This window comes from Camelus ferus, chromosome 33 (assembly GCF_009834535.1).
Source record: "Camelus ferus isolate YT-003-E chromosome 33, BCGSAC_Cfer_1.0, whole genome shotgun sequence".
Taxonomy (NCBI): Eukaryota; Metazoa; Chordata; class Mammalia; order Artiodactyla; family Camelidae; genus Camelus; species Camelus ferus.
Window position 1 is genome coordinate 8,951,863 of NC_045728.1, and position 72,089 is coordinate 9,023,951.

General features: G+C 41.7%; 1 long non-coding RNA gene across 1 annotated transcript; it reads right to left on the bottom strand.

Annotated features, from left to right (window-relative positions):
- Positions 1-8,129: 8,129 nt before the first annotated feature.
- Positions 8,130-29,709, bottom strand: LOC116661160. Its single transcript, XR_004316933.1, has 3 exons — positions 27,862-29,709; positions 20,096-20,103; positions 8,130-8,140 (listed from the first exon to the last, which is right to left on the bottom strand). It is a non-coding gene; the product is annotated as an uncharacterized LOC116661160 (long non-coding RNA).
- Between the last annotated feature and the right edge of the window lie 42,380 nt (positions 29,710-72,089).

Consider the following 72,089-nt stretch of genomic DNA (forward strand, 5'->3'; position numbering starts at 1 on the left):
TATTTACTAACATATTTTGCCTTGATGCTAAAATAGTAAAGGCTGAAGTTCATTTTCAGGAAGGGCAGTGACAGAAAAGAGGGACAACCGAGGAATGAAAAAAAGCTACACAGTGGGAGACGGAAATTCTTGATCTGAGATCTAAGCCCATTTCCTTGAACAATTAACATAGAAGAGACCCAGACCAGCACCTGCCTTTCTATTTTAAGGCCACAGTCTTTAGTCCTTCTGCCTTCATTAATTGCTTGCAGCACCCTTTGGTTTTTTTCCATTGGGTTGACGTCTTGGAGTTTCAGATTCCGCTTTGGACTTGATGCATTTGAATCATGTTAATACTCCCTTCAAAAGCCTACAGTAGTTACATTAACATACCACACTTCCCAAATTAAATCTTAAAATGTTCAAAACCTCCTGAAAATCGCCCTGCCCGTTTTCTGAAACCACTCGGAATGTATAACATCTTCTTGAATTTAGCGAGCCCGCCCTTCCAGGCTTCCCAGCCTTTGAATATGCTCACATCCAAGCTTTTCCTCTCTGCACACTCTGCCTCTCCATCTCTTCTACACTTCAGAAACCTACCTTCTCTCTCTTTCTCTTCCTTCACCCTCCTTCATCTTTCTCTGTCTCCCCTTCCTTCCTTCCTTCCCTCCTTCCCTCCCTCCTCCCTCCCTTCCTCCCTCCTTCCCTCCCTTCTCGTTCTTTCTTTCATTCTTTCAGTGAGCACAGCGTGTCATGCTCTGAGCTGGGCACTAGAAATACAAACACAAATACAAGGCATTGATATGGATTCCTAACCAAGCTAGTGACTTCGTTCACTCCTGCATTGCTAAGCACTTACGCATCCGCACCTCTTTTATTTTGCATTTAGTCTTTAGATTTATTTGAGTGCGTCTTTAATGTCCAGTCTTCTTTGGCCGTTTTCCTATGTGTCTTACTTCAGTAAGTTGCCTGTGGGATGAACCTGAAGTTTTTCTTACGGAGCATTTCTCTCCCAGGGTGATTTGCGTGGTGCTCTCGAACACGCTCAGGCAGTGCTGCTGCTTGACTGATTCTTGAACAAGGTGAGCCACAAGAAAGAGCCCCGTCTTTCTGGTGACGCAGCACTTCACTTGTAGTTAGAAGTAGCACGGCCCCCAGACTGTCGTTCCATCTCTGTATTAAAGAGTCAATGTGATAACTCTCTGTGACATGTTCTGTTATTTTTTTAGTTGTGTTGATGTTCCTTTCAGCTGGTCCTATAGTCCCCCCTCCTCAGGAATGTCTCCCCAGTGAAAGGACACAGACTGCAGAGAATGCTGCACTGATGGACGCTCAAGTCAACTGTGAAGCTGAAACAAAGAAAGTGGTCACCTCTCCTGCGCTCCTCTCCTGCTAAGCGACACACCCACACGGTGCAGTTTCAGCCAATGGGATCTCAGAACAAGATGCAATCTTTTCAAGAAACAGAAACACTTCATAATGCCGTCTAGATTTCTCATGAGCCAAGGACGTTCCCTTCCTCGTGTGTATTCCTCTGTTTGTATTTAAATGCTGTGTGACCTTCATTTAAAATTTTTTTTCTAGTATGAATATGCTCATTGACGCACGAGTTTTTAAAATAGAAAACCGCACAAATGTGTTCATGTTTTAAGGAACAAAATTCCTGCTCTAGGTAGATTGGATTTTAGCCACACCCAATTTGATCTTAAGAATGACCTAAGGAATATAAAGTTCTTTTGAAATAACAAAGTTGTCGGGGCAATCCGGAGGATAAAGTAAGGGTGGGAACTCAGAATGCAGCATAGAAATATGCTATCCCACTGACACCAATCAATCAAGCATTCTTTGTATCAAGCAAACTTCTGTGAGACACAGTCACTGCCTCGGAAGAGTTTTAATCTTGTCAGATAGAGGTGGGTAAACTTTTGAACAGCTGAGTAACGGATCAAATCATTAGATGCTAAGACCAAAACCAAACTGAAACCAAAGATTTAAACAAGGAGCTCGGAGGAGGTCACCTTCACCTGGACAAACTGGTCTGTTCAGGGAGGGAAGTTCCCAAAGGAGGAAAATAAAAGGTGAATCTTAATGGCTGGTAAAGATGTAGATAAATGGAAAGGAAGGAGAAAATAGAGCCCTTTAGATGGGTGCAATATTGTGCACAAAGTCAGGGAAGAAGCAATCTACATGGTGATTTTAGGAAATTATGAATGCATGTATCTTGTTGACTTCATCCCAGACTTTCAGTGCCGGTGTGTACGTGTGTATATGGTAAAGACTTCGCACACACGCGTTCCCTCTCCCACCCCAGGTGCAGCCTAGAATTACAGTTGCATTTCTTCCGTTAAAGCAAGTGAGAGTGACTTGTGATGTTATGAGAACTTGTGATTTTTCTGTTAACCTAGAACAATCTATATTTAGTGCGTTCTCACTATAAGCATTTTACGTACTAACTCCCTTAAGCCTCACAACAACCCTGCAAAGTGGGTGTTTGTATTATTCCCATTTTACAATAAGAAAACTGAGCCTCAGTGAAATTAAGTAACTTGCCACACTGGCACATCCAGGGTTCACACTCAGAACTGGGATTGCAAAGCCCGTGAACCAGAGCACCCAGTCACCAAACTTGCTACCAATGTCACAGTGTTACCACTTCTATATTCCTTAATGTTTGCCTGTGGCAAACGAGTTGCTATTTTATTTATCTTCTCAAATTTTTCAGTTTTCTGGCTAAATTACGCTAGAGTGAGGGAATGTATTTTCATAATTGAAACTGAAAAAATTGGGGAATAGAGTTTATCAGCATTTTAGACTTTTTTTTGGCGGGGGCAGACTTTGATGAGTCTGTGCACTTTGGTCAGCATGAAATCACAACTGCTTGAGAATAAAAATAGCAGGTGGAGAGAGCTTAAAGGTCATCTATCACAGTGTCCTTTTCTGTAGATGTGATGTGATAAATCCATGGAGTAGAGTCAGGTCCAGGAGCCACGCCCTCACAGGCTCTTGGAACTACTCCACCCCCACCTCAGTGAAGGGTGAGCTTGGCGTTGATCAGTGAAGACGTTCTCATCTGGGTGGTCAGGGAGCTTCGTACCTAGTAGATTGCTTCAACTTTGTACCTCTGACTTCTTACCTCAATGTGAAAAGTAACTAGCTATGAACTGACATCTTTAGATTCAGAGATGGTCAGTGGTCCAGCCGCAAAGACCACTTAATGGCCCAAGTTATGTGTACAATGTCTTCAGTGATACTTCTTAAGTTATTTGGAATTCTTAGTTCACCTAAACAAATCAGAACTCCTGATACGTGTTTCCTTAACCAACTGTATGCGCGGCATAATATTTGTAATAGCTCCTACCTCTGTACATTTAAACATGACTGTTTCGAGAGTCCTTGTGCTTTTGAAAATATCAGTGGTTATTTGCTATTTTAATCCTCATTTATCCGTATAACTAAGTCAAGAATACTTCAGTCATAAGAAGCTAGAATTGAGGAAACCTCACTCTTCCTTACCAGCCCCTTTGCCTTCAGTTGGCATTTAGTAATGATTAATAAAGTGGGCAGCTGGAGAGCACAGAGGTTCAAAATGCAATTCCGTCTTGAAGGAGTCAGTTCAGCTGTGTCTACTAAAGGGCAGACGTCTGGATGTTTAGGAGTTACCTGCAGAGCTGGCTGTTGTAAATTTCCACTCAGCTATCTGGCGCTGTTGGACGTAGACCTCCTGGTGGCTCAGGTCGTCCTGTTTTCAAAATGAGGATCGTTGGCCATCTCACACAGTTCTCATTAAGTGAGTTCATAAATAAACAGTTTTTTTTTTTAAAGAGTAGCCAAGCACAAAATGTGACTTTGTTGACATTTTATGAGACTTTGTCATGTGTCCCCTGAACCCCCAATAAAAGCAATGTTGCATCAGCTGTGAACTTGTGTTGATTTTTTGGAAGAGCATGCTCTCATAATTTGTATGTTTTCACTAGTGTGCAGCAAAGCTCGTTTCAGGATCCGTGAGACGCAAACAATCTAATATGATGGGAAAATGTAAATTTAGAGGCAGTTTCCAAATGATCCCGTGTTGCTTTTCAATAAACGGCACCGGCATCTACCCAAGTCAGAATCCAAGGTGTGAGCCTTGTCTTTTCTCTTTTCACCTATCATGGCCAATCAGGTAAATCTTTTTGATTGTTTCCTTCTTTCTGTTTTTAAGTATGTCTTGCTGCTTTCCATCTTTCATGCAACTATGTAAGACAGCTCTCATTTCTCACCTGGACTGCTGCGTCATGCCTCCAGTTTCTCCCTTTCGGACTGCCAAGTAGCAGCCGGGGAAATCTCTCTAAGCCGCAGACCTGATCGTATCATTCCACAATTTCAAACGTTTCACTGGCTTCCCATTGCCCTGTAAGTATCATTACACTGAAGGTCATTTGTATCCTGGTTCCTGGCCCCCCGCATTCCTCTCTGGGCTCATCAAGCACCTCTTTCCCACTGCTTTTGTAGGTTTCTGCTGTCCATCTTTGCCGTTTCTTACTGTCCTCTTCATCTTCTGGGCTTTCTCACACACCTAAACCTTTTACCTGGTGCTCCACTACCCCTTCTGGACCCCACCTCTTGTGCCCCGGGTCTCATCCAGGAAGTCATTTCCTTTGGGCACCTTCACCCCAACCCTCCGTGACCACGTGTGGGTGGAGAAGACGGCACCTAGGCGCGTTCATATTGTCCTGCGCTCACCTCCTATTCTGTGTTTATCACCCAGATTACGATCACTTACGTGACAGTCCCCTCCATTTGAATATGAAATTCTAGAGCTGCCTTGTTCTCCCAAGTATCCGCTCATCATATGTGACGACTTCAATTTAAATGAGTTAATATTAAGTAAAATTAAACGTTTAATTTCCCAGGCACACTGGCTACATCTCAAGGGCTCAGTAGCCACATTGCCTAGTGGCCACCGTGTTGAATAACACCGACAGAGAACAGTTCCATCATTGAGAAAGTTCTGTCGGGCAATACTGTCTAAAAGACGACTACTGTGTTTTGTCATTTTCCCCCTAGGCGTGCTTATCTTGAGTTTGTCATCTGAACTGCAAAGCAAAAAGGTTATTTTAGTGACCATTTTTTCAATTCTCCCAATGATACTATATAACTAAAATCACACCATATGCATAGGAAGAACATCAATTCATTACGTGTAAACATGCCCAGGGTACTAAGGTTTATTTGTAGCATAAAACCTTCACTGAGAATGTCTCCAATAGCTTATCGACGTGTTTGGCCCAATGTAAGTGCTCCATAAATATCTACTGAATGAATGAATGACACGTTTGGATACTCAGGCATTTTGTTTTATTTATTTTCACCTAGATGTGTGGAGTCTTGCAGGAGGCATGTCTTTAGATTTCCAAGAGCCTCTTCTCTTGAGGATATGGAAACAGATGATTCCCTTACATCCAGCCTAAGGATAACTGAATAGTGTCACTGCAATAGGATTGCCCATTATTTTATTTTCCTTTCTTATCTTCATTGGTGAATGAAGGTTGAGGACTGAGCTCTTTCAGTGAGTAAGATCAAAGTGAAAATGATCAAAGTAGATACCAGATTTGAAAAAACCCTGTTTTTTTAGGGCTTGACCAAAGTTCACTAATAACAAAAAAGCAAACAACCCAATCCAAAAATGGGCAGAAGACCTAAACAAGCAATTCTCCAGTGAAGACATACAAATGGCCAAAAGGCACATGAAAAAATATCACTAATCATCAGAGAAATCCAAATCAAAACTACAATGAGGTATCACCTCACGCCAGTCAGAATGGCCATCATTCAAAAGTCCATAAATGGTAAATGCTGGAGAGGGTGTGGAGAAAAGGGAACCCTCCTACACTGCTGGTGGGAATATAGTTTGGTGCAGCCATTATGGAAAACAGTATGGAGATTCCTCAAAAAACTAAAAATAGAGTTACCACATGATCCAGCAATCCCACTCCTGGGCATATATCTGGAGGGAACTCTAATTCAAAAAGATACATGCACCCCGGTGTTCATAGCAGCACTGTATACAATAGCCAAGACATGGAAACAACCTAAATGTCCATCGACAGATGACTGGATAAAGAACTTGTGGTGTATTTATATAATGGAATACTACTCAGCCATAAAAAAGAATAAAATAATGCCATTTGCAGCAACATGGATGGACCTAGAGATCATCATTCTAAGTGAAGTAAGCCAGAAAGAGAAATAAAAATACCATATGATTTCACTCATATGTGGAATATAAAAAAAGAAAAAAAGGCCACCAATGGACTCATCTACAAAACAGAAATAGACTTGCAGACATAGTAAACAATTTTATAGTTACCTGGGCAAAGAGTGGGAAGGGATACATTTAGGAGTTGGAGATGTGCAAATGTTAGCCACCATATATAAAAGTAGATTTTAAAAAACCAAATTTCTTCAGTATAGCACAGGGAACTATATTCAATATCTCATAATAACTTTTAATGAAAAAGAATATGAAAATGAATATATGTAGGTGTATGCATGACTGGGGCATTGTGCTGTACACCAGAAACTGACACATTGTAACTGATTGCACTTCAATTGAAAAAAACATTAAAAAAAATAAAAATGTTATTGATTTCCTGAGCACCTACTATATAGATGCCAGACTCTTTGTTAGGTCCTGAAGGTATAGGCGGGGTCAAGGTGGACACAGTTCTTGAGTTCATAGGTAAAACAATATGGACCATCACTTTAGTTCCTCTCCCTATGTTGTGCCCAAAGCAGGAAGTTCTCAACCTTGGCTGTGCACCACTGAGTGGGTTTAAAAAAATACTGATAACCTGGGTCCTTCCTCAAAAGACTCTTATTTAATTGGTGTGGGATATGGCCTGGGAATTGGGATTTTTTTTTTAAAGCTCCCTGGGTGACTGTAATATACAGCCAAAGTTAAAAACTACCATCCTGTGGGGACATAGACTGAACTCAGAGATGAAGAGCTTTTGGTAGTGATAATCGATAGCATATTAGAACCAACAAGAGAACTTTGAAAATCATCTAACGTATCCTCATTTTACTTTTTATTCTTCACCTTAAAAACGCATACTGAAGGGTCAACTTGAGTTGTCCGGGTCAAATGGCCAGTTCATGACTGAGATAAGACCTGACCCTGGGTTTCTGACTCAACTCAGCGTTCTTTTTGCTACGCTAAGCTGTCTCCAGGAAATGGAAAATATAATTATCTTCAGGAGACAACCACATCCACTGTGGTCGTAATTTTTTAAAGCAATAATTGAATTTGGACCACTTTTAATTCCACGTACTCAAAACTCTCTGCTAATCAAATGTGAGCACTATGGATTGCTTTTGTTAGAGTGCAACTTCTTTTTTGAAAAAATGTACATTTCATATCTATACACGTACATATGTATGTATATGTAGCACTGTAAAGAGAGAGTTCAGTTTCCCAGCAGCCCTAACCAGATTCTTATAGATTCAAAAATCAATATCCGTATGTTAAACTCCACACATAACTAGGAAGGACACTTCTGCCTTTAAACTTGAACTGCTCAATAGCAGAGATGGTAGTGGGAGGAGAAATAAGACTGCATTGCGCTTCTGCATTCTCCGTCCCCACCCACCTTATTACATGACGTCCCATTCAGTTTAACGTTTCACATACAGGTAAACATGGCCAGCCCGTCCCCACGAGAAAAGTTGACTTTGAAAAGTAACTACTACTGAAAAAAAAAAGTTACTTCTCTTAGCTAGCATCCCCCTGCCCCATTTTTAGATTTTACTCATAGATCAAGAGAATCCAGGAACCATAAATCATCTAGTCCAGTCTTCTTCGTCCATGTAAGATCACATCGTGAAAATGTGCCTTTCTATTTTCTTAAAGGCATTAAAATAAAACGAATGTCCACGTACTTACTTCAAAACACATTTCGGTGTTTGAGAGCCTGTGCAGTTAGGAAATTCTGTTTTATTTCGATCCCAAATCCCTCACGCTGTAGTTTAATCCCATTTTCTCTTGTTCCCTGTGGAGAGAAAGAACAGCTGGTCTCCATTCTCTCTAAACTCAATCCCTTCAAGTCCTTAAAGACACCCACCTCCCAGCCTTCTCTGCTGTGGAATAAGTAATAACAGTTCCCATCAGGGACGTGTCTCTCTTGGATTGTGCATATTCACTGCCAGCCGTATCACATATATTCATGCTCATGGCATAATGTTTGTAACTAAACCACGCCAAGGCCAAGAGCAAAAACAAGCACATGTATCATTGTTTTCATGAATGAAGTTGCAGATCCAATAATAGACACTGAATACTTAGTTGTGAATGGTAACCTTCCAATAATTACGTGCCAAAATTATCATAATTTCTTTTACAATGTATTGGCAATCTGTTGCTTTTGGAGAATTAAAAATTCAGTGATTAGGTTTCAGTTTCCTCTGTGCAACTCCTCCCCATGCCCTGCAATGGAATATTCCATTCAGCATTCCACAGCAGGAGCCACCATTGCTTTGACAAAAATAGATACAGTATTGGAACATTCAGTCAATGGAGTAATGCAATTGTCTGAACATTCTTTTCTGCTTTATCATTTACATTTTAATAAATCCCAGAATATGTCAAGCTGCATCGAGTTGTACCCAGTGTAGCTAAGAGCATGCACATACCAGATGCAAAGAGGAAATCACACATGCAGGTCCTGCCCTGCATCCACATTTGGCTTGTCTGTATTTTTAGGTTCCTACATTTTAAGCAGGGGGACCCTTAAAAATAAAAAGTGGCTATTGAGCAAAATCTTTGCTATTATCAACATTCTGTTAGTATATTCAGTTTTCTTAAAGGATACTCTGGGGAGGGGGTCCTCTAAATTGATCTAGGAATGCTAGCTGGTACCTGCTAACACCAAGGACGACACTATATAGCTAGCAAAAATGCGAAATCTTATCATCTTATGCCTATTTCTTTGCCAGTTTGTTATTGCTCCATTCAAAAGGCTCAGATAAGCACATTTTAAAGTCCTTTGACATTCCGTGATGCCAAGCTCTCAGGCAACCAATCCTGGAAAAGAGTGTGTGTGTGTGTGATTATTATTAACCTGTTTGCATAACTTACTGTATGCATACATTGACCACCAACTGGAAAAGAGTGTGTGTGTGTGTGAGATTATTATTAACCTATTTGCATAACTTACTGTATGCATACATTGACCACCAACTGTTTTAACATTTGGGAGATTCGTTATCCTGGTTTGACAGCGCCCACCGAATATTTACAATGTGGCACAGCTGCGATGGTGGAGTGAGTCTCCGCATATTGGGAGGTCCCTAAGCGGTTTAGGTATGTGCCTAGGGAGGAGGGTTCTTCCAAATGAGACTGTTCAGATTAGTCTATACTAGTAAAAGTCACATGGAGCTAGAGGCTTAAACTTAGCTCTGGTTATGTCCTTTGTACCTAGTTGCCTAAATCATTTACGTTAGCCCATCAGAAAGCTCTCACTTTAGGCTTCTCCCCAAGAGACCAGGGTGATTTCCTGACATCAGTATATCTTAGTGTTAAACTTGTAATAGAATTAAGGACTAAAAGGGACCTTTTGTTTTTTGCTGATGCTCAGAACAGGGTCAGTGCTCGCCCCAGACACTGTGAGCAGCATACCTCTGTCACTCCATGGGGTCAAGTGTGGTGTTGAGGAGGGTGGTATTATAGGTTATGGTAGTGGGACGGAGGATCCCCAAATGCACGGGCACAGGTGAGGTCTTCAGCGTTTCTGGATGCCCAGAGTTTTCTCTTACTCTGCCCATAGTCTCATAACTGGTAGATTTGTTGGAAAAGTATGACCTAGCCAGCCGATAGTAGAAGGATCACAATACCTGGTGACCTCTAGAGAAGGACCCTTTTACAACTTCCCCATTCACTTACAATATGATCAATCACTTATTCTCATGAGGTGCTGCCATGATTATGAAATAATGGGCTAAGGCTTCGGATGGCACTCAGTGAAACTGAACTAATCAACTAATGATCTCAGTCAACATGAGGGAGAATTTAGGAGGCCTGTCAGACAGTGAAGGTCCAAGGGCAACTTTGCAAGTTTGATTTTTGTGAATCAAAGGTTCCATGTTCTAGCGCTAACATTACTGACAATTATTTCCTTAAAAATTTCTGGAGTTGAGTTAGTGCTTCTGTAAAGTAAGAAATGTGGTAATTGATGTGATCACTTCACAAATATACCGAAAGAAAATTGGTAAAATATTTTAGGAAGACTCTTACTGCTTTGAGTATTCTCTTCTTTAACTTGTGACGTTTTAATTTTAACATGTCCTGGTGTGGATCTCTTTAGGTCATCTTATCTGGAACTCTCTGAGCTTCCTAAATCTGGAGGTCTGTTTACTTCCCCAGATTAGGGAAGTTTTCAGCCATTATTTCTTCAACGAGATTTCTGTCCCTTTCTCTCTCTCTTCTTCTGAGACTCCTCTAATGCAAATGTTAGTTCATTTTATGTTGTCCCATAAGCCCCTTAAGCTATCTTTACTTTTTTAAATTATTTTTTCCTTTTTGCTGCTCTGATTGGGTGAGTTCCTCTGCCTTGTCTTCGAGTTGACTGACCCTTTATTCTGCTTTATCTCGTCTGGTTTTGAACCCCTCTAGTGTATTTTTCAGTTTTGTTATCGTATCTTTCAGCTCTGTGGCTTTTATTGCGTCCTCTTTTCTGTCATCCATCTCTTTGTTCAAGTTCTCACTGTGTTCATCCATTCTTCTCCCCAGTTTGGTGAGCATCTTTATGACCATTACTTATAGTTCCTTATTAGGTACATTATCTATCTCCATTTTATTTTATTTTTCCTGCGGTTTTATCTTGTTCTTTCATTCAGAACACACGTCTCTGTTTCTTCACTTTTCTTGGCATTCCATGTTGGTTTCTATACAGATGAAAACAACCACGTCTCCCCGTCTTAGAGGAATGGCTTTGGGTAGGAGGTGAACCTTGCTGGCTAACTCTGCCCCAGCCCTGTCATGTCTCAAATCTTTGTGCCTGTCCAAGCAGCCTATTATACTTTTAATAGCTCCTTAGCAGTTGAGGATATGCCAAGACCTGTCAGTGTCCCAAAGGGGAGGATCTCAGCACCTAGATCTGGCTGGAAGCCAGTTGCTCATACATCAGCTTTTAAAAGTATGCAAATATATACAGTTCTGTAGGACTACAAGTGTAAGTCCTACTGGCCAGTGACTTGGCTGTGTCTCCTGGGTGGCATTCACAAAAATTGAGACTCCAGACAAGTTTACAGGCATACCCTGGTGATGTTGTGGGTTTGGTTCCAGACCAATGCAATAAAGCAAGTATCACAATAAAATGAGTCACATGAATTTTTTTTCTCCATGCATATAAAAGTTGTATTTGCACTACGCTGTAATCTTTTAAGTGTGCAATAGTGTTATGTCTAAAAAAAATGTACATACCTTAATTAAAAATAATGCTGTTGGGAAAATGGTGTTGATAAACTTGCTCAACAAAACTTCAATTTTTAAAAAGCACAGTATCTACAAAGTGCAGTAAAACAAGGTCTGCCTGTGTTGGTGCTTTTTTGGGAGATACTAGTGAGCTCACAGAGATCATAGAAATATGCCCAACTTGAAGTCTGCCCCTCTGGCAGAAGCTCAAGGACAAGCAACCAGGTCCCCTTCACAGGAAGATGTTGGGAAGGGGGTGCCTCTGTCTACTGCTTGGGTAGTGCCCTGGGCGTGGCCACCTGCCAAGAGCCATCTCACCAATTGCCACAATCCTGCGGGACCCGGGAATGCAAGCCCCACTGGCCACCAGAGCCAGGTGATCAAGATTACATACCACTGGCTTTCGACTACCCAGATTAGTGGAGAAGAGCAGCTAAGCAGATGCTGCTTTAAAAATTAGGATAGTTTTAAAGGATGCACTTTTGACATTTGCTCCAGCCAGATTTCCTTTTAGATTCTAAATCCATAGACCCCCAGTGACAAAGAAGCCATAAAGGCCATCTGGTTTATCTTTTGCTTGAATTTTCTCTGCTGGCCTATCATGGACTGCTTCACTAATCAGCAATTCCATCTTTGGACAACACAGATAATTTAAATACTTTTTTTCTGATATCCAATTTCAAGAGGCTCTTCCATCATGTCTGCTTTTAGCCTTGGACTGTACAGTATAAGTCTCATCTGTTCTACTTATCAGTTCTACAGATATTTAAAAGAAGAAACCATGATCCTCCTAGAATCTTCTTTTCTCTGGGCTGCACACACCTTGAACCTCCATATGCTCCTGCTGTGGTGTTGTTTTAAATACCTTGATCATTCTTGTTAGTGTCCACACTTTGACTTGTCTGTCTGCCCTTTTCACATGCTACTTAGAACTGAATGCGACTTTCTAGATGCGGACTGACAAATGGAGAGCAGAATGTGATGATCACTTTAAAAACTGTTTCCTAAGTACTGGGTTTCTAGGAATAAAACCACATATGAGTCTTCTTGGCAACCATTTAGCAGTGTTGACCCGTATCATCTTACTATCTATTAAACGGCTTAAGTCCATTTTGTACACACCACTGTGAAGCACCGCTTTGCTCATCCTTAGATTCAGCCCATTATCCCATCTCCCAATATCTTTTTTGATCCTGATTAAGATGTCTGATATTTTAGATATTTCTTTCAGAGTCATCTTATTCGCATGTTTGACTAAGGGTCGTCAGAAGCCTTCCCAAGTGATGTGTTGAGGTTAGGATCCCAAATGTCATTCCTCAAAACTGTCAGCCTAATAACTGTCGAAGAAAGAAGTGAAGTTAATCTGGCTGGGTTTTTTTGTTTGTTTGTTTGGCTTGGTTTGCCTTGGTTTAATCTCATATTCCCAATAGTTTTTCTCATCAACAACTGACGCTGGGAAGCAGCCATCCAGATGAATGATGAACAGAAAGGGAAAGTTTGGGATCAATAGTTTGCTTCAGGTAAATCAAGAGAGGGAACATATCATTTGTGAAGAATTGAGATCACTACTGCAGTATATGGATGTTTTAAAATAACTGGATTTTCCTCTTTCCTGCTTTCTTTGGGTCGATAAATAAGGCTCCTTGAAAGAGGAGGTCTAGGGCAAAGGGAGCTGGGAATCTTTTGTCCATTGTCTAGTGGGGATATTGATATGTCCATACCTGTTAGCTCTTATCTACCGCACATAATAAAATACAAGCAAATATGATTTAACAAAAGAACTTTGGTTCCTCACTGTAGTAACAGTTCCCTGTAGAGCAAAGGGAGTTATATAAGGTGAGTATGGTCTGGCGTCTATTCAAGGGGTTTAGTTACCAGCATGCCAAAAGATACTCATCATAAGGCATTTTCAGCTCAATTCAAATTGTTAAAATGAATTGAAATTCATGAGAAAGCAGCTTCACAATCTAGCCCCAGAGGACGGAGTTCATAGCAAGGCTCCAGTGCACTCTGCTATCTGATGGTAACGTTAGCCAGAAACACTGGAAGTCTTCGTTTTCTTTCTCCTTCTGTGCTAATGGCTTGGCAATTATTTTTCTGAACCTCATTTTCTTTAGCCCTTTCCTTCTTTCTTTCCTCCCTCCCTTCCATCCTCCTTTCCTTATTTCCTTCTTTCCTTCCTTCCTCCTTTCTCTCTCACTTTCTTTCCTTCCTTTTTTGGTTGGCATTTCTTCTCCCTCTTTTTTTTTTTTTTTTTGTTTGTTTTTTAATCTGATTTTCTTTCCACTAAATATGAACTGTTTAAGAGCCATTGCTACTTGAGTTTGGTGTGTTCATATGGCTTTATTTCTCATGCTACTACTGTCCTCTTAAGACTTCATCTTTGAATAAACTGATGTTAAAATTTCATCTCAGGATAAAACCACATGTAGTCATCAGAGTTCTGAACTTTCTTTGAAAGGAAAAAAAAAAAAGAAAAGAAAGAAAAGAAAAGAGCCCTTCCTGGAGGGTTTCTGTGTTGTCTATTTTTCCCAAGTTACTGCCTCACTTTCTTTTTTTTTTTAATATTTATTTTGTTATTGAAGTATAGTCAGTATGCAATGTTGTGTCAACTTCTGGTGTACAGCACAATACTTCAGTCATATAGGAACATACATATATTCATTTTTCTTTTATTGCCTTCTTGGTTTCTTGGACAGGGGGTAAGAGTCTAAGGACACACTCTTCCCTTTTTTTCTGTTCCGATAGTTAACACCACTCATTCTCATTCATCTCCTTGGGACCACCCCTCCTGTTCTCTAAGTCCCTAAGTTCTTAAATGGCAGTGTGCCTCAGAATCATCTTGGAGAGCTGGTAAACCATAGATTGCTGTTTCCCATCCCCAGAGTTTCTGATTCAACAGGCGTGGAGTAGAGACCTGGGGTTTGCACCTCGATCACGTTCCCGGGTGATGCTGCCATGACCAGTCCTGGGACCACACTTGGAGGACAACTGCTCTAGCTCTAGCCCATTTCGTTCTCCTTTGTTCATTTCTGCAATGGGACAAATAATACTGCTTCCCTTCCTCTTCCTTAGTAACATATCTTTCCTGAACTTTTCATCATCAGGGTGGCTCTTCTTTGAACTATTTCCAAATCCACGTTTTGCTGGAGGGCTAGAACTGGATACCAGACTACAGCTAATTCTGACAGAATAAAAATAACAACCCCTTATATTTCTGTGATGTATAGCTCCCAAAGGGTTAGAACAGTACTTTATAATCTATTATCTTGTTTGTCTGCCTAATAGCTGTGTGATACCTCATTTTGATAAGAGAGATAGTTGAAGGAAGAGATACTGGACGGTTACCATGAAGACATCAGGAAAAGACTTGAAGTCAGCTTTTCTGACTCCTAGTTCACAGTTCTATTTGAATTCTTGAAGGCTTTAATTTCTAAAGTCCAAAGTCTAGTTCAGCTCATTGAATCAAGGTGAACTGCTTTGATCTGTTAACACACTGTCAAAAGAATAGAAAATTGCTTAACTCTGAGTAAAAGTTGTCAGCTATTCAGATACAAAATAATTTAAAGAATTCCTCTCAAAAAATATGAACATTTAAAACCCTTTTACCTGGTGCTTTATTTTTATGATGGCAAATAATGGCTTTTAACTGTGATCCCTTTGGCTTTCAGTGCACTAAACATTAATTTTGGTGTAGTTTTCCCCCAATTTTTCCTGCCGTAGTAAACTAGCCTTCTACCTGGTTCTACAAACTGGTTATGACATTGTTTTATTTTTACAATCTTATTATTCTACATGATAGTGAGGAATTTCTACATTTGTCATTTACCTGGTTTTATGTACTACACGTTCGCAAAAACACAAGTGAGAGAGAGGTTAGAGGGAAGGCATTTTCTCAACATACCAATTTTATTATTCATGTACATTATCTCGAAGTTTTTTAGCTCCTTAAGTCCCAGGGACCTCTCTCTGCTTTTATTATCCTGTTCTGTCCTCCCATCATGATAAAGAAAATGAAGAGTCTGACAGCTTATGAAACAATAAAGCTGGACTAGATGGGTTTTTCGGGGTCCTACTGTTTGCTCCTAAACCACTGTTGCACAAGTGAAGGGTTCGGACTGTTCAACTGACACACAAATTGCCATCAGCAAGGTATTAAAAGGAATCTCATTTATTACCTCCAAGGAAATAAATAACACCAATGGACTGAGTGTCTTTCCTCCAAATTAGACTAACCAAATCAATTCAGATCATTAGAATACATTATATCCAATTATGTATAAATCTCCCTTGTAAATAGCCACTTACCTGCTTGCCCAGAGCAATGTAATGCTTTATGCTAAATCAACAGTTTAAAAAATTATAGAATTGACTGGCAAAATATTTTAATGGGTTGTTACATATTTTGTATTTAATTCATTCAATAAACATTAATTGAGGACCTACTACATTCCTGGGAATACAAAGATGAATAATACATGATCCTGGTCCTCAAAATACTCACCTAGTAAGGGGAAATAGACATGTAAAGAAATGATTGCCCTTCTCTGGCTCTTAACTGCATTTGATCCAAGGAAAATTAATGGTGTGAATTTCTGGCTGATTTATGCATTGGGGGAAAAATGAAGAGACTGGTGAATATCTAGAGGAAACTAAAAGATGAGAATTTGCATAAAGGTTCATGTTCAATGCCTTACAATGCACTTCTCTAGTAAATGCAGGTTTCGGGTTAAGCAGAACGTAAGGAGGAAGGTGGATGTGTGTAGGGGTGCTGAACGCTGTATTCTCAAGTCAAGCAGAAATGGCTTGTGGATTATCTGGAATGCTGTGACTCCACTCCATCTGTTCTCATGGATTATTAAGTTAAATACATTAAAAACATTTCCAGGGGAATCCATAGCAATGGGTAAACACGTTCTCTGTCCCTAAAGACAGTTCATTTACTTAAGGAATAATATGTGGTTTCCTTTATATGCGGCGTTAGTTGGACTGACCCACATTTAGCTAAGCACGTATGTCAAAGATGCGCGTGGATCCACCTATGCTTTCTTTAAACAGGGGTCCCATCCCCTTTAAACAGCGGCATCTGCTAGCTGGACCCAGGCTGGGCTGTCCACGACCATGGCCCTAGTGAGGACAGACAAGGGCTTATGGAGTGGAAACTAACCCTGGCTCATTTAGGGCCTGAACTTAGAACCTCACGAACACAAAGTCCAAAGCAGCCACATAAGGAGCGAGGAGATTGTCTTCCAGGCACAACCCTAACACAACACATTAACTGAGATGAAATGCTGATCTTGAGACCCCCCCCCCCCCCGCCCGCCCGGGGTTGGGGGGCGGCTTGGACGGTCACCGAGGCCTTCTTCAGACCTTCAAGAGAAATGTGGTCCTGCAGCCTGTGGGTGCCAAGCCCGTTACATGCTCAGCCAAGGGACCCGAGAAAGGAAGTGATGACCCTCGCAGGAGGAGTGCGGAGAGAAATTTTACAAGCGGCGTTTGAACCCTAGAAGTGAGTCATACAAAAACCACAAATAACTTTTTCCCGCAGTCACTCACTTTTGCCTTTTTAAACATGGCGTGTTTCCATTTTCAGCCCACTCATCCTCTTGCATTCTCCAAGAATTTTTTGTAGTGATTATTGTCCTATTATTAGCTAATAACCATGAGTAAAAAAATTCACCTTTTCAACTGATTTTTGCTGTTGTTGTGTATGAAGTTCTCTTCTAGAGAGCTTTTCAAGTTTCGTTACCGGGCTCTGAAAACTGGCATCTCTTGCGTCCGCGAGCAGGCCGGGATCACGGCGTTGCTGAGGTTTGCTTGGCTAAGTTGCCGATGCTCTGACTGCCGGTCGGCAATGCCCATTCACAGACGCATGGGATGAGGCAATTCGCACTTGCAGGGCGGAAGTCCTGTGTGCTTTTCATTTTGTGTGTGGCTTACAGCCACTGTTTCTCGCATCTGGTGAAATGTGTGGCCACGTGAATCTCGTGAATACTCAAGAGCAAATGCTCCAAGTATGTGCACATTTTAATTTTACTGTGTAAGTGACGCAAGTGTCACCTCTATGGGGGAAAAAAAAGTGTTTGCACATACAGCGACTTTGTGTCAGGCCAGGAGCGGTTTTGAGGGAGCCAACAGGCGTGCGTGTACAATTGAGACCTTGGCTGAGCCTCGCTTGTGAAGTTGGACGGAACTTTCTTTAGCGTCATCCCACTTAGCGGGGACTGTGCTCAGCCGTTAGCTCTGGCACACATCTCTTCCCTTGAGGGTCTCAGGCTCCCCCCTCTGTGCCTGTTAGAAAATAACTGACAGCTAATGCTTCTTTCAGGTATTATTTAATAAGGTGGGGTCCTCCTGTGGGTGTTAGTGATTTAATAAAGGAGCCTTGGACCCTGAAAAGACTTAGCATCTCAGGGAAGAATTTTCCCATGATAGATTTTTCTGACACGGTGGCGGACTGAAGGGTGAAGAGGGGACCCCAAGGTGAATCATTTTGATTCATGTTCCTCAACACCACTGGCCCAGGAAAGACTGGTAAGCAGACAAAGCTTATCTCTTGTACCCATAGCTTCTACTTTTTATACTCTTTGCTCTCGGGACTCTGAACACTCAGTTTCTTCCACCTGCCTGCAAAGCCAAAGCCACTGAAGTTGAAACAGTGATGTCCCAGAAACAGGGTTTCTTCCTGCCATTAAACATCTCCATCATTGCTATGTCAGCAAAGCTAGAAAAGTTCATTTAGTCCACACTGTGGTGAGGGGGTGATGGCGTACAGAAAACAGGCCCCTTTTTTGGCATGTCCGTGATGTCTCCATTCTGTATCCTAAAAAGTTCACCATGGATGTGGGATAGTGGATGCAGTGTCTCAGAGTTCTGGATGCACCTTCTCCCTCTGCTTTTTCAATACTTATGAATCTTGACCACTGGCATGGACCTGAGATGTCATCTCTACCACGCCACCTGCCTCCTCCCACTTGTCCAAGGGTAACCTTTAGCCATCCTGTTTGTTTTCATAAATTCAACATGACTCATATTTCCAAAGAGATAACCAGCTAGAACCAGAGGCACAGAGAGACCAACTCTGACCCTCACATTTAGTCCCATGGAACCCCGACTCTGCTTTCCACACATAAAAAGGGTGAGAACATTATTACATTGGTCCAGGACCCAGGCAGAGACATGCCTGTTCTTATGAAAGGCTAGGTTAGGATTTCCTGCCGTCAAAATTCTTTCCTTAAATTCTAAATGGAAAAAGTTCAACTGCAAACAAGATATTTGTAAGGTAAAGGTTTATAGGATTTATTTGAGACATCACGATGCAGAGTGATGGTATAATAATCATTTCCTCCTTTTTGCCTTGTGTTTATTTCTCAGATTATTATTTAGGTTTATTATTTATTCATTGAGCTATTTTCGCCCTGTCTCAGCCTTATTGCTCTCTTCCTTTATCATGTTCTCTGGACCATCCTTCTTACTGTCTGCCTACTTTGTTTTCAACATACACTCAGAATTATTAGCACTGGTGCTAGATCACTTGTCATCCTCACACAGTCCTAGAAACATCTGATTGCAGGGTAGAAGTGCCTTTAAATGGCCGTTCTGTCCAATCCCCTGCTGTCAAGTCACTGCTCTGCCCATGATCAACCGCCATCATCATTCAAATCTGAATAGAAACATCGATTTCTCCAGGAAGACTTCCCTGACCTCCCCCTAATTAGATCCTCTTCCTTTGTCTGTGTCCTCATAACTTGCCATAATGTTTGTCTTTCTACTGTTAATGATTTATAATTATATATTTAGGCAACGATTTGATAAAGGTACGACCCTTCCACAGGACTGTGAGCTCCAGAAGGGAGAGGTGGGTCTGTTTCACTCACCACTGCATCCTACCGCCTGGTTCAGTGCCTAGCTCATAACAGATATTGATAAATATTAATTCATAGTGATCATTATTATTACTATTACAAATACCAAGGCTAGGATCAGCCTTGTTTTTATTATAAAACAAAACCTGGCTATAGGTAAGGGATTTATAGATTTACCTACCTTTTCCTTCCTTCCTTCCTTCCTTCCTTCCTTCCTTCCTTCCTTCCTTCCTTCCTTCCTTCTTTCCTTCCTTCCTTCCGTACAGCTGTCAAACAAACAACAACAAATATACATTGCCTAACGTCTATGTTTAAGCCCCCTTTCAAGCAAAGGGGCGCTAAGGAAGACACAAAAATGATTCTAATACAAAGCAGACGCAGCTAGGTGCACAGGCGAGCTAGAGAGCACACGCAGCTTGCAGGACTGGGGGCAGCCGCATAGAGGAAGCTGCCTTTGCTGAGGCTGGAAGTTTCCCAATAACTGGGACAAGCAGAAATAGAAGGGACTGTGTTCTAGATGGGGAGACGGTGAGGCCAGAAACGCGTGCCTCTGTCCCTTGAAGGCCATGTGCGCGGACAGGAAGCAGCCAGTGCCGCCTGGACTGTGACAGCAGCGACTGCAGGGAGGTCCTGGAAGGACCTGGACGCTCATCACAGGAGCTGAGATTTTTATTCTCAGGCCAGTGCCGAGCGACTGGAGGCCTGTGAGCGTGATGATCTCATCTGACGTGTGTGTTTGGAAGATTAATTTGGCCTCACTGGGTCTCAGGGTTAAGTCGGCTGCCAGGCTGATCTCGGCGACTCCCATCTCTGATGCGGGCACTGGTCCTGTCCCTGTGTCTCAGTCCCTGAGGGCCTGGTCTCTAGCCACTGCTGCCCAGGCCTGGGGTCAGCTGCTAAGTTCCCCTGATACGGGTTGTCTGCAGTTTGAAAGTCTGCCTATCGCCTGCAGAGGTGGTCTCCATGGACACACTGAATCTTGGTCTCAATACAGGGACCACTCATGACACATCTTTTGAGCGTGGTCTTGTTACTTCCATTTTCAGGTGATGAAACTGAGACTTGGCAGTGGCAGGACTGACTTTCAACCCCACGTCTTCTGATCCCAGGCCTAGAGCTCTTTTCTGTCCTAAGTTCACAGTCTCTCTTAATAAAAATAAAAAGAATTGAGTGAGTGCAAGTCAAACCGCAATAGTGAAAATTCACTGAGTACTTTCCACTGTGCAGGCCCTGTGCTAAGTGCCTTTACAGCCCCCGAACCATTTAATGACCAGAGAAAGCTGTGCACGGTGGGTGCTATTGTTCTTTTCACAGGAGAAGAAACCATGGTGAGAGAATTTAAGTAACATGGCGGGTCAGGAAGCTGTTAAGCAGAATAGTCTAGCTAGAAACCTGGGCAGGAGCAGGCTGACTCTTGAACCTGTTTCATGCTGTGAAATGCTGTCTCGGTTAAGGGCTGTGTCTGTGTGAAAGCCCCTCTTCATGGCCCTGGACACAGTCACTACTCAGTGAGTACTGCCTGAATGTCGGTTGACGCTTGCATCTCAGCTAATGCTGTTTGCCTCCCACCTGTCCTGCCGCAGCCCAGTTCTGTGTCCAGTTCTCTAGATGCTCACACACAGGTGGTCATCCTGCGATGACTGGCTCAGCTGCTGGGCACTTAGGTTTGGTCCCTCACCTGCTGCCCAACCCAAGAGTCTATCTTCACTTTCCAAGCTGGTCTTCTCAATCACATTCAGCCTTCCCGCCCTAGTGAATTACAGAGGACATTTGTCCTTCTGTACTAGCAACAGACATGGTCTGTTGGACTAGATCCACACAACCTCTTTCTGGGGAGTGAACCTTTTGGAAACCTGCGAGTTCCTTGGTCAGCATTGCACGGGCTTCCAAAGAGGATCGGGAAATGTGTTTTGGAATGGCGAGCAAGTCGCTTAAAAACTCAACAAAAGGTAGCTGCATTAAAAAAATATATTGCATGCTGCTGTGTAATGCTGGGAACTGTGTGTTTTCACACACATATCTCATTTATTAGTCACAACAATTATTTGAAGAATTGTCATCTCATTTTACAGATAAGAAATCAGGTTTAGACAAGTAACGATGCCCATGGCTGGAACTGGCGAGTGGCAGGTCTACTGTATAAACAGAGGTGTGGAAGAGCTCACAATCCAGCAAGCAAAACAGATAACTGTATAAATAACAATATGAAGCCAGATAAAGGCCGTGATGGAGACAATGACATCCCTGTGTCCTCTCTTTGATTCCCTAATGGCAAAAAGTGCAAGCCTTAAATTAAAAAAAAAAAAAATATATATATATATATATTTATATATATAGATAGATAGATAGATAGATAGATAGATAGATAGATGTGGAATCTGGAAAAAAAAAAAAGAAAGTAAAAAGACAAATGAACATAAATACAAAACAGAAACAGACTCATAGACATAGAATACAAACTTGTGGTGGCCAGGCTGGAAGGGGGGTTGGAAGGGACAGACTGGGAGTTTGAAATTTGTAGATACTGACAGGCATATGTAGAATAGATAAACAAGATTATACTGTATAGCGCAGGGAAATATATACAAGATCTTGTGGTAGCTCACAGCGAAAAAAAATGCGGCAATGAATATATGTATGTTCACGTATAATTGAAAACTTGTGCTCTACACTGGAAATTGAGGCAACATTGTCAACTGACTATAACTCAGTCAAATAAAATTTAAAAAATATATAGATAGATATCATATTTAATGAAACAATGATTCCTTCCCCTCAAATCTTTATTCCTCATCTTTTAAAATCATTAAAGAGTTTATCGAAACAATTGAGGGTCCAAGCGGTCTGCAAAGCACCCTGCTGTCAACTGTTAGAAACTTTAAAAATGTGAGCAAGTGTGGTCTCAGGATAATAGATGCTTCGACAAAACTGCTACAATAGCAGCAAGCAATGTAGATGCTAGAAAATTCTACAGGAAAGCTCGTGAAGAGGGTGCGTTTCAGTATGCTAGCTTCCCTTTGCGCGCGCAGATAGGGAAGGCCGGCCAGCGTGGGACAGTGCTCCGCCTTGGCAGCCGCGGTCCGCGGGCCGGGAGAGGAGCCTGCGCCCTGGTCTTGTTTACAGTGTGTCTGAGGCTTCTTGAGACCAGCCCAGCCAGATGGACTCTGCCTCTCAAATATCAGACCTGATCTTTTCAAATAAAACAGTACAAAGCACATTAAAAGCTTTGATCCAACTGTTTACTTTGTATTTGTGTGTGTTGGGGGAAATGGGGACAAAGGGAGGATTTATTGGGCCTTGCTGTGGGTGGCCAGTGCACCCACCGGGCACACTGGGGGAGAGCTGGGAGTGCTCTGAGCTGACATACTGGATCTGCGTCAGTACTCGGATTCCCTGTCATTTCGGCTGAATTCTGTGGCCTTGCTCTGTGAGCCTCGTACATTTCAATCTTCTGCTACACGAGTCGGGGGAGCGTTCCTGAGCCAGGAGCCCTCGGAGTTTAGCTGATCAGTCCATCCCTCTTTCTCAGGGCAGGTCAGAGTCAGACACCGTCTTTAGGATTCACCTGGAAAAGAATGTTCTCAACATCTCTGAGTGATACTTCCCTTTTCCATGAGCATGCCGTACTTTCGAAGCATTTCATATAAATTCACTTATTTGATTCCACATCCTTCTGAAACAGGTGGTTACAGTATTCTCTCCCTCTCTCTCTCTCTGTCTCTCTCTCACGCACGCACAGTACAGACGCTTCTACCATACAGATTAGAAAACTGAAAATTTTATTTTAGTTTTTTTTGCAGGAGGTACTGGGGACTGAACCCAGGCCCTTGTGCCTGCTAAGCACGCGCTCTACCACTGAGCTATACCCAACCCCCTCCCCAAGTAGGAGGAATCTTTAACTAACTCCTACTATATATCAGAAACTCTCAACTCATGAGATGATCCCATTAATTTTCTCAAAAGTCCCATGAAGTAGGTAAGATTTGCCCATTTTAGGGATGAAAAATATGGAAGCTCAGAGAAGCTGAAAACTCTCTGGCTCATTCCTGGTAGATATGACACGTTATCCTATCACCAGAGGGGTGGAGCTAAGATGTAAACTCAGTAGGTTGATTCCAAGGCCAGTTTCCCTGCTCCCCTCCCGCGCAGTCTGGCCTGACACTACTCAGCGTTCTCTGGCTCCACAAATAGCCAGTGCAGAGGGACGATTGGGCTCAGAAAACCCTCCTTGAGGTCTGTTTTCTTTTATATTTGCTTTCGGTAGGGACAGAGAACATCTGATAAGAAAGCTACCCTAATGGTCCTTTGAGACCAGGAAACGAATGGAAATTATATGGGCAGAATATACAGTGTTCCGAATGGGGATTCGGGAACCTTCTTACGTTTAGGGATGAGGAGACGGCAAAGAAACTCCAGCGTGCTTTTAGCTCAACAGAAGAGCAGCTACGACTGCTTAGCAAACGCAGTGGCTGCAGTACACGGAACCCCCACCTGTGAATACAGACCTGTCCTCTGACTTCTCAGCTCCGGTCACCTTTCTGCCTTTGCTCGCCCTAACCAATTCAGTCCCCAGAGAAAACTGTTGCACGTAAGCCCTGGGCCTCTGAATAGCTCAGGGATGGGCACTAGAGAGGAAAGGAATTTAGGAATTCCAGTACAAACACAGTCCATAAAGCTGAATAAATTGCAGTGTCTCGTGAAATTAAAGCTGCTTCTGGGGAAAAAAAACAACAAAATAAAACCCCAGTTATTCCTAGATTCCAAAAACAAATGAGGCATTTTGACAAATAAAGCATGATTGTTGCATGTTTATCAAATAGAATTTTTAAATATCTAGTCAGTGTGTGTGTGTGTTTCAGTGTGTGTGTGAGTGTGTGTCCATGAGAGAGAGACAGAGACAGGGAAACTAGTACTATAATTTTAATTGCTTGTAATCTAACTTGCCTTTTTGTTCCTTTTTTCTTTCCTTCTTTCTTTTCTTTTTTTTGTATCAGTTAATCTGTTGGTTACATTTTCAGCTTTTCTTTGCTTCTGGTTTCATTTTCAGATGAAAAAATGCTGGGCACACAGCGCTGCTGTCTGGTTGCCATGGCAACCACAGCCTATTATCCTGCCTTGTCATTCATCAAGAAAGAATTGCACTTGACAGAGGGAAAGGAAAATGCCTGCAGTCTGCAGCAGAGGAGGGGAAAAGGGTTTTCTTTTCTGCCATGCACGTAAAAGCTCTTTAATGCCCGTTTAGTTACATGTTTTATTTAGCATTATTTATTACTTGTAACGACAATAATTGATACCTGTAAAAATGCATCCCCTCCCCCCAAAGTATTTAACTTGCAATTTGTTCATTTGCCTTGCCTTCCCGTTTCAAACCTACACTCCGTGTTGCACCGCCCCCCCCACCACTGCCACAAACACTGCTTCCACTCCAGTAACAGAAACAGCCCAGAGATAATATTTCCCACAGAGAGTGATCAGTGTAAAGGTAGCTAAACCAACCACTTTTTCTTCCTAAAATTGTGTTTTATACTCAACAGTTCTCCTGTCCTTCTAGTCCTAAAACAAATTAGTATGATACATAATCAATCAATAATTGAATAGAACTTTTGATTAAATGACTTCTCCAAGTGCGTAATGCCTATGAAATACAGTATTAGCAGAATGATACAAAAGTCCAGTGATCTTTCCATTAGATAATTGAATATAAGACCCTGATTTCCCTGTACACATTTGGATCCATCCCAAATCCATTGTTCTCCAAAGGCAGGGAAATGTAATTACTTGTTATTTGACTATTCCTCATCATGGCCATTTGAATTAACCCAAATTATTTCCCCAAATAAATGGCCTAATCAATATTGTATATTTAAACACTTAGGCTTATTCATTATTTTTTAAGTCTGATATTTTCCACCTCATTATTCAACTCAAAATATCTGTGTCCGGGGCGGGGAGTGGGGGCTGTTTTCAACAGCTTTGCTCTCCTGATTGTTTCCCTGGTCTTGAATTGTTTGACTTCCTTGTGATGGTGGAGAAAGTAGTTGTCAAATAGGCCGTGTTTTAAGCTGAGATCTTCTGAGCTTGGTTTTTGAATATTTGCTTGATCTTTTGTCTGAGTGATGAGAGAGGAGCTGGACAATGATGACACTTCACCTTGAGTTGGAAAAACAGCAGCATTTGGCGTCACCCGTGTGCATTTCAAATGAGCCATCCCACCTGGAGAACAAATGGGCAATGAGAGTGAGGGATAATGCACTTCTGAAGTTCAAGTTCGATTCTGTCTGCAGACAACATTCCTGCTGGAGGTCAGACTTGACCGGCACGCACGGAGAGTCTGAAATCACATGTCTAGATCGTAAGCGAAACAGAGAGTCGGATAATGATCTGGTCACTTTCGGTTTTGAGATAGTTCAGATTCTCACCTTCCCACTACTTCCTTAATTATCTGGATAATTCTAGCGAGAGGAGATTTGGGGGCGGAGAGGGATAATTCTGAAAGAATTAAATCATTCCAGCTGTCAGGAAATCTGTCCTGGATTTTAAGTATTAAAATCTACATAATAATTCAAAATCTCTTCATTTTCATCCCATCTCAGATAAGTTCCAAGAAGGCGTCCTTGCCAGCATCCTTTATATACCCTGGCCCCATGTAGAAATGTAGAAACCATGGAATGTTTTTCTTTAATCTTGACATTTGGGAGAGCAAAAGGAAACAGCTAGAAGGAGCAAAGACATGTTGCGTTTAGAATTGTGGCTGTTTCCTATTGGTTCTAAACTTTGACTTTAATATTGCAGCAACACCACTGTTCATTTCCTGTTAAACGGCAAGCCTACCTTTTGATTTTCAAATGTCCCTTAGGCTAATGTTTTCACTGAAGAATGAAATGAACAGGCAGAAACAATTAAGCGAGCAGATACAGTGAAAAGGAACACCACACCGCACTTTCACAGAAATGGACGTGTATGAAGGAATTCTGCTCGGAATTTGATCCTCTGGCGGCAAAGCTTTTTTTGCTTCTTGTCATTTTTCCTTTGCCCACCCCCAAAGCACACCACTTCCCCTTTATGGCGGGGGGTGGGGTGGGGTGGGAAGAGATCTAGGCACACAAAGGAACTCCTAAATACTCACAGGCATGGGAAATATTTTCTCTGCCTGTTACTAGTACAGGATAATCTCCAAGAAAAAAAAATTCATCTAGATATTCTAAACTGCAAATGTCTTCCAAAGCCTGTTAAATGTTCACATATGTCTTTACGACATTTGTAATATGGATTGTTTATACACTCTTGATTAAGAGCATGAACATCATTAGGAAGGATCAAGTCAAAGATGGAAAATTATAAAATCAGATAAGATTGTAACCTAAAGAAAAAGTGCTTTTTAAAAAAAAAAACTTAATAATCTATGATTCTATATGTAAAAAAGAGAAATCAACACCCAAAAGTGAGCTGTTAAAGAGCCTCCTAAGTTCCATCAGGAATTAACAAGGAAGTAATTAACTCCACCCCAAACAAATCTGCCATCACATGTTTATAGCATTTTTGTCACTCTATGAAACCTATATCTTCTTTTTAGCACCAAACTGAGAGATTTTACACGGCAGGAGCTTGGCATTTCTATTTTTGGGCTTACTTTGTTAAAACAGAACCAAGTCATATGCTGTACTACATAAGAGACTGGTTTAGCAAGGTCAGGGTGCCGGGAACGCGGTATCCTTGTAAACATTGCGGGAGACTCCATATTCTGATCTGACATAAGACCTGTATGACAAGTTCAAGGTTGGTTCCCATTCAAATTCAAACTTTATTTCTAAGGTAGCATGCAACAGGAAACTGCCTTATGAAGGACAGCAACACCAGAAACACGCGCAGTTTAAACCTTGTGGATCTCTTTTGTAAGGTGGAACAACACCCCAGTAATGAATCTGGAAGATACAGGGCATCCCTGAGATTATACTGAGCGGAAGGCAGGGTTTTGCTTTTTACTGAATCCATCCCTTAGTATTTTCCCAATAAAACACCTCTCATAAACCAGGGACTTTGTATTTTTTGTTGTTGTTATGGGGATTTAAAAAAAAAAAAAGCCAGTATAATAGTTTTACTCTGCAGTAGTGAAGATTTAAAGACAGCTGCTAGTAAACATAAAAGCAGCTATATAATGGCATTACAATGGATTTTTTATTTGAGATTCCAGGATGGGGTAAATTTGTTACCCTAACAAATGGCTGGTTATGTGGAAATTGACTTCACATAACAGGGAACATTTCCCTGGAAAAGAAGGCAATTTATATTGGTTAAAACACCAAACAACCACACACTTCCTCTTCTTTGTTACTTATAAAAAAAAAATGACAACAACAAAAAACCCCACCTATGTAGTGTCTAGACATGAGAACTCGCCAGTAAACCATTCTTCTTCCAGGTGTCATGGTACTAGTCCTGGAGCAATTACAGAAGCACGAATGGCTTTTCAGGTATCTGTGGGAGTCATACGTGGAATAGGACATTTTCTTAATCTTATCTACAGTTATCTGTCCCCAGGATCTTTTGAACTAAGCAAACTGAGATCACCTGATGTTCTCGTTTGTCTCTGTAACACAAGAAAAGGAAAATCTAAGATATCCATGGAGGTATGTATATGTTTTGCAACACAATATTATTTTTCAGACTGCAATGTTGTATTTGCTACATGTCAAAATGACCTACAAGGAAGAAAAATACGGCAGTGGTGTCAGGAGAGAAAGTAATGAAATAATATAAAGGAATTTATTGAGGTGGATATCACGAAGTCTTGAAACTAGTCACCACTGCAATTCGAGGTTCTCTTTTTTCTGGATGTTCGTAGCAGCCTCCCCCAAAGATATGCCCACCCAGAACCTGAGAATTTGTGTAAGGGGGCTTCACAGATGTAACTAAACCAGGGACCTCAACAGGACACCATCCTAGGGAAGTGTGGGCTCCAAGTTGAATGTCAAGCTTCCTTGTAAGAGAAAAGGAGAGAAAAGACATAGAGACACACAGAGGGGAAGGCTGTGTGAAGACAGAGGCAGAGGTTGGAGTGGTAAGTCTCCCAGGCAAGGTGTCATCTGTCTGTGATGCCGTAGCTGTTTTTCTGAAAACCCCCAGTGTGGTATTAGCAAAGACATTTGCTCTACGGGTAAGATCTGCAGGTGAATCCAGGCTCCGTGGTTTATTGGAGCTGGGATGTTAGCCAGTCACTGGACCTTCCGGATCTTCCTAATCTTCTTTTGAAAAATGAGGACAGATTCACTGTACATATGAAAGGATCTCAGTCACTTGCGTTGATGACGATAACACACACATAGGACCCGAGTGGGCCTTGAAGACAGACAAAGGCCGATCGTCTTCATTTCTGTAGCTGCCATTTCCGAGGTTAAGTTGGTAAGGAAACCAGGGCGAGAATTTCGGTTACTTAACCACCAGATTAGTGCTCCTTTTGTCATTTTATAGGCTCTGTCCCCATCCCTGTGGCTATAAAATAAGGTCTCACCTGAAAGGTGTCATTCAACTCAGTAAAAAGGCATCTCTCTTAGAACGGACACTGATATTAGGCTTCAGGTTAGATAATGACACTGGGACAAAGAGGTCAAAACAGAAGATGTGAAGAAGTGGGTTGAGAGCTAAGCTGCGAGGGGCCCAGCCCCCCTGTTGGCAAAACTCACGCCTGCCCGGAGCACGGAGAGCGCAAGTGTTTTGCGGCAGCTTTCAGAAAGGGGCCAGATAAGCCCTGGTAGGGTGAGAACCCTCCAATTTTAAAGCCATATTGTTTATATCCTGTCACCCTGTGTTTATTTCCCTTTCGCCGTTTCATTATAATATAATGAAAACATTTTGAAAGGGTCCACTGGCCTCAGTTTTGCAACGAGGAAATCAAGAGAAAGGTGTTGCCCTCTTCGGACCAAGGCTGGACCAGCCTATGAACACCTACCGCTACGTCTTGTGACTGTCATTCCGCTCGGTTCTTAAGCTTATGGCACCTTCCTGCTCATGCCTACATTTCCACATTTTTATAAGCTCAGCTGCATTCAGTTTGCCCTGGACCCAAAGGATCGACTCCAGTTTCTTCAGGATGCTGTCTGCATAACCAGTGAGACCTACACGTCCTGGTCCACGTGTGTGTGTGCAAACACGCATTCACATACACAGGACTTGTCGTAGGCAGCAGTCACAGAAAAGAGGATGCTTTTTCAAGGCCCTGTTCTGTGAGAAATACTGCTTAAAATGACTACTCTGAGCCTGGGAGTATTACCCACATTTGTTAGTAAATAATACACATTTTTACATAGCTCTCTGTAGGAATATTTTGAAGTTTTCTTTAACAGAGAACTTTATGAATATAGCGAAAGGATTACTTGGAAATGGAAGAACACATGCCTCGGTGAGAAGCCCATGTTAATACGCAGTTATTCTGGGTGTCATTGTAGATCCAATAAATGATGGATGATTCAGTCTGTGAATATGATCATTCAATGCCACCGCCCTGGTTAAAGAGACACACGTTCACCAAGGAGTTCCATCACTACTTGATCCAGTCTGAAACCTCGTCGGCTGTTGCTTGTCACCCTCCTCCTCACTGTCCCTTGCTGTCCTTGACCCGTGGCAGTCTGTGCTGAAATGGCTCCCTCGTCAGAACGTTTTCAGGTAAGTTTCAGCCTCTGGGTCTGCAATTTCTCAATGCTCAGAGTTTGTAGATATAAATTCACAACCATTTTATTTCTCAGGAATTTACTGTCTTTCAATGGCCTTTGCAGAAAGTGTACCATTTTATTTTTGGCCCAAGAATGGGTTCTCTGTGTGTGCGTGCGGCCCTAACGCCTGTCCCTGCTTCTGCAGTGCTCTGCAGAAGAAGGGCTCATGCATTCCTTCAGTGCTCCATCCATTCAGCTCATTCGGTGAGTATTCATGGAGTCCCTGCTGTGTTCCAGGTGATGCTCTAGGTGCTGAGAGATGGTAGCACACAGGGCAGACGAAACTAATTGGCCTTCATAGTGCTTACGTTTTATTGGGTAAAATGAACAACAACAAAAAAAAACCCACAATAAATATCATAAATAAGCTTTTTTTCTTGATTAGTATAGGTAGAAGTTTTATCAATTTTATTAATCTATTTTAGAAACCAACTTGTGATTTTATTATTTTTTCTCTATTATTTGCCAATATTATATTTAATTGACTTCTGCTTTTATCCTATTATTTCCTTCTGTATTCTTGCTTTGGGTTTATATTTTCTGATTTTTTTAGCTTCTTAAGGTGGACTCAGGTCACAACTTTTAAATCACTTTTATTTCCTCATATAAACATTTAAACTTGTAAGTTTCTTTGTAAGCACTGCTTTAACTTTAGCCTATAAATTTGTTATGTTATGTTTTTATTTTTGTTTAGTTCAAAATGTTTTTGAATTCCTTTTAATTTTGTCTTAGACCTATGGTTTAATAAGAAGTATTCTGATTTACTTCTAAACATTAGAGGATTTTCCAAATGTTTTTTTGTTACTGATTTCTAATTTAATCTGGTTGTGTCCAGAGAATATACTTTAAGTGATTTAAATTATTTTAAATTTATTAAGACTTGTCTTATGGCTCAGCAAATGATTTATCTCGGTTATGTTTTATGATCTCTTGAAAAGAACGTGGATTTTCCAATTGTTGGAGAGGAGTGTTTTATATGTATAAATCAGGTTGTGTTGATTGTTAGGGTTGTTCAAATCTTCCATGTTCTTACTGATTTTCTGTTTAATAGCTATTGTTGAGATAAGAGTGGTTTTTTTTTTGAGATAAGAGTGTTGAAATCTCTAATTGTGAATTTGTCTGTTGCTTCCTCCTTTTCCATCCTTCTTTTTTCTCATGAAGTTTGATATTCTCTTATTAGATACATACCTTTTTATGATTACTGTATTTTCTTTATAATTTTACACTTCTGTCATTATTCTCTTTATTTCTGGTAAAACTATTTTTCCTGAAGTCAGCTTTGTCTAATATTAATATACCCAGTTCATCATTCTTAGGATGAGTGTTTTAATGGTCTTTTTTCCCACGTTTTAACTTTTAAGCTATCTGTGTCTTTATATTACATGTGGGTTTGTCATAAACAGCGCATACTGAGCCATGCCTTTTTTAACACAGTATGACAGTTTCACCTTGTTAATAAAGTATTTAGTCCATTTACATTTCATGTGTTTATTTAAATGGTTGGCGTTAAGACCGTTATCTGGCTGTTTGTTTTCTATTTGTCCCATCTATATTTTGTTTCCTTTTGCCTCTTTTCAGGCTAATTTGGGATTCATTGAGGGTTTTATACTATTGCATTTTATATCTTCTGTTGGCTTATTATTCATACCTTTATTTATTTGTTTGTTTGTTTAGGGAGAGGGGTAATTAGGCTTATTTATTTATTTATTTATTTATTTATTATTTTATTCAATGCAGGTATGGGGATCAAACCCATGACCTCTTGCATGCTAAGCATGTGCTCTACCACTGAGCTACACCCTCCCCGCCTTTACTTAATTTTAATGATTATTCTAGGACTCACCTTATGCATCCTTAACTTATCATAGCCTGACTTGAATCAATATCAGCCCACCTCAAATGAAACATAGGAACTTACAGTTTTCCTCCCTGTTTTGTTTCTGTTTTTTCCCATTGCCGTTATGCATTTAACATCTACCCTGTGACTCCATGCATTTTTTCAACCTTTTCTTACCTGCTTACCTTACTATAGTTTAGATCATTTCTACTTTCCTATAGTCAAATCTGATCATCTTTCCCTCCGTTGTTAAGCTCATCCAGTGAAACTTTTTCCTTTTGGATTCTCTTTTTTTTTTTTTAAGTTCTAGGATTTCTTTTTTGTCCTTTTGTGTTCTTTCATAAGATGTTCATTCTCTGTTGTGTGTCCTTACTTGATACCCCGCTGCAGCCATGTTTTTCTTTGCATCTTTGGAAGGCAGCTGTGCTCGCCATTATACCACCAACGCTGCACATGTCTTTGAACATATTTATAACAGTTATTTTGAAGTTCATGTCTGTTAGTTCCATTATCTCTGTCATTTCTGTGTCTGTTTTTATTGGGGGATTTTTCTGGTTATGGGTCACGTTTCCCAGCTTCTTTAGATGTAGTAATTCCTGAGCTGATGCTGGACAGTATAGATTGTATGTTGCTATGTGTCTGGATTTTGTTGTCTTTCTTAACTGAGTATTGAATTTTCCTCTGGAAGGGGATTAAATCAAGGCAGCTTGATTCTTTTGGGTCTTGTTTTTAAACTCTGTTAGGGCAGGTCTAGAGGAGCCTTCATGCTAGGGCTAAATTTGCCCTTCTCCTAAGGCATGACCTTTCTGGATTCTCTACCAAGCACTGCGGGTTCTCTCAGAGGCTTTTACACTCTGGTTGGTTAGAACTTGAAAGTCTCTCAATGTTGTGCGAGATCTTGTGCTTGTTCTATTACAGATCCCCAGTGTTTTTTTTTTCCCCCAGTAGTTGTCTTTGCTCAATGGTGGTTCTGCTCACGACCTCATGGTTTCTTGTCCTGCACACGTGAATCTTTGTGTTCAAACACTCCGGGCTTCCAGTGCAGATTTCTGAAGCTCCTTCTCTGTACAGCTCCCTTTTAGCTGGTACCCTGACCCACAGGTTCCAACACAGGAACTCCAGACTCTGTTCCTTTTCTCTTCAGCCAAGCAAGACCATTGTTTTCTGACTTCCCTTTCCCTGCACTGCAGTTCAGAAAGTGCCTGCAAGCAGAAAGCTGGGGAAATTAAGGAGTTCCCCTAATTTAGCTTTTTTCCCACAGTAATCATGGTTCTACGTTGCCCGTTGCTCAACAATTGAAAATGGTGATTTCCTATCTTTTCACTAGTTTTATCGTCTTGTACCAGGTACTCAGTTATCACTGGTAAACAAGTATTTTAATGCTAAATCATTTTGGTTGTCAAGTTCTTTGACGAAAAGGTATGAAACTTTTTCTTGATAATAAGAAATACTACTTTAATAATTATAATCTAGCAAATTTGGTTTTGTGTATATGTTTGTATAAATATATGTGTGTGTGTGATAGGGATTCAGTAATCACAGGGGGAAACAATCATTTAATTTTATGTATGCAGTCTTCTTATCAACTTTCTCTTTCACATCAATTTCTCTTAGCTCAGACCTTATTGAGGCCTGTGAGAATTATAGCTATGAGACCCAGAATGAAAGCATGTTTTTTTCTATTTTCTTTAATGCTAAACTATTTCTCTTTTCAGAATGTTAGTCACCTAAAGTGGAGAATAATTCTGTTGGTGGGAGAGTTAAGTAGAGTCAGTCATACCCTAATAGACCAGATAGACTTTACATGGACTGAACGGTAAAGTGGATTTGCTTTTTGTATGCATATGGTTGATGGAGAAGATCATTCACAATATTTATGAGACACCAGATGGAGTGTCCAGGTCAATGGAACCAAAATGGATTTATTTGATTCACAGGGGTTCCTATTGTTCAGATAACAAAAATCCATATGCATTAACTTGTAAGCAACTAGAACCAAAAATGTATCCATTATATTGAACCATATATTTTCTGGTACTTTTTGAACCTGACTTTTATGATACTGTCATATTTAGCAATTTGTCTGGAGATTTCTCCTAGTATGAACAGTTCTTAGGTCTTGTAAATTTTTGGTACCTAGTCATATCCTAGTAAACATGGTGAAAACCAATGTTGCAAATACATAGACTTCTTCCATAATGTAAATATGAATATTTATTGGATGCCATTAATTTAGTTAGTCATTCAGCAAACACATTTTGAATACCAGGTACTATGTTAGGTGCTAGGAAAACAATGATGAACTGTTGTAGGCACATGATAGAATATCTTTTAGAGAAAACCTATATCTATGTCAAGATGTGAATACAAATGACCATTTCCATTATCTACGTACTGGACAAACCAAAAACCTGAGAACCCATCTTCCCAATCTCCCATTCCAGAAACATGAAAGCTGTCACTCATCTCAAGGAAAAAAATCACCTGGCCAAAGAGAACTTTCTTTTTCCTTAAAGTGGAGTTGCTTTGGTACTAGTTATTACTGCATTTAATACCCGCTAACCTGAAAATCAGTTTCAGCAATGAGTGAACACTATGGGTTGGTTATTTTTTGGAAGCCGTGATGTCTTTGGTCTAAGTAATGGACAAAGGAGTTTGCTACCAGGAATCTTTTTTCGTAATGCTCCATGGAATCAATCTTAGTTTCTACATCACTTCCAGAATTATTGTTAAGAGCTAAGTTAATTTTCCACAGTATAGCGATGCATCACATCACATACACTTGAAGACCCCTCTGGGTAATAGACTACAGGATGGTGTATATTTCTCATCAGATGTATCTGTTAATTAGTTAAAGTTGGTAAGGCATTTTCAAAATTAAAGAAAGAAGATAATTCATTTTTATCAGCTTTGGAGTCTCTCTTCATGGGAAGTGGAAGTATAATACATTGAATCGCAGTCATAGATCTCATTGCAGCTGGCACTTGCAGCTTGTGTGGGAAGCAAATGCCAGTCAATTTCTGGGATTCTCATCTGAAAATACATGAAGCCCAAGTTGTGCTCTGGAGATTAACTGGCTTTATCAATAGCGAATGTCCTCCTTCACCTGAGATTAGCAAGAATTCAGACCTGGTCAGGCTGCTTTTATAACTGCCCTGGATGACACTTTAACAGATGCCATATTACAGAAACAAACAAACAAACAAACAAACAAACAAAAACCAGATGAGTGTTTGATTTTTAACACTTTCTTTGTGTGAAATTACTTCTAGATATTTTAAATACAACTATATATATTATGTAATATAGACTACATATTCTTTACTTTTTCCTGAAATAATTCATTGATATCTGGGGATGTGTATATATAGTTAATAATGAATACACGTACACACAAATATAAATGTATGCACTTTAAAATTCTGTTAAATATTAGTTTGTCCTTGAAGCCCAGATATCCAGGTCATGTCATGTCAACATGAAGGAAATACAATTAGTTGGAGAGGAAACATTTTCAGTATTCAGTTTTGTTTCTGCAATTTCTTTTGGTTGGTTTTTTTTTTTTTATGAAACTGACCAATTGTTTTGGTATCATATAGACATTTTGAAGAAATATGTTTGCTTGTCATTATTAAATAATTAGCTTTGTATGCAACACATGTTAATTTTATACTTTTCCAAAAGCCTTGATGCTTAAAAGACAACTTGTTAAGTTATTCATCCAACTCCAGCATATGACTGTGTTTAAAATCAGTTAAAGCAGAATGATGCCGCTACACATCTTTGGTCTTAAAAAGATAGCTAAGAGAAGAATTTCAGAGAATGTAAGGAGGAGAGTTTTTCAGGACCCGTATGGCTCCATAGAGACTCTCAGGAGGTAAAGTCTACCTAGATATTTAAAAATAAGAATGATAGAAGGGATATTTTCTTTAGAGGAAATTTTCTTTAGAAACATAGAGAAAAATAAAGCTGACTCCTATAAAATCAAAGGAAGAAGCAGGCCAAAAAGCATATTAACAAGGAATTATTAATCAGATGTTGTTTAAAAACCACCTGAGAATAAGCATTATGAGCAAGAGAGTCACACTAACGTCATCCACAAACGCAGAAAGTGATACACTTTCTATACGTAATTCATATTTCCATTTTTTGTCCTGTATTTTAAAAGCATTTTAAAAGTCAACGTGTTTTGATAACATGCTTTAATTTTGAAATAAATATTACATATGATAAGTGATACAGTAATCTAGCATCTTCAGTCCACTTGGAAGCTATGAATAAGACAAAGTGTTTTTGGGGTTTGTTTTTTTGGGGGGCCCTTTCACTTTCGTCCTCAACCTGTAATGAATATGGCCTAGGCTGGCCTAGGCACACTCCTACTTTTTATTTAACCACTATCATGTAGACAGCAACTTTAAACAATAGTTTTCCGTTGACTTTCGTCTTTTTTATTTTTGGAAGCCTTCCAATAGTCTTATGAAATGTAATGACCATCATCAGTGTTGGCAGGTCCTTCAAGTATGACGCAGGGTGAACAGCTTCCCTGACTTGCCTGAGATTGAGCAGTTTCCTGGGACAAGGGACTTACAGCCCTAACACTGGGATTACCTGGGCAAATCAGGACAGCTGGTCACCAAAACTGAGGGACACTGGCTAAGGTGGCTAAAACAAGTACAACTAATATTTTGGGGAGCCACAGGATGGATAAACCTTGAGGATATCATGCTCAGTGAAATGATCCAGTCACAAAAGGGCAAATACCGTAAGATTCCACTCCTATGAGGTACCTAGCGGAGTCAAATTCATAAAGAGAGAAAGTAGAATGGTGGTTGCCAGGGGCTGCAGGAGGGAGGAAGGGGGAGTTATTGCTTAGTGATTACAGATTTTTTTTTACAAGATGAAAGAATTCTGGAGGTGGGTTGCGGTGTTAATTGCACAGCTATGAGGAAGTACTTAATATGACTGGACTGTACGTAAAAATGGTCAAGATGAGAAATTTCATGTTACGTGAATTTTTAACACAATTTTTTTTTTTTTACAAAAAAGAAGAAAGATTCCCTAGGCCATTCAGTAGGCACAATTTCTGGCACCATTTAAAGAGTCCTATATTTTCACCCGGGTTCTGATAACAGGTCCAACGAGGCAGTTAAACAAGCCCCTGACTTGACTATTCTTGGGATTTTTCATCCATAAAAGGGGGAAAAAAATCCTTCTTACTATGCAAATACTTTTTTTGAAGTATAATTGGACTTTCTCTTAAAGGCCAGCTGGATAAAACTCATCTTTTCTGCTGCTGCTGCCTCACTCCCCACAACTAAAGAAGAAATACTTAGCCGTGAAGCCAGAGCGTGGTCCAGTTCTGCTGGGCTGGGTGGAGGTAGGAAGGTGCACTGAAGCTCCCAGGACCATCAGTACCAGTGTCTGCCAGTGGTCAGAACATCTTACCCAGCAGCTTCTACCCGCATGGAAAGGCCTAGGAAAGCTGTGATTCCCCCACAGCTCCTGACCTCACTTCTCAGATCTTTGTACTGAGTCTCTCATGCGGCAAAAATCTCCGTATCCTGATCCCAAATTGTCCTCTTACTTGAAAATCAATCCCTGAGGCAACTGACTGGAGGCAGTTGGAGTGGAGGCACCAAAGCAGAGCAGTAAAGAGCGCTGCAGCCCGGAAGACCTGGTTTTGTTGTTGTTGTTGTTGTTTTTGTTGTTGTTTTGGGAGTTTTAGGGGGAAGGTGCTTTCAGAAGGAACTAATTCTTTAACTCATTCATTATTTTGTTGAATAACATTAGTCCAGTGTGGCTTTTTTTTTCCTGATTTTATTTATTCATTTTTATTGAATGAAAGATTCTTTAAGTTCTATAATGCTTTACAGTTTTCATAAGTTTCACACCCAGGACTTCATAAAATCCCATAATCACCCTTTTTTCCCCTCTACCCTTCTCCTGCCCCTCCTTCCTTTTCTCTCCCCACTGGTAACCACTAGTTTATTCTCTGTATCTATGGGTCTGCTTCTTTTTTTGTTATATTCACTAGTTTATTGTACCTTTTAGATTCCACGTATAAGTGATATCATACAGTATTTGTCTTTGTCTGACATTTCACTTAGCATAATGCCCTCCAAGTCCATCCATGTTGCAGCAAATGGCAAAATATCATTCTTTTTTATGGCTGAGTAGTATTCCATTATATAGATATAGATATAGATATACATGTATATATATATATATATATATATATATATATATATATATATATATATATATATAATCACATCTTTTTTGTCCATTCACCTGTTTATGGACATTTAGATTGCTTCCATACCTTGGCAATTGTAAATAATGCTGCTGTGAGCATTGGGGTATCTTTTTGAATTAATGTCTTTGTTTTTGTTTGATCAGGTATATACCCAAGAATGGATTTGCTGGGTCATATGGTAGTTCTATTTTCAGTTTTTTGAGGAACCTCTATACTGTTTTCCACAGTGGCTGCACCAATTTACATTCCCACCAACAGTGTATGAGAGGAGGACGTAGGTTTGAATTCTGGCTCTGCCATTCACTAGCTGTGGGTCCTTGGCAACACTGCCAAACCTCTCAAACCTTAAAATTCTCACTGTAAAATGGAGATAAGAAGAATCTACCTTTTGGAGAGGTTGCAAGGATGGTGTCACAAATGCCTAGTGCCCTTAGTTTGTAGAAAGTGTTCAATACACATGAACATTTATTAAGATTACCTCTAGAATAGGAAAAGGTGGGCAGAGATTTTGGGCCATGGTATCAGATGCCACATAAAAATCTTCCTCAGTATCTCTGATCAAACTCTTTTATTGATGCTCCTTAAAGACATATGCAATTACCCACTGTGTTTTGGGTCTATCTCCATCGTTCCCTAATACTGTTTTATCCCGTCATTCTCTCTTCATCTCCAGAAGAACTCCTTGTATTTCCTTTTCTTTACCTCTTAAAAATGTCATCAAAGTTTGTGATGAACCACAGCAGTCTGGCTTAAGAATTGGTCCACATAAAAATTCCAAATATAATCCAGCCCTGGATGATGTAGGTAGTGAATTATTCATACAGTCTAATGAGGAACACGAGAGCATCTGTAGTCAAATAACAACTTTTCTCCAAATGACATAAAGCACATCTGAAGCAGATCACAGTGATCTCGCTTTGCCAGAGGGGAAACCAAGGCCCGGGAATGGGAAAGGACTGGACCACGTTGACCAACTTGAACAAGCAACGTAGATTCAGGCGGCACAACACTTCCATCGGGGCTCGAGACTAAGTGGTAAATCCCCATCAGCTCCCTCTCTCGCCCCTATTTCCTGTAGGATAAATTGCATTATATTTAAGAGAAACACATAGATGAGAGAAAAATGCAATCTTATGAGGACACGTGGTTAGCCCAGATGCTGACGGTATAGAAGATCAACTAGAGAAGACACACGTAGCTAAATGTCTGCCTGATCTGTGCTTCCTAACCTGGCAGACGAAGTCCTCTGTGATCTGGCCCCAGCCCACTTTGCCAGCCTCAGCTTTCCCCACTCCCCAGCTGGAAACAGAAATCCTATGTCCCATCCATACTAACCTCTCTCCAAAGTCCCAGCATCTCATACCTGCCTGATTTTGTGCATCCACACCCTCCACCACTCTTCACTTCCTGACTTAAAATTAAAGTCTTCTTACCCCTCAGTCTTTGGCCTGAGCATCAGTGCCTCTGGGAAAGCCCCCATCCCCCTCCACCCTTCTTGGGAGTTAGGTTCCCCTCCTCCATGTCCTCAGGTACCCAGCACATATTCCTGTCATGGTATCTCAGGCTATGTTAACATGACCTGCTTCCTGATCTGTCTTCCTCACCAGACTGAGCGAGAGCAGGGACCAGAGCTTTGTATCTTAAGTACCTGACATCTACTAGACTTTCAATAAATGTTTGTTAAGGGAATCGGTACTGTTTCTAGCTTTCTAAAATGCAAGCATTTCTTGCTTGCTTTCTTTTCCTTTCACTAGTAGGTGACAACCCCCACCCCACCACAGAGTAAGCACATGTATGACCCAGCAGACTTGTATGGAATCAGTATGACTTACTTAAATTTAAAAAGAATGACAGATTGCTGGACTCGAAAGGATGTTTGGAGGTCGTTTGATCTGCTCCCCATCAGTGGAAAATTCCCAATGTGAATTTTCTGGAAATTCAAAAATATTTCAGTAATGAAAATACCCAAAAGGGAGTAATCAGCATTAGAAATAAGAGAACGTTAAGCTTCAAGTGGGCTCGAATAGCGTGTTCAGATAAGTTTGGTTTTCAGGAACCAAGAACAAAGCTTCCAACTTGTTACCCCTTCATGCTGAGACATGAAAGTGCGTGGAAAGTAATGTAATTCACATACCTATGATTCATCTACTGTTTATTCACCAGGACGCTTAGGTGTGAGAGGGACACCTGTTTACGTTTCCTTTTCTTGACAAGGAAGTTTTTTTTTTTCAGGAGAGAACTCACGTCCTAAAATTTGGGTACTCATAGGGAAATTCCAAGCCTGTGAAGTCAATTGTACATTGGCCCTAAAACTTCCTACCAGTGCAGGTTAATAATTCAATGGAGGGGAAGGGGGTGTTGGGGCAGTTAAAGTGCTTAGATGAGAAAGGTCACTGGCTGATTGATTTCCCAAGAGATCAGTGATCAACATCAGAACGTCTAAGTTTTCCCACATCTGCTGTACTGTCTTCATTGGCTTCAGGTTTATGGCGTGAGGCCATAAGTGTGTAAACATGGACAAAAGCCTTTGCAAAGAAAAACACTCAACTGAAGTCCTGATCACTTTGAAAAGTGGTCAGGATGCATCAATTCAAATCATGGATTGCATTGTTACCTCTATAAAAACCCCATACTCAACTCTCAAAGCTTTAAAATGCCCCTGTACAAGGAAGGGCTGGCTCAGATCCTGCTTTTTGTTTCTCCATGTGGTAGAGTTCAAGATCAAAAATGCTAAAGTCAAATCGTCAAATGAGAGCATCGTTCAGAAGCTGGTGTCAGGTTACCAGCTATACCTGACACAAAACAAGGCAAAATGACAAAACCCAGATTTCTGAAGCTGGATCGGATACCTGCAAATAAACGTGATGTCCAGCACTGAGGTCTGCTTCGCAGCGCTGATTAAGCCAGGAGCAATCAAGGTCAGACTCATGCTGAGGAGAGAAGGCCCTTGCAGTTCATCCTAACCTTGGGCTGAACCAAAGGAAAATCAGTACATTCAGGTCAATTCGAATGACAGGTTGAGACCCTAGAAATCTAAGAACCCATCTTGTTCTGGAATCATCCCACACGTGTCTCGTGGTGCTCCAACCCGGGTCTGAATGCTTCTGGACTTACAAAACCCTTTCCTTCAACTGGCTCATTGTATGGATGACTCTTAACTTTAGATGATTGCTCCTTATAGTTAAGTCAGTATTGATTGCAGCATTTCTTCCATCCATGGTTCCTTTTTGAGGTGTGCATGATAAATGGAATCCTTTCATTCAACATCATTCTGTGTGTTTTAGGACCTGTTTTGTTTTGTTTTGTTTTAAATGGAGGTACTGGGGATTGAACCCAAGACCTCTTGCATGCTGCGCACACACTCCACCACTGAGCTGTGCCCTCCTCCTAGGGCCTGGTTCTCGAGGTCTCCTTGGTATTTTTCTCTAGATGAATGCTTCTCAGAAGCTTCCAGTGTCCCTCATATGATGTGACCTCAATCCCTTCACTTTCTTGGTTGTTTCCCTCTGAAAAGCTTTCTCTTTGTCATTCCATCCTTTAAGTGTGTGAATTAGAATGAATGTATGGGTCTCTCTGTGCCCAGACCTTGAAAAAATCCCCAGTAGAGTTGTATTATCTTCAAAGTGAACAGTAGATACACTGTCTTTCATGAGCTCTTTCCCTCCTTAGTCAACACTTGTGATTTTTCTGTGCTTATCACATCTCAGTGGCATGTTTGTAGGTATGCGTTTCCTGGAAAATTCCTTTCTCATGATTTTCGAATTCTTACAGACTGTTGGGGGAAAGCGCCTGCCTCGGACTACATTTAAATCTCACCTCATTGCAGGCCATACGATTCATGGACAAATGAACCCCAAATGAAAATAAGGATGAAAAAGACTCTGTCCATCATTCAAAGGCCAAATGAAACATCATTGTTTTATGTGAGTTTAAGTGGAGAATGACAGGAAATTCAGGGCAGGACTAGAGAAGGGACAAAAAGGCTTAGTGGTTTATTTTTCCACAGAGAAAGGCAGATTGGGTAGAAATAGGGTATGTCTGGATCTTGGGTATATATCCACAAACAATGGTGCAAGAAGAGAATGGACAACGGTATCAATCTGTTGTTAGTTTTATGGTGATTTATTGAGCTTTTTTCTGTGTAAGAGAGAATGGTGCATTGGTTCCATGGAGAAGGTTTGCATGACATCCACTGTAGCAGAAAACAGATGGTCATCTGATCTTAATAACTGTGTTTAAACACAGTTGAACCGCCATTAGTGATACCATCAACAAAGATTTACTTGGGAAGCATGGTAAAGGGACTTTCACCCTCATGGAATCTTTTCTGTTTCAATATTTTTGTGGTTGTCTACACAACACTGAAAACATCTGGATATAAACTAAACCTTTCAGTCCATCATCTGCATGGCTGGCACATGCAATGCCAAAGAAATGAATGCAAGAGAGGAAAAATGCAACTGATGAAGTTATTTAGAGATATATAGATGGCTAGACCTGAGTCATTATTCAAAATGTTGGTTCGTATAGACACCCACTGGGACAAAATACAAATCCAGTTCTGGTCACTTTGTCTGTTAAGACCCTACTGGTTCCTCATTACTTTCAAGAGAGGAGTCCAAGTGCTCTGTTAGGGCATCCAGGTCACTTTCTTATTTGGTCCCTCCCTATCATCCCAGCCCCATCTGTCACTTCTTTTCACTTAACAGATTCCATCGTCCAACTACACAGATGATGCACCAATTAAAGGAGCTTAAGCTTTTTCATGATTTCAGCTTGTCTTTATTCATGTGCGCTTGCCCTGATGTTTTCTTCTCATTTCTCTGTCTGATAAACTCTCTATGCTCCCGTCCAGCTTTTAAGACCACGCCCAAGTATTAAGTCCTTTGCTGACGGCTTTTGCTGCCTTCCCTGAACTAATCAGTTGTCTTCTCCACTATGCTCCTGTATGGCTCTTCCAAAGGACTGCCATCCCACTTTGCATTGTCATGATTTGTCCTCACTTCCCTCTTTTTGGACTATGAGCAGGGCTGGAGGCATGTCTTTTTGATCATTGACTCTCTTGTGCCTAGAATAGTGGCTGACTCATAACTGGCACTCCACAGAGGATACTTGAATGAGTGAATTCTGATTTAAACTCCTTTTCTTCAGTGAGAGAAGTATTATCTGAATAATTCGGGGTCCTTATTCAACAATTCACTCCAGCTACACAGATGATAGCTAAAGGAATATATCTCAATCCAATATTGATTTGATTACATACATTTAAATAATGTGTTCAGTCAACATTAATTCATTGACTGCGTATTTTGCATTTCAGGTTTTGAAGCAACGGCAATGGAAGACACTTTTTCTCTAGTACTTGAATTATTATTCACAAAATACACTTCAGTATGTGTGTATCTGTGATACACAGCTTATGAGGATGCCTGAACTCTCTTTGGGGATTTTCCAATTTCTCTATAATGCATAATGTTAAAAAAAGATGCAGTGAATGTTAACTTCCTAGTAACCTTCACAGAAGCTGTGTTCATAGCATGAAAAGCTATACAGGGGTTATAGAATGTCCTAAGCACCTGTTCAATTCTGGGCAGTAAAGAATTTTCCCTCATATCTTTTTTGCTTTATATTTCAGTATTTGGTAAGAACACAAGCTCCCATGTTATTGTTTCATGTCTGTGTGTAGTAACATATATACCTATGTGCATATTCTGTCTACAGTGGGTATAATATATAGACACATGCACTTACATGCATGTATGTACATATAGATATACATTTGTATTCAGCGAAACAGGAACAAACAGAACCACAAGAGAAAATTGCTTATTCCTCCGACTTAGAAACATGCCAATATTTTTCGTTTCTAGCCACCGAGTGTCACGATAGAACGGATGCTGTGGAGAGAAGGGTAACACGGGGATACTTCCACCAGGCTTAAGGGTATGAGATAATGAACCCAGCTCCTGGGATAAGCATATTTATTGGGTTTGTTATGTATCAAATGTAACAAAAGTAGAGGATCTGAAGAACACCCTGTGTGGTTCTCTTCGCGCCCTTTGGTCTCACAATTCCTCTTTAATTCAGATGCTGTAGAGCTTAAGCGGCTTCATTGATGTGTTAAGTGTGGAATGATTTTTGTATAAAATAAAAAAGGCTCCATTATGTGTCCAGAAAAGCCTGTGTGTGCTCGTTTGTTGAGACAGGAAGTCGGTTTCCCACACAGAACAACGGCCCTGCGATACTGCAGCACTGTGTCTGACAGACGAGTAAAGGGAACGGAATTCTCTACCTGGCAGAAGTCGGCTTCTGGAGGAAGGGGCAGACAATGCGGCTGGGCTTGCCCTGAATGAGAGGCCTTGATTGATCTTCAGAAAACGCACCGTGCCACGTAGAGCGCGGCTGCCTGGAATACTTCTGTTTAGAAAACGTACGTTTTATAACAGGCACCGGTTTTCTGCATCTTGTTTACAGTGATGCATCTTAGGGAGCACCTGTCACCCCCCCTGAAGTCTCGTAGGGAAAGAGAGACGCTCTTTTGGAATTTTTCCTCCTAGATTTATCTCCAGGTTGTTTTTATTTTTTCCACTTAAGTTGGTTGCCATTGTTTTTTTGTTGTTGTTTCTAAATTTTTTTTCAATTTTTAAAATTTTTTGGTTGCCATTGTTTTAAAAAAAATTTTTTTAGGCTTTGATTTGTTTTGTTTGTTTTGTGCAAGCGTGGAGAATAGTGCTGACACCTTCCAAGGTGAAGCTGAAAAATCCATTCATGGTTTAAATAACCAGGCGTGGCTGGAGTGCCTACCTGTTAGGGGTGGACCTCGGTCTTGTCCTAAACCCCTGGAATAAACCCGATGCTGTGGTCACAAGATGAGGAGGAACAATATTAGAATTCACCTCCGTTTCCTACTTGAAAGCTCAATCTTTTTCCTCTACCTGATGCTGCCTGAAACCATAGGAAGCAGCTAGATTCTAGCCGTCCTCAGCATGACTCGTGTGACCTCATTCCCCCCCCCCCCCCGTCACGGCTCTTGTCATTGCTGCCTTCCTCCTCAGCCTCCTTGCGAAGAAGTCTACAGGCTTCTGTTCCTTCGCTGGGAGCTGCTGTGAAAGAATAGAGTGCATCGTTGTTCCACTGGCCTGTTTTATCATCTGAAACAGGCCACAGTGAAGTGGGCCTCCTGAGAAGGACGTATGGGGACTAGAACGAGCCCAGGGCACTTTTCCATTGGTGATGTTTACCTTATTAATATTTCAGAGGCAAGTCAATGTGCAGGGTGAAGAGCTCCATAAAGGACAGTCATAGCAGTTACAGGTCCGAGAAAACAGTCATTAGGCTGCGTCAACTGTGTGGAGGGACAGGGTCAGAAAGGCTCTTGACAGAGGCTTTGTGAGAGAAGTAAAAAGGGTAGGCGTTCCAGGCACAATCAAACTATTTCCCTGGATTATTGGATTCTTCCTGTACAGTTGTATTCCTTTCTGTCCTTCCTTTTTTTTCCTTTTTTTTAAGTATAGTTGACTTACAATATTGTGTTAGTTTCTGGTTTACAGCATAATGATTCAGTTTTATATATATATATATATATGTATTCTCTTTTATATTCTTTTCCATTATGTTTTATTACAAGATATTGAGTATAGTTCCCAATGCTATACAATAGGTCCTTGTTGTTTATCTATTTTATGTATAGTAGTGTGTATCAGTTAATCCCAGACTCCTAATTTATCCCTCCTCCCTCCTCATTCTCCTTTGGTAACATACGTTTGTTTTCTATGTCTGTGAGTCTGTTTCTTTGTCGTTAATTCATTTGTGTCATATTTTAGATTCCACGTGTAAGTGATATCATATGGTATTTGTCTTTCTCTTTTTGAAATTTGTCTTTCTCTTTTTTATTTAGTTTACTTAGTATGATAATCTCCATCCTTGTTGGCAGTATTTCATTCTTTTTCATGGCTGAGTAGTATTTCATTGTATAAATATACCACATCTTCTTTATCCAATCATCTGTTGGTGGATATTTAGGTTACTTCCATGTCCTGGCTGTTGTAAATGGTGCTGCTGTGAACACTGGGGCTCAGGTGTCTTTTCCAATTAGTGGGAGTGGGATTGCTGGATCATCTCTGCCCATTCTTCTTTACTTTTTCCAAATCTCTTCCTGATGCAACTTCTCCTATTTCTTCCCATCATGCATGGTTGAATTTTCCCTTACATTTGAAGTCACAATATTCTTTTGATCATTGTAACTGTGTTTATGAAAGATTTCAGAGTCAAGGAATTCGAGGGCTTAAATATTGGGGCAGGACAAGGAATACTCTTGGAGAAGGTTCTAGAGGAAGGGTGACAGCCATTAGCTTTCTTCCTCGTGGCATCCAGATCATTCTGGATCCCCCCCGACTCCTTTATCAGCCTTTTCTATTTCGTCACAACTCACAGCAGCGCTGCCATTGCTGTGCTCCTGGTGGTTTAATGCTCCTTCTCGTGCACGTCTGGCACTCCTCTCATGCATGTCCCCGAGCCCCATCTCTCACCCCCTCCATCTGTGTGTGTGTGTTGCTTGGTGTGTGACTCTTGCCATGAACAGTAGGCCTGGACCACATCACGTGACTTGAATTCATCATGTCAGACACCATCTTTCCTGAAGAGAATTAGTTGCTGCCCTAAAGCTAATTCTCTTACCTTGATATGATATGGTTTCTGATAACCATGGATAAAAACAAACCTTTGAAAATCTTTCTTCACCTCATGCTTATACCCTCCGAAGGCATCCTGGGCCTTTAGCACCAAGGGCATTAACCCAGTGAAAAGATGGTCTGGAATCTAACAGCTGGATGCTACTCTTGATAATGTAACTGACTTCTTACAACTCGAGACCAGTTGCTTAAATCTCTCTGACCTTAAATTTCTCTATCAGAAAAATGTGTCCTTCCTCCTTCCTTCCTTCCTCCTTCTTTCTTTCCTTTAGCTCCTATTTGCCGAACATCTCCATTCTCTAGGAGAGAACAGAAAAACCAAATGAAACATTAAAATAACAACACAAAGCCATTGTAATTAAATGACCAAATAACAAGGAATAAACTCCATACGCGTTCGTAAAGGGCGGTGTAAGACTATGATATTGTCCTGGGAGAATGGCATTCTTGGGAAGACTGGATAACATAGAAGTTAAGAACTTGGGCTCTGGCATTAAAGAAACATGATTTTCAGTCCTGCTAGCTGCGTGACCACGGGCACATTAAAGTTTCCGAGGTGAAGTTTCCTCATCTGTAAAATGGGACGTTAATGAAAGTACGTAACTCAAGGAGCTGTTGTGAAGTCACTGAGTGAGACCGGACACACAAGACGTTAGGCACGAACACCTCGCATGTCCTACACACTCAACAAGGTTATTATTGTTGTTCAGAAAGGCAGACACTAGCCCTATGACCATTTCATTTCTGTTGTTTAAAAGGACAGTAATAATCCCAAAGGACACAAAGATCAGTGGGGGCTGGAGGGGGCAACACTTCTCCTGAGGGATGTCCGTTTCCTCTGCAGAAAGGAATTCACAGAAGTAGAGGCCAGGCTGGGCCTGGGATGGGGCGCAGTGATGTGCTGGTTAAATCTCACACTCGCGAGCATCCTTTTCTGGCTGTGAGCTACCTGAAGGCAGGGATGGTATTGCATTCGCTTCGCACCCCGTGTCTCAAGTCCTTGTGCTTAGTACGGCGTGGAACTAGGCCGCGAACTGAATTTGTTTCTGTCTGATTGCATTCGGTCTTGCCAAGGAAGAAGCAGTGAGTCTGCTTCCCTGAGAGTCGTTAAGGTCTGGCTGGAGTCGATTTGGGCATACACAGCCAAGGAAAGGGCCCAAGGGCTCTGAATTCCAGCTCAAATCCCCACGGCCACCACAAGCTGCCTCTGGATGTCAGAGGCCGTTCATTACTGACTAGGTGGCCTTAGGTCCCTTGAAGCTGGAATTAAAGATAACCCATGTGCAGTACTTGGATAAATGCCTTAAAAACACAGACTCTGCAGATCATGAGGCAACGGAATGTTCCATTTAGCTTATTTTTGCTGCGTGCTTATCAGAGCCTTGAGCACGTGTCCAGGACATTCAGATGGCTGGAGTTAAAATGATTAAAGGGTGTGGCGCCTGCATTTGGCTGGCTGCTGCTGAGAAATTCCTTGGCTAAAGAAAAATAATAATAACAATCTTTCTTTTCTTCTTTCATTCTTTTTATAAACTTGTATAAGTTGATCGAAAAAAAAAATCTTTGCAGTTCAAGATGGGGTTTCTTTTTCTTTTCCTCTCTGTCTTGGGGGCCTTATCTGATTTTAATCAGCATGGGCCTGAAATGATTTAAAACATCTGAGACTGAAATACCCTTAAAAAAAAGATATCTGAAGTTGGAACTGTTGAAACTATCTGCCTAGTCTACAACCCGTGTCCAAGGCGGTATGTGCCGTAAAGCGTAAATATTGGGGAGTATGAATTTACCCTTAAAACTTTCCAATGCCTCGCAGAGTTTTCTCAGCAATTTTCAAGTCCTGTTCACCGTAATACAGCCAGTTCTTGATTATCCACAAAAAAGGAAATGAATAGTGGCACAGATAATCCGAAACAGAAAAACAATCAAAATGTTTCTTATATTTTACTTTGGAATGCTTTGTATGGCTTTGGGGGATCCAGATTTTACTTCCCAGTGACGTTGCGCTCAGGAAAAAGTTAAAATGAGTTTGCATTCCCTGAGCCCACACTAAATGGCAGAGGGGGGGTGTGGCCCAGCCACACGCTGGGTGGCTGGGAGAAGGAGCCTGAAATCGGGGGGGAAGAATTCCACCGATAACCCAGGAGTGGGAAATGCCCACGTGAGTAATTAAGCGCTGACTGGAATGTAATTCAGTCTTGTAAATTAGCGTGGGCAATTTCCCAGTCCACATTTTTGAAAAATCAGGTTGTCCTCTTCGGAGAAGTTACACTGGTAGTTTTAAAACAAATGACCTCAAAGTCCTTTATTGCTCACAGTCCGTTGGCGCTGGCACCGGGTGAAGGAGTCAGGACCCACTGCTAATGCATTCCAGCTCCGTCCCACACCCGTCTCCAGTTGAACTTACGTAGGTTTCCAAAATGCCAGACTCTATACTGTAAAGTGCTGTCTCATCTGCGAAGGTGGTTACCCTTATGGATCCTGTTTCACAGGTGAGTCGGCTGAGGCTCAGACACGTCCACTACTTACTTAAGGTCACAAGACTAGTCACTGGGAGAGACTAACTTTGAGCCCAGGACCATCTCATCTAGTCTGGGATGAAGGTGGGAAAAAAAAAAAAAGGATTTCAAAAAAGAGGTTTAGTGAACGAAAGAATGCAAGTTAGTGGGTCATTTCAGTGTCATGTGGGCGAACTCACTGCAAGACCGAGTGCCCCATGCCGTTGAGATGGGTCATGATGATCAAGCAGCATCGGACTGAGGGCTCTGAGACGGACAGGGCGGGGTTCCCGTGGAGGGAAGGGCTTTGGCAGGTACGCACAGGTGGGAAGACGTCCGACGCGTTCAGAGAACCATGAGTTGAGCTGAAAAAAGAACCTGCTCCAGGTGAAGAAATGTAAACAAAAATGAAAGTGGTAACAAACAAGAAGAAGTGTCTAAACAGCATTACAGGCCTGCCCTAAAGAGGCGGCGTGGGGAACGGGAACGGGAGAGAAAAGAGACCACCGGGGAAGTCCGTTTTTGAAACCCCCTCATGTCTTCTCACGTTTTCAGAAATGCAGTGCAGGACAATGAGTGCATCTTCCAATAATTGTAGTATTGGGAAAAGACGAGGAAAACAGGTAAAGATAAAGAATTGGCGAGGTCAAAGGCACCTGGTTGACCAAGAATCCCCAGACTCAGGTCTCCTGACTCCTGCCCTAGTCACCTCCCACTCGCTAGGCTGGGACCACGTTAGCACCGAGGCCAAGCCTCCAGGAAGCCTGGGAGTAGCTTCTGGGAAGAAAGTAGGGACTCCAGGATGCTTCAAAAGTAACTCAAGGCCTTTGGATTTTGTTAGCTGTGGACATTTTCATAGGCATCTAAGCTAATTCATATTCCTTTCCAGAGGTAGACTGGCTTCTCTGCCCTCGACTCCTTCTTTGACATTTCTCTATCGTCACCACCTTTCGCTCCATCAAGCTTGATTTATTTCCCATATATAAAGATAGGACCCACCGAGTGGTTTACCTCTGTGTACCATTGTCATCTTCCAGGTCTCTGCCTCTTTATCTCTGGAGCCTGAGATGTCTGTCTGCCCCGTTCCTTGTTCTAGGAGCAAATTTCCATCACTCTGGACATAACCTTAATGAAATTGGCCCCAGAACTCTGGGTTCTCGACATCCAGTTCTGCCTCTCCTCCCACAGGGGAGGCTGTGTTGCCTTTCAGGACCCAGGTGCTGCAGCTGCCAAGAGTGCTGACTGCCGACCTCCCGACCGCGGAAACTTGCTCCCTTGCTGTCTGTCAAAGGAAACATCCTTGCCCAAGGTCATGTCCCCTCCCCAGAGGTGGCTCATAGGTAATGATCGTCCAGACCCTGTGCCACAAGTCCAGACAACTGTTTAGGGCCGGCAGTGCCCCAGCATCTCCTGCAGGATCAGTTGGGCCCTTTGTTGTGAATGCACCGCCGTCCCACTCCCCTTACTCTCTCGAGGGTCCTGAGAGCCCCTCCTAAAGAATCTGCATTTCCGTCCGTTTCCCAAACAGCCTGATGCGTGGCGTTCCCATCGCCCACTACGTATTGTGACGTCTTTGTTGCTGCTGTGGTCGCCTGCCCCTAATGAAAGAAAAACTCACAAACTTTGAAGGGGTCAGAGACCAAGTTTTTGGTGGATTATGTGCAACAGAATTCATCAAGTCAGGTTTTTAGCCCAGTCCAGCCATTTTCTTCTTGGCCTCGGGTAAGAAATTTATCAGTCCTATGTGCTAACATCCTCCAGTTCAAAACGGATAGTAATCCATAGGGTGGGGGTGATGGCGGAGAAAAACGCACAGATGGCCAAGCAATTCCTAGAAGACCATTAAGTGCTGGGGAACAGTTAAACTCTGTGCTGAAAGCTCCCAAATCCAGGCTCCACAGCTCACTTCCTTGGAGGTAGTTTTGAAAATCCCCTCTGCTTCATTTCCTGTGAGTTGTGCAACCACAGAATTTCTCGGGAGACTCAGCCACACCCCAGATCTTAGCCTAAACGACTGAGTTTGACACAGATTCACAGGAATTTGGCAAGGCGCTCACCCAATTTTTCTATCAAATTGGATCCAAATGTTGCCTAGGTTGGCTGAGAGTTCAGTCGGAAGAGAAGGCGGCCTGGGCCCCGCAACTGCTGAAAGGTGATATTTGAAACTCAGATGAGTTTGCCTTGGCTCTAAGAGTGGGAGGAAGTTTTGAGCCGTAGGAGAGGGCAGAAGCTCTGGTCCAACTCAAAACAGTTTCTGTCTTTTTGTGGTTGTTATTTCAGCTCTGGATCTGACCCAGCCTACGTACCAGGTCACCATGCTCGTTCCAAATACCAAGGCCGGCGGCAGGGAGCTTTGGGCTTCTATGGGGTCGTGGTGTAGTGAAGAAGCAGGTTCTCATCACCTGTTACTTGAAGTCCCTCTGCAACAGAGCTGGCCTTGACAGAGGATGGAGAGGGGGATGTTGGATAAGGACTCAGGGAAACCCCTGGTTCAGCTCCTGGGAAGAGTCCCCCGAGGAGCTGGCTGCCCTGACTGAATTCTCTCTTCTCTGGGTTTTCAGAAAGTGCCTGCCTCCTGCTGCCTGGAGGAGTGGCCGTGGCTAGTCCATGCAGCGCCGGTTTGGATAACATTGCAAATTAGAGAAAGCCAGGTTTTGCTGCTCACATCAAATTTTCTATTACAACTTCTCCTTAAAAACTCCTTTTTCTTATTCTATTTTTTTCACCCAAGAGTGTCCATCACACTGTCCCTTCTTTTCAGGCCTCATCAACAGCTCCTCCAGAATCCCTCACCACCCCAGCACCCAACCACTGGGCTGGCCTTTCCCAAGCAGTGTCACCTGCTCTGGGCCTTTCTCCCTGCCCGCGCCTCTCACCACCCCCACACCTGATCCCTGTCCCCCTCCCACCACCAGTAAGATTCAGCTTTCATAGATCCTGTCTCCTAAGGCCCTAGATGCTTCGACCCTTCAAAGTTATAAAATATATATTTATGGGAAAATCGACTAACACTGTTGTCCAAATATGTTTGAGTCTTGACTTTGTCACTCAGATAGCAAGGAACGTCGGGTAAGACTTTTTGATTCAGGATGCAGTTTCTTCATCTCTAAAATAGAGATAAGAAATACTTAACTCATAGGGTCTCAGATTAAAATTTCCTCCCATCAAAAAACACCTCTGGAGCTTCCAAAATAAGATGAAGTGCCCCTGCTCTGTGCTGCTGTTGTCAGCCTGCAATTCACAATCTTGGAGCGTGGGACTTTGCATCCGAGGTGCCTGTTCCCTTTCTGACCTTCACTAGCCTGAGGCTCCTGAGGTCAAGGACTATAGCCGATCATGCTTAAAGTCCAGCGGCTAAAATGATGTCCTAGCGTATAGTTGGCACTCAAAATATGTGTGTTGAATGAATTGGCCACCTCTGAGAGCATTTATAAATAGTGGAGATTGTTTGTCCCGGAGAGCATATTTATATTGGACCAAGGTCCTTTTCAGACCACGTCTTTCCCGGAGGAGAGACCATAATGGAGATGTCAGGTGCAGGGGGATGTTTTGAAACAGGTGGAATTCATGGTGTCCCTCAGATGGCTCCATGTAGGTGGCCTGGTGCTCTTCCCAGACATTCAGCTGGCCCTGGGCCCGTGCACCTGAGCAGGGATATATGAGACTCTTAGAACTTCCCGTTCCATTTCAGTGACACCAGTTTGGCTCAGTTTTTGCCTCTAAGCTGGGATCAAATGTTGCCCAAGTGTGGAGAGAAGAGAGCGATGTCTTGGTCTCTCCCTTGACTTTCTTCCCTCACCTCAACCCCCCTCTTCTCCCATTCTTCATGGAAGTTTGCACTGGATTCCCAGGGAAAAGTCCCATCCTGGTGGCCAGCAGCCTACACAGCTCTAAGCAGCTCACGATGGAGACCAAAAGTTGCTGATGGGGATGCACGGACATAATGGGGAGAAGGGAAGAGGAGTGAGATGCAGGGCACGTGTGATGTGGGAGATGCCCACATTCACAGGGCTCAGTGATGTCATACAGAAAGCCTGCCTCTGCTACTGAGCCTGGTAAAAGGACAGAAGGGAAATGGATTATTTCTGTCTTGCCTTTGGGGAGACAGTTTTCCATGTGTCTCACATGTTTATGTCTGGCAAGCAGGAGCAGTGACTGCCTTCGTTCTGAGCTATCTTTTCAGGGTTGGTTCTACACCAAGTAGCCTTGAAAGAAAGAGACAGTCTGGGGCACAGGGCAGGTATGCTGACAACCTGTTTGACAAAATTGGGGTTCTCTAAGCTCAGGCTCCTCTCCCATAGTGCACCCCACAGTGTGATCAGTTATCACCCAGCTCTCTCCCCATCGCCCTGTGGAATTAGGGCCCAGGGAAACAATACAAATATATTGATGCTCGTGCTGCAGGCTGGGCTAGGAGTAATCAAGCCCTTTGTCTCTGATCCAGGCATCTCATGTATTCTGTCCGCATCCATGAAATAGTGTCAGTTTAACATTAGCTTAACAGGAGGATGAAGCTTCAGAGCTTTCATTGTTCTTGATGCCCTCTCCTCTCTGCCTAAAGGCAATGATGAAAGAATTCACACACTTTTTGAGATTATGGGAGCCCTGTCTCCTCTGAGAAAAAAAGGAGAGACAAAAAGAACTTCTATTTATTGAATGTCTGTTTTCCAATCTGGACTGGGTTGAGCTAAGCCTTTAATATGTTAACCAATTTAATCTTCAGAATAACTTTAGGAATAGGCATCATCCTACCCATTTTACAGATGAGGAACACTAGGCTCCGTGAGGCAAAGGGACTCTCCAAGGTCACACACAGGTAAAGTGTAGGTGCAGGATTTAAACCTAGACCTGTCTGCTGGGAGAGCGTCTGACTTCTGTTATACCATTCTGGAAAGTCAGTCTTCTCTTCATGTTGACCAGTGACCAACCCAAGGTAGCTTGAGAGATGCTAGCAGATCTGCAATCATTTGTCTCCCCACTCTGTTAGCTCCCTGATGATTTTGCCTGGTTCTAGCCCTGGGTGCCGTCCTTAAACCCCAGCTTAACAGAGCACTCTTTACTTTTTAAATCTGATCTAGACTTCTGCTTCCTCTTCCTACGACTGCAGACCCCCACCAATGTCACTCCTATGTCTTAGCCTTGATCTTCTTAATCCCGGCTACTTCCCTTGTCTGTGTGTTTCGTGTTTGTTTCCTACTCAGAAGCAAGGGTGTGAAGCCATTTCTCTGATATCACCACCGAGCCAAGAACACTCTCCAGACTTCACAGTCCTTAAGAACCGAGTTTGGTTTTCAGATGTGGCTGGAGTGATCTGCACCCAGATGCTTAGGCTCACCATCTGCTCAGAGGCTGCTCAGAAAGGCGCGCCCACGTGTTCTCCTGCTGCGGACCAGCCTGCTCTGCCTGCAGCTGACGGCTCTTCCAAGACCTCATACCTGGGCCACATTGTTGGAAGCTGTGCTTCAGCGAGTCATAAGAGCGTCTGCCTGGACCTACCGCACAGCCGAAATGCAGCCTACACTGACCTTGTCTTATGGGAAGTGGGTCAAGGGACGGGACTCTTTTTTTGTGTCGTGCCTGTTTGTTTTTTCAGTTAAGAGGGGACACATCAGGCAGATATGTGTGAGGACAAGGGAGGCAGAAAAATGAGCAGCCCTCTCCATCGAGAGGGTTTGCTGAGGTCTCAGCTCTTGAATGTCACGAATTCTCTCTGAGACACGGAACCACTAGACAACCAGATTCTTGTGGAGCTTTCGTGAGGATTATATTTCACTCATAAAAATAAATTTTGCAAATAATCTGGATGTTTGGCCAAGGATATATATATTTCTTTTTAGAATAGACTTAGTTTAGCAATAAACGAATATAGCTGACCTAACTCTAATTCTCTTGGAAAGAAAATTACCCCCCCCCCGCCCTGTCCTACAGTACCCACCCAAATACAACAAGAATGGGCTAATTAGCAATTAATATTTTTAAATACTTATTAGCACTACCTAGACTCAGGGTAAGCAAATTTTGAAATAAAAAGAAAAGGATGAAGGGACATAGACCATGCTTTATGGCGCTCATAACCAGACTGAAGAGAAAGACAGTAAAACATGAAAAGAAAATAACCTACTGCAGACTGTAGGTGAAAAGACACATATGAACGGCAGAGACAATAAACAGGTTTTGCAGAAGTTGTGAAAAAGTATCATTAGTCTCCTCGGTACCAAGACTCTTAAGTTGTGAAGACATTGTGAAATCCCACCCCTGCTTCACTCCCACACTCCCTTCAAAATCCGTCTTACAGCCTCCTTTGGAAACATCTAAGAGTCCACACAGAATCGGGGCTGGGAAGACAGGTCACGACTAGCGGTGGGACTCATGTACACAAGGTGATTGTTCATCACTGAGGCCACAGCGATGAATGAGACACTAGAGAAATCTCGGGGAGGGCAGACAGCATCGGTCTTTGACCTGAGCAATGGGGAAGGGAAAGCCAGCCTTTTTCAGAGACCAGTCTCAAGAGGAACCCTTGAGAACAGCAGAGAAAATCAGAGAACTAACAGAAGACGAATCATGGAAACAGGAGGGAAAGGAGATTTGTCAGGAAATACAGGGTCCACAATGTCAAAAGCTGCAGAAATATCTTGGAAGGGGGCGGTGAGGCAGCATGATTTGAGGGAAAGGGAAGAGCCTGGACCGCAGCAGATCACCTCGGTTAAAACCATCCTTTTGCTTTTAACCTTGAGCAAGTTGCCTTAACTATATGAAATTTCCTTGTTTATCAAATGGTCATCATATCCATTTGGCAGGATTAAATGAGATCATGGAATAAAGGGCCCCAGGCTTGCATCATGGAATATGTAACAGCTGACAATTATAAGGCGCCAGGTGTCAAAGCACTCCACACACACCGATTCATCTAAGCCACACAACAACCTTGCTGGCTACGTTCTGTTTTCGTCAGCTCCAGTTTGCAGATAAGGAGACACAGGCTTAGAGAGTTTAAGTAAATTTCTCCGGGTCACACAGCCTGTGAGTGGCAGAAGCTGAGATTTAAACCCAACCATTCTCTTCCCAGAGGGTGTGCTCCTAACCACCATGTGATGCTAAACTTTGGTGAATAAAGTATCCATAAATATTAGTTCCTTTCCTTTCAAAAATAAGTGAGCTACGTTATTTTTTTTTTCAGTAGGTAGATTAAAAGTATTTCAACTAGGGCTGAGGAGACAACGTACCATAAGCCAAATATGGACCCATTGCCTCTTTGTGAGGGTTTTTACACTTTTAAATGGTTGGAAAAAATTTTGCTTTAATGTTAAAGGTAATTTAATGATGAGAAAATGTCAACAATGAGAAAAATTTTAATAATATTTTGAGAGAAGTTAAAACTATATAAAATTGGAAATTTAATCTCCACCAATAAAGTTTTATTGGAACACAGGTACTTCCATTTGTGCGTCGTCTCTGCCACTTTTTTACTGTAAGAGTAAAACTGAATAGTTTTGAAAGAGGCTCTACCGCCTACGAAATCTACAATATTTATTATCTGGCCCTTTACAGGAGACGTTTGCTGACCCCCTCATAGAACCAAAAACTCCTTGGCGCATGAAGAGAGGTGGGTCTGAGGGCTTGAATGTCTCAGGAATGTTGGTGCCCGCCACCCCCCCCCCCCCCCCGCACGTCCCGGATGGGCCGCTCCCGCACCTGCGCCCCCTTAGGGGCTGATGATGGGGCGGAGAGAACGCCCTGAGCCAGGGGCTCGTTGAGTTTCTTGGGTGGAGGGAGAAGGGGGAAGGAGGCTCGCTGGGAAGCGGGAAGGTGAGCCTTTCTTTTCAGTCCCGAATTTTTTCCCTTAGTCTGAGGAGTGATAACCTTTAAGGCGGGCGGTGAGCGCAGGCGCCCCGGAGCCCGGGAGGAGAGGCGGGAGCCGCGCTGCGCCCCAGGGTCCTCTCCCGAGGGCGGCGAGGCCGGGCCCCCAGCGCCTGCCCGCTCTCCGCGGGGAAACGGCGGTGCGTCCAGGGCCCCGCACAGGCCTGGGCCCTCTGCTGGGCTCCGTCAGCCGCCCTCCAGCGTGGCGGCACCCAGTTGATTCCTTTCCCTCCGTCTCACTTAACGCAGTTAAACCGAAGCCAGGCCGTGATCAGACTCCTCAGCGCGTTCCTGCCTTCAGCCCGTAGCAGGTGAACGGTGGAGTGCCAGCAGCAGGGCTGGGGCTGCTTGGGCTGGTTCTCGTCTCAGTTTTCTCAAATTGTTGTAAAATATAGATAACACTGCAGTTGACCGTTTTAACCATTTTTAAGAGAGCAGTTCTGTGATATTAAGTATGTTCACTTATCCATTATCACCGTCCATCTCCGGAACGGTTTCATCTTCCCCCCTGAGACTCTGCATTCACTAAACAGTAACTCCCCATTTTCCCTCCCTCCAGGGACCAACAACTGCCTCCTCCTGATGCTATGAATCAGGCTTCTCTAGGTGTCTCAGGTAAGTGGGACCATCGTGTATTTGTCCTTTTGAGTGGCTTATTTCGCTTAGAATATTGTCCTCAGCGTTCATCCGTGTTGTAGCATGCGCCAGAATTTTCTTCCTTTTTAAGACTGAGTAATATTTGATTGATATAATTCTGTTTATCCATTCGTCTGCTGAGGAACACGCGTTTCTTCCACCTTTTGGCTGTTGTGAATAATGCTGCTATGAACATGAACAGACAAATATCTGTTCAAGTTCCTGGCTTCTTGGTTTCTCTTCTTTTGGATATATATATCCCCAGATGGCATTGTTGAGTCATGTGATAGTAGCTCTGTTTTTAATTTTTGGAGGAGCAACCATACTGTGTTTTGTAGTGGCTGCGCCATTTTGAATTCCCACCAGCAGCGCATAATAGTTCCAATTTCCCCACATCCTTGCCAATGCTTTTTGTCTCTCTTTGTGTGTGTGTGTGTGTGTGTGTGTGTGTGTGTGTGTGTGTTTCAATAGTAGCCATCCTGATGGGTGTGAAGTGGAATCTTGTGGTTTTGATTTGCATTTTCCTAGTGATGTTGAACATCTTGTCTGTGCTTATTGGTCAGTTGGGTGTCTCCTTTAGAGAAATGTCTGTTCAAGTCCTTTGCCCATTTTTTAAAATGGATTGTTTGTTTTTTGTTGTCATTGAGTTGTAGGAGTTCTTTCTAGAGTCTAGATATTACCCCCTTATCAGATGTAAGATTTGCAAATGTTTTTTCCTATTCCATGAGTTGCCTTTTCAGTCTGTTGATAGTGACCTATAATGCACAAAAACTTTTGATTTTAATATAGTCCAGTTTCTCTGTTTTTCTTATTGCTATTGCTTGTGTTTTTGGTGTCCTAGCCAAGAAATTGTCGCCAAGTCCAACGTTGTGAAGCTTTTCTGCTGTGTTTACTTCTAAGAGTTTTATGTCTTTAGCTTTTACGTTTAGGTCTTCATTCCATCTTAGATTAATTTTTATATACAGTATAAGGTAAGAGTTCAACTTCATTCTTTTGCATGTGGATATCTAGTTTTCCCAACATCATTTGTTGAAAAGACTGTCCTTTCCCCACTGAATGGTCTTGGCAACTTTATCAAAAATATTTGACCGTATATGTAAAGATTTATTTCTGAGTTGGCTGGAGTTTTGATATTAGCAGACATGCCTCTCAAGTCAAGACCCAAGTTGTATAAACTTTTCATAGATAATCTGATTAAAGAGTCAATATATTCACACTATTAGAACATTTGTGATAGCTCGTCTTGTGCTGGAGTTTCAAATGCATGAATCTTAATCACCACTAGTTCATGAGTTCCTAGGGAGCAGGAACTCTCTTATAACTCAAATTTAAACTTAATCTGTATGTATCCTCTGCCTTTTATGAGTCCAGCATCACAACAGCAGTAAGGATGCAGAAACTTTTTTTTAAGAACTTGCAAATTAGTGGAGAAGCAAACATGCAAACAAACTAATGTCTTTTTGTGAGAAGAATACTCCAGAAGGTAAAATAGGGGTGTAAAGATGGAAGTGGTGACATCCAACTGGAGAAGAGAGAGAACTTTCTCAGAAGTGGTCACATGTCTGCTGAATTTTAAAGGATGGTTCATTAAGAATTTGCCTGACAAACTGAAAAAATGAAGGTCAAAGGGACATTCAGAACAGAGGAGCCACACATGTAGGGACTTGAAGGGGGTCCACAATATGGTTGTAGGAGGACTGGAGCGTATAAGGCCAAGAGCAGGAGAAGAGCCTAGCGGGTAGGCAGGAGACAGATCCTAGAATTTGAACTTTATTATGAATGTGATGAGAGGAATTTGCATGTCTGTCCCGTAGATTCGTCCTTAGCACCTCCTCCCATTGTTTATTGAACTGAGTTTAGTCCAGTGAAATGATGGTTAGTGTTTCTTTTTCTTCTCTTCTTTTTTCTTCTTCCTCCCTCCCACTTTCTAATATAATTTTGATGGCTTTTCTATTTTTTTCTTGGATATATCTCTTAACTAGAGTGGAACAGAACATTGGGGCATGAATTTAGACAAAAAATAACAACAAAAAAGTGAACTCCTATGAGAAAACGTTGAAACTACCTAGGTTAGGCTCAGTTGAGTTTCCAAATGTGTTTTAAATTAGGTCGTCTCAACCATGACTACAAGTTCAAAATATTCAAAGCAACCTTATTGGAATTGGAACAAGGCATATTTGGTTTCCTCTAAAGGATTTTAAAAAGTGTAGTTAAGAGCTGAGCTCTCAATGTAAAAATACATGAAAAGAAAGCCCCCAAACAAATTGTCCTTGTAATAAATGGCATTAAAACTTCCAAACCATCAAAAGGTGTGATCTTGTAGTTACGTCTCACTTCTAAGAACAATGCCTGTTCAAGTCTCCTCATTTATCTGGGTGGGGCCAATCAGCTGGAAGTGAGCCAAGGAAGCATTTGGTGCCATCAAAACAGATGTCAGGGGTCCATAAACTCAGATAGATTTTGCTCTTATTTTGCACAACAGACAAGCAAACTTGGTTGCCTCATTTCTTAAGAGGATAGCATATGAGCAATATGTTAAAAGGTCACCAAAAGAGAGATGGCTAGACACAAGCACAAGGGTTCCTTTGAGAAAAAATTACTGTTGGTTTGACAAGGAGAAGAGAGAAAAAAAATTGAAATTGAAAAGTCAAACTTGAAAGTCAAAATCTACAATCTCCAATAAGAAAACCCATGTACAACATTTAAGCATCCTTGGATTATTTCATAAGGAAATAACCCACCTGACCCACCTCAGTGGATGCCAGTGCATCTCCAAAGGGAGACACAGCATCAAAGCTGATGTTCATAATGATTCCTTCCTTCAGTGAGTTACGCTTGAAACATTCAGGCTCACAAAGTTGTAAAGATGAGCTATTCTGGAAAATTCACTTCTGCAGAAATACCCGTATCTCATTCTGCCATGGTGCCTGTTAAATGAAGCACCAGACCACCTCACCTAATGTTAGCATAATTTCCTATTTAAATTTCAAAACTTTCTTGTCAGAGAGTTTATATAATTTTCCTATATACTAAGTATGACCTTGGTTAAGGGTCAGTCTCCTTATTGATAAAATGATGGGAATGATACTAAGTATATCGTAGATCTGGTGTGAGGGCAAAACGAGATAAAGTAGTGCATGGTAGCCAGCATTTTACCCAGGCAATTCTTCATAAATGCTAAATACTCTTCATACCACCAGCACCACTACTGTTGTTGATCTTATAACAGGACTGGACCTGGGTTCCTATCCTGACTCACCATTTATGAGCAATAAGATCTTGGGAGGATCACTTTACTTGTTTCTGCTTCAGTTTTCTCACCTGGAAAATGAAAACAAGGCTGTATAATCTCTACCTCATGGGGTTGCTACAAGGATTAAAATGAGATGCTCTATGAAAACCCCTTAGAGACAGGCATGGGGCAAGGATTTAAGTAACAGTAGCTGCCGTTAATATTGCTGTCGTTGGTATCCTCCGTTAAACTTGTGAGGATGTAGCTCTCAAAGAGCGGTTTGGGGACCCCTGGTGGTCCCTTTTGCAGGCAGTCCATGAGGTCCAAACTATTTTCATAGTAATAGTAAAATGTGTCTCTTTGAACCAACATTAGCATTTCCTAGAGACAGCATGAAGTGTGATGTCACTACGTTGAATGTTGACTGCAGTCGCACATTTGAGGCTCTTGCTGTGTTCTATTAAATGATAAGATCTGCAAAACTGTTAAATAATGTTCTTCTCTCTAGTTTTTTTTTTTTTTTTTTTTTTTTTGCAAAATGTAATTATTTCTCCAAAAGTGTTTTATGGTAGCCTGTGATGGGTTCATTGCTGTTATTTTTAAATGAAGCAATAATGCTAATGCTTAGTTTTAATTTCCAGTAAGTGTAATGGTGATAGATATAATCCACATAAACCAAAATTCTTTGGGGCTCTCGGTAATTTTAAGAATATAAAGGGGTTCGGATGCAGAAAAGTTTGAGAACCACTGTCTTAGTACGTGAAGCTTCAGGGCTGTTGACATCCCTCAAGGTCACTTTCTTGAGAGTTTAGCATGGGTAGGGTCAAGTCTCAACCAGAGTTTCCTGATAATGAAACCTAGCGGTCGTTATAATACATCACGCTCCAAGGGCCAAGGAGCTCCCACGTGGGGAGGGGGCCGTGGTCATCACAGTGCTTTTACAGTTGAGTCCTGTTGCAGGGTTCTGTGTGGTCTATTTAGCAAGACTTTCCTCTAAACGTGGTATTCAATGCTAATAGATGTTTTCCAACATCTTAAACTTAATTCCATGTGGCCACGCACTGCGGCACTAAATTCACATGCAGTTCTTGCCTGGTGATTAAGATGAGGACCTAGTGTTAATAGTCTTGAGTTGTGGCTTTAGAGTCTAAACTGATTCCCATCACGGGTTTTCAATCTCAAATGTCAGGCAAGAATTCTCACCCGTTTGTAAGCCACTTTAAATACGCTTTTCAGGAGTCCAAGACCTAATCCCTGAAGAAACTGGGTCAAGTTCTTCCCAGTCCTGTCCCCATACCACAGATAGCTAAGCTTCAGTCTTAAGGAAATACTTGGGGATGCCAGGGCATACTTAAAGGAGGGAAAGTAAGCAGGGACAGCCTTCCACAGGAAAGACATTACGTGTCTCTCTTTGATTAAGCATTTGATACTTGAATCTATTTCACTGGAACAAATTGGTTTAAGTGTGTACTATTCTGACTTAGAGTTCCCACCATTGTCTTAATGCAAAGTTGACACCTGCTATGTTGCTTAAGACCTTTTGTCTCAGAGGTTTCAGATTTTTATACACATATACACATGTATATCTAATGCAGTGGGTTGGGTTGGATTGAAATCTTCAGTAGCAATTCAAAGAGTTTGGCTTATGGGGCAATGTCACAGGTTTGCATACATTATGCAGAATTTTCTGTTAAGTGCAATAGGCTTTTGGAAATTGGTTATTTCAATCCAATGCTTATTTGACATAAATGTCACATTTATGCTGAAGAGTCATATCATTCTTCTATTTCTGCTCCAATAATGTTAATTCTTAAAGTGTTACCCTACATGGCTACATGATGCCAAGTATCCATCTGGAGATTTTTTTTAAAAAACCCTTTATTTTATTATTCTGATGTTCCCAAATCTAATATTGATAAGATAGAGTCATACTACCTGGATGTTTAACTATTTTCATTTAAAGCTAGATGCCACAGTATATGGTAGGAAAGCAGAAGTAAGTGATATGAAATGAAAGTCATTTTGATCGAACTCTCTAGCACCACAGAACGAAACAACCCTGCTCCAATATTTTGCTCAATTTAATAATTTCAACCAAATGTTATCAGATCAGTTTGTGTGGGGAACACAACGTGCCAAACAAAATAAATTGACGATTTTACTGTTGAAATAATGTGAAAGGAACATGGGGCTTGGGGATATAAGCCTGAGCTGTACAGGGCGAGGCAAAGGCAGTTTAATTCTCTCCTCCTCCAGGGAGGGTCTGAACAGAGCTGGCCGCCTCTAGCAATAGAGCAAGGACACTGGTCCTCTCATCTGGGACTCTACAGAGGAGGCTGTTCCTCTGATGTCTTCAACCCACCCAGCACTGCGGTTTGGGGAGAGAGGCACTCAGGGTAGTTCTAACTACTGACTTACAGTGAAGGATTCGCCTGCCCTCAGTTTCCCAGCCAGTATCTCAGTGCGAACAGGACACACTCCAGGCTTTAGAGATGATCCACTCATTGACTCCTCCATCACCACCTTAATCTAAGACTTGAACACTCAGGCAGCAGACCACTGCGACACCCACAACTGCTGGGTACCAGTTTATCTTGTCCTAGAGGGGTACCTGATTTAGGTATTTCCTGAGACACAAGACTACACAGAGCAGGCTGACCCATAGGAGACTAGTCCTGGAAAAGCTGTCCAGACTCGAGGTGCGCCATCAGAGTTGTTGCGGCATGTAGGTTTCCTGAGATTTCCATTTAATTCCACTTCTGTCCTGATTACAGTTTGGCTTCATTGTTCCCCCTTCTCTAATCAGATTTCCAATATTCAAGTGGAAGTCCAAGTCATTTTTCTGATAAATCTGGGGAAAAAAAGTGAAGTCATAATCATGTTTCCAAGCTCCACTCTTTTCTCAGCTAGCTGGACCAACTGAGCCACGAAGTGGGTTTGGCTTCATGACCCAACTAAATAATTTATGCCTGTGTATTCTTGGTCTTTGTCTCCAATGGGTGAAAACAGAAATGGCGATGGAGCTTTTAAACAGTGCTGGTCAGTTGCCAAAAATGAACATACCTATTCAGACCTCATAAATGAAATTCAAAGATGGACGTGTTATATACATTTAAGCAATTTAGTTCAACAAATAAACCATATAACCCATATTTATTGGGTGCTTACTGTGTTTTAGTTCTTGAAAATGAGTTAAGTAAAGGACAGACTTATTCTGATTACCATTAACAAGCACCCTATATAGAGATACCCAGTACCCAGTGGAAATAGACTAAGCCTTCTGGGAGACGCCCTGTTACTCCCCAAGTCTCTGTTGCCAAGGCTACAACAATTAATCTTCAGAAAAGCTACAGTTTAGCACCTGTTGAATGATATTAGAGGGAATCATCTGTGTTGCAGATAGAGAATATGTTAGGGGGGCTGGACTCAAATGCATCCAGGTTTTGGTATCTTTCTCCTTCTGTTTCAGCAGACAAATAATCTGTTGCAACTTTGCGGCTTGTCTTCCGCAGCTTGGCTCCGTTCCCGTGCGCCATTTTGTTCTAGGGGATGCCTAAACTGATTCCTCAGCGTTAGCCAAAACAAACGAGGAGCTTGGCTCTCAGTCTGGTCGCAGCAGCTGCTGTGATTGAAGGGCTCTGCACCTAAGGCAGTGGGGCAGCTTTCCGTTTGACAGATGAACACGTTTTTCATTACTAGAGAAACAGGAAGCATTGCATACTGGGCAAAAAAAAAGAAAGAAAGAAAGAAAGAAAGAAAGATTTGGGAAGTTGCTTTGTTCTTTCTTCTATCAATTGTGGTTATTGTTCAGCTGAAATGTTGGTGAGGAGGTTGACGGAGTGGGAGCCTCTGGCTTCGCATCTCCTTAGACTGTAACTGTGAGCTGACAGCTGTGGGGTTTCTTGACCTCAGGTGGCCTCAGCCAGAAGACTCCTTTGCAGATCTGCTCCAGGAGGCAGCTTCTGTTCCTGCGTGCAGCAGAGGGCATGGAGAGGCCAGGAGGTCTAGGGGAACCGCATAGAAAGGAGGGGGAAGGAAACATTTGGCCGTTTCCATTAATTCGGTCATACAATGGAACTGAGCTGTAAAATGCGTCTTTGAAGGTCTTCAGAATAGCTCCTTGAGACTTCCGCGGTGACTTGGGAGCTTGTGACAGGCTCAGCGGCAGGGGGACTGGATACAGGTTCTTCAGAGAACAGAGTGAATCTCTGGTAGGGCAACCTGGTGGCAGCCTTTCCTTTATAACTTCATACTCCAATTCCTTTCATCAAAATGATAGCCTCGGGAGGCAACCTTGATTCCCTGATTTTGTGTTGAGCCCCTAGATAAAGGTCAGTACCATTCCCTGCTAAAGAAATCCAAAAAGCAGAAGAATATTATGAGAAGGAGAACTGAAGAGGATAAGAAAATACATAAATCCAAGGTGTGAAGTTGCAAATGACATGGCAGACATTTAGTTTAAGTATTGAGGGGTGTCTTCGGGGACGACAGGGGTCTAGAGTCCTCACAGATGGATGATTTCCGGACCCTCATCTACAAGATCACTATGCCAGGAACCTCCTGGATACTGTCACCTATGGAAGTTGGATAGCCAGTCAAGGAAGCTAACGTATATTGACCAACTGCTATCTATCAGTCACTGTGCTGGGTGCTCTGTACGGTGATGCACCTACAATAGCATAGAATGTAGGCATTCAATACTTATGTGTTATATACATAGAGAAGCTGAGACTCAGGCTGTCCTAGGTCACATGGTTAAGTGACAAAACAAGACTGCCAACTCAGTTCTGTGTATCTCCAAAGCCATCTTGGAGTTTGAGAGGTTCTTCTACACACACACCCCTGCCCTTTCTCTCCAATAAAGCAGGTCGTGCATTGTACTTATGTGCTCAGTACCTTCATTAGCGGGTTCCTTGAGGCCTCACGAGCACTCTCTCACTCTTGCATCCTTGTCGCATAACGTGCATAGTGCTTTGTCTCTGGTCCTCAGGCTAACGACTCAGACTTGCTCATCTAAATTACAAGTCTCTTCCTGTCTATGATTCCATATTCAGAAAGCATTTGATTAGGGCCTGTTGGTGATGGTGACTGTAATGCCAGAAAATGAGGGAACTTAGTCAACATTCTGCAGGAAATAAGTTGCAAAACCAAGCAAAAAAACCCCAAAAAAACCCAACTTTTCTGTTCCCCAATGAACTCCTTCCTCTTACAGATCAAGATTTAAAGAATATCACACCTCACAGAGGCTTAAGTTTGTGAAAGCTTCCTAGGATTCCTTAGGTTTTTTGCAAAAAAAAAAAAAACAAAAAAACAACTAATCAAAATTTGTTTTTATTAAAGTACTACATTTAGAATCAGCTTCTCATAGGCTTTCTTTCCTTCTTAGTTTAGTTTCTCTTCTTATCTCTAAATTACCCTTTTATCTTTCTCTTGCAAATAAATTTGTTGCCAAATTCAACCAAAGGCATTTCGTGAGAAAAAAAAAATATGTGCAAACATTGCTTCGTATAAGCAGAAAAGTTATATGTATCAATTACTAAGCTTCTCAGACTCAGTTTCCTCACTAGTGGTACGGGACATCAGTGCCCACCTCTCAGAGTTGTTGTGGAATGAAATGAATTATTTTATATGAAGCATCTAACAAAATGCCAAACACATAGTAAGTGTTTAGCAAGTGTTAGCTTCTGTTACCATTAATATTGACATGAATTGTGTAAGGAATGATGCAGAAAGGATAAAGAAAAGTACGACCCTGGGGATTGAACCCAGGACCTCGTGCATGCTAAGCATGCGCTCTGCCACTAAGCTATACCCACCCCAACCCTGCTCTGTTCATTTTTGTTCCTCCAAGATGGTTAATAAATGTCTGCTGGATAAAAAAAAAGAAAAGTACTACCACCATAGCTTCAAAACCTCTCTACATTTTTGTTCTGTACCTATGATTTCCTTTTACCGTAGTTTATTGACTACAGATGAAGTTTGCTTTGATATCTATCTAAAATCCATCTATCATCAGATGAGTCAAGGTCAACTATTGTGCCTTTTCTCAGGGAGACCACTTTGCACACAGCACTTTTTTTTTTTTTTTAATTGAAGTATAGTCAGTTACAGTGTGTCAATTGCTGGTGTGCAGCATAATGTCCCAGTCATGCATATGCACGCAGCTCTTCCTGAAGGACCACAGGAGCATCCTGGACAGAGCTGTTCTCCACCTAGTTGTCCTGTGTCCAGCTCCACCAGGTCCAACTGACTGACTTGAGAGCAAGCAGTCCACAGGCTGGCAAGTGGCCTGTGAAATTGCTCTATCTCTGCTCAGGAATAAGCTAAGCTAATCAGATCCTCTCAACTCTGCAGTTAGTCTTGGGAGTCATGGAGAAGATTAGGCTTTTAACAGTAAGAGCTGAATTCTGAAGGGAGACACAGAGAGAGAGAGATCATGAAGGAGAGAGAGGCCACACCCTGCAGTTGGGAGGAAACAGAAACTAAAATTGAGCAGAAGCTCTCGCTGCTTATGACTACACTCTCTCCATGGCCTCCGGTTAAAAATTCCATGCACCTGTGAGGCTACTCTGGGTGGCTCTGAATACCCAGCCACTTTGCCCAGGCCATGTGGCAGGTGGAGGGACTCAGAGCTGCCCTCGTACCCACCTGTTGGCTTGCTTCAGCAGTCGCCTTGCTATCGCTCAGACGCCATGTGGGAATTTCTCTCCGAAGCTCGCAGCCACCCAGACTGCACGTGGCAAATTAGAACAGGATGCCTTCTATTTTCGAATCCTCTCAGCTTGTCTGGTATTTCTTTCTGGGGTTCTGTCATCTCCAGTCGCAGCTGGGATGGGGCCACTTCTCGGCAACCGAAGAGTGTGCCTGTGAATCCCCCCTCTTTCTTCCTCCTTTGATCAGACCGTCCTCAGATACTGAATCCCAGTGTCCTCACACAGTCTCCCTCTTACTTTCTGGCTTATGGTATATGTAACTGTGGGGTCTGGTTTGTTTGTTTTTCAGTGGTTGCCCTCAAGTTTGCAACATGCATTTATAACTAATCAAAGTCCACTTTCAAATAACACTGTGTTCCTTCCTGGGTAGGACAAGTGCTTTATAACAGAGTATTCTCAATTCTTTCCTTCTGTCCCTTATAGCACCACTGTCATTTTTTTCACTTACAGATAAACTATAATCTCCAAACACATTGTCACTATTATTATTGTGAACAAACTGTTGTCTGTTAAATCAATTAAGAATAAGAAAAATAAAATATTTTATTTTACCTTCATGTATTCTTTCCCTAATGTTTTTCTGCTCTTTCTGTAGGTCCAGGTTTTAACCTCTACCATTTTTCTTCTCTCTGAAGAATTTCTTTCAACGTATTTTACAAGGCAGATCTCCTAGTAACACATTCCCTACGTTTTTATTTGTCTGAGAAAGTTTTTATTTCTCCTTTACTCTCCTTTACTTCTGAAGAATAATTTTACTGGACACAGAACTCTAGTTTGGTGGGTAGTTTTTTCTTTTCACACTTTGAATACTTCATTCCACTCACTTCTTGCTTCTTTGATTTGTGGAGCGAAGTCTCATGTCTTTCTTGTCCGTATTTCCTCATGAAGAGGGGAAGTTATTTTCTCCTCTGGCTGCTTTCAAGATTTTGTTTGTCTTTGATTGTTTTGCATTTTGAATATGGTATGCCTAGGTGTAGGGTTTTTTTTGTTTGTTTGCTTTTTGTTTTTGGGGGGGGGTTTGGTATTTATCATGGTGGGTGTTCTCTGAGCTTTCTAGATCTGTGGTTTGGTCCCTGTTTCAGAAAATTCTTGGCCAGTATGACTCCAAGTATTTTTTTTCTGTCCCTTTCTTTCTTCTCTTTCTGGTATTCTCATTATACTTAAGACACCTTTTGTAATTGTCCCACAATTTCTGGATATTTCCCCCCGACCATTTTTTCATTCTTCTTTCTCTTCACATTTTAATTTTTGAAGTTTGCGTGTTGACAGATCTTCAAGTTCACTGATTCTTTCCTCAGCCATGCTAGTGAGACCATCAAGGCCTTCTTCATTCTGCTACAGTGGTTTTAATTTCTAGCATCTCCCTTTGAGCCTTTCTTAGAGTTCTCTTCAGTCTCTCTGCTTACTTTACCCATCTGTCCTGGCTATACTGTGTTTTGAATCTTCCAGGCCTGACCACTTCTACATGTAAAGCCAAGGAAGTCAAATAATTCTTCTATTTTAAATACGTGGCTCTTGCAATAAAAGGCATGGTTTTTGAAACTATTTTTCCTTGCTTTAGATCTACCCAAATCTACATAGGAGCTCCAAAGTGAGAAATTTAACTTTTTCTTGGGTATCAGCCCTCCCTACAGGCAGTATTTTAGCCAGTTCTTGATGCTGCTTGAACCATTAGAGGTTGGGGATGATAAGGTAAACAGACTTCAGTTTTAAAATATCCTCCTGCTACATTTTTCCTCTTAAGGGATTTGTACAACTGGAACACAAAAGTGACATTGCACTGACCCAGCTGAGAAGCAAGACAGCCCTAACCAATGCTGGGCAGATGAGACAGAAGAAGCACCTCCACCCCAACCCTGGGCATCACTTTTGCAGCCCATGTGCCCATTTATTTGGCCAATCAATTTACACCCTGCTGGTCATAATCCATAGAAGGAAACCCAGACATAACCCACTTCTCCCTGGGAAAAAAAAAAAAAAAAAACCACAAATATATTATACTTGGGATTGAGGAAAACTAATTGATTTGACAGCTAATCTAAAACTCCTAAGGGAAAAATCAATAAAGAACAAAATAATCTAGTCTGTAATTTTGTATGCTGTTCCCCCTACTATGTTGATCGTCTAGCATCAGTCATCTATTACAGATGGGAATGTTACCAACTCTAATGCCTCTGTTGATATTTCTAAAAGATTCTAATCTCATTTCAGTAATAGCTTCTGTCATTCCTAGAGACACATATGCCATAACACTCTTGGTTGCATTGACAGAAATATTAATGTGCTCAGATTTCATATTATTTGGACCACTCCGTGTCTCTTTCTTAGTGTTCAGTTGCTTTCGCTTTATGCACAGTGTCGGAGCCTGGCTGCCCAACCCCAGTGCATTAGGTGTGATTCCTAAGGAACATTAGTCTTCTCATCTCTGTGTGATTTGGGTCCTTCTCAAGCAGGAAACCTTTCTATGATTCTGTGGATTTTCTCTTTAGGCTTTGTACTTCCCCGTCTCCTATAACTCCAATGAACTTGTTACGTACCGTGATCCTCATCTTCATTTTATTTCCTGAGAGTTATTGCCTCTCAGACTGGAATGGATTTATGGTCCATCCATGCATCGGTCTGATGTTTGAAATTTTCACACACCTTCTCTGCCAAATTCCTACTCTGTCCTTAAACTCATTGCCTTCCAGTTCTGTCTTTGCTGTTACTGTTACATAGACCTTACGTGTGCAGATGTATTTCAGTGTAGTTTTCACCTTTTATTCCAGTTTCACTTTCTAGTGTCATTTAGAACAATCCAAACCTTTCTTCTACTCCACGACCCTTTTGATATTTAAAATAGCTACTAGTAGCATTTACTTCTCTGGGCTAAATATCCTTAGTTCTTTCCATCAGTAATTATAGAATATAGTCTTGAACTATCTCATCATCTAGTTAGTGACTCAGTATGCCTTTGAGTTACACATCCAACAACACTGTGGAAGGGATGTTTGGAAATTTCCCCATTGTGGCATCAGAATTCTGGAATGATTAAAAGTATATGGCTATCTCTAACATTTAAAAAAATTAAATGGGGCTTTAGAAAAGTAAAAAAAAAAAAAAGATTAAAAAAGATAGGGGTTAAATGAAATTCACTAATTCATACAATAGAGTAAAATCTCATACAATTTTCTACAGATTTGATAATGAGCATTTTTAGATGTCATGAAACAATGGTGATCAAGTTCAGTCAGTCTGGAACCCAGTAAGTACCAACGGACTGCTCCGGAAGGCTTGGAGAATTACCTAGAAGATTCCACAATGGCTCCAGAGTGTCCTTAGTGGAGACTGGGTCGAGGGTGGTGGGGGAGGGCAATAATGTTAGACAGAGGAACTAGAGAATTTGTCTTGAAACTCTGCACAGTGTATCATGTTTTTGCCTGCATTGTATATGACAGATCAGTTAATGTAGTAAGATTCTCTAAAGATACCTTTACTCAGACTTCACCTAAGGTTAAGAAATTGCCCATTGTCCATGTCAAAGGCTATAATTTTTGTTTGGGGTAGCTTTAGGAAGTGATGGAGATTCTAGGAAGGTAAAAGCCATTCTCCCACCTGGGCAGCTGTTCGAGCCATCATCACTCTGCTTCCTCATGTGTTACTGCTTTTGTCCTATGAGATTCTGCTTTGGGTGAACACTCACTGATTACAAAAATATGCAAAAGATAAAGTCAATCCCAACAACACAACTGCATTAACATTTCCTTGAAATAGCAAGCCTTACAGTGGTTGTAGGGAAATCCTTCTGACACACGCTGTGAAGTGTCTGCTGCCAATTACTTTTCATTCTGGAAATGATTTGTTCTCCCTAAAGTGCTTCTGCATTTTACTGTCTCTGTGTCTCTCTGTCTCTTCCTCAGATGCCTCTGTGTTCTATCTGTATTGTGTTTCCAGAAGGGAAGAATATCCTGTTCATGTGAGTCCAGAATTGGTCATTTCCAGCCCTCCCCCCACCCCCCGGCAAATATGCTCCCATCAGAGGTATGTTTATCCCCAGAATACTTTTAAACATTCTTCCTGGCTACAGCTGTTCAAGATTTTACTCTTTAATCATTCCAGGCCCATTAATCCTAAGACTGCACATGTGATGCTTTTAAAGTGTGGTGTCTAGAACAAAATCCAAAACCACAGGTGAGGTCTGAGCCTAGCTTTCTCTTAGCTTGAAAGTCATGTAAATTCCAGATGGATATTTTGGACTTGAGAAACTGATGACAGATTGCTTTTATTAAGCATCCTCTGTAAAGAGAACATTATGTTCAGCCTTGGAGCATCAACAAACTTATAGACAGCCTTGTAGAAGGCAGAGACTCTTCCCCCAGGAATTACAACGTG